At 39.3% G+C, this 72,089-nt stretch overlaps 1 protein-coding gene and 1 long non-coding RNA gene across 2 annotated transcripts; both read right to left on the bottom strand.

The window, feature by feature from the left end:
* Positions 1-14,610: 14,610 nt before the first annotated feature.
* Positions 14,611-16,937, bottom strand: LOC122435257 (52 kDa repressor of the inhibitor of the protein kinase-like). Its single transcript, XM_043459298.1, is given in 2 exon segments — positions 14,611-14,888; positions 14,891-16,937. Coding segments are annotated over 2 exon segments (2,325 nt in total).
* A 24,207-nt stretch (positions 16,938-41,144) lies between these two features.
* On the bottom strand, positions 41,145-53,865 carry LOC122435848. The gene is made up of 8 exons (XR_006267713.1): positions 51,301-53,865; positions 49,793-49,881; positions 48,203-48,339; positions 48,000-48,067; positions 46,708-46,917; positions 46,128-46,415; positions 43,543-43,673; positions 41,145-42,462 (listed from the first exon to the last, which is right to left on the bottom strand). It is a non-coding gene; the product is annotated as an uncharacterized LOC122435848 (long non-coding RNA).
* Positions 53,866-72,089: the final 18,224 nt, after the last annotated feature.

The following is a 72,089-nucleotide window of genomic DNA, read 5'->3' as shown; positions in this document are numbered from 1 at the left end:
TTTTGTGGATTTTTAAGTTTCCTCTGTATAAGAATATGTCATCTGTTGAACCCCAATGTTCATTGCATCACTATTTACAATAGCCAGGACATGGAAGCAACCTAAATGTCCATCAACAGAGGAATGGATAAGGAAGATGTGGCACATATATACTGCAGAATATTATTCAGTCATCAAAAAGAACAAAATATTGTCATTTGCAGCAACATGGATGGACTTAAAGATTGTCATACTGAGTGAAGTAAGTCAGATAGACAAATATCATATGATATCACTTATATGTGGAATCTAAGAAAATAGTACAAATGAACTTATTTACAAGACAAATAGTCACAGATGTGAAAAACAAATTTATGGTTATCAGGAGGTCGGGGGAGAGGGATAAATTGAGAGATTTGGATTGACATATACACACTATTATATATAAATAGGTAACTAATCAGGACATACTATATAGCACAGAGAACTCTTCTCAATACCCTGTAATGACCTACATGGAAAAAGAATCTGAAAGAGAGTGGATATATGCATATGCATAACTGATTCACTTTGCTGTACATTAGAAACTAACACAACTCTTTGCAACCCCATGGACTATACAATCCATGGAATTCTTCAGGCCAGAATACTGGAATGGGTAGCCGATCCCTTCTCCAGGAGATTTTTCCAATCCAGGAATTGAACGGGGGTCTCCTGCATTGCAGGTGGATTATTTACCAAATGAGTTATCAGGGAAGCCCAACACAACACTAAATCAACTATGAAAGTGAAAAGAAAGGAATTCTCCAGGCCAGAAATCAACAATACTCCAATAAAAATTTTAAAAATAAAAAATTCATCTGTGAATAATGATAGTTTTACATTCTCCTTTTCAAATTTGGATGCTTTTTTTTTTTTGGTTGATTTCTCTGGCTTTATCTTATAGAACAATATTGAATAGAAATGGTGAAAATTAACATTCTCATCTAATTCCTGACCTTAAGGAATTAGGCTGTTAGTCTTTCACCACTGAGTGTGTTAGCTGTATGTTTTTCATAGATGTACTTTATCAGGTTGTGTAAGTTCTTAACTGTTAGGGGCTAAATTATGTAGCCCCTAAATTTATAACTCAAATCCCTAAATCCCAGTACATCAAAATGTGGCTATATTTGGTGACAAAGCCTTTTAGAGAGGTAGCTAAGTTAAACTGAGGCCATTAGGGTGGGTCCTAATCCAATTTAACTAGTGTCCTTATAAGAAGAGGAAATTTGTACACACAAAGACACACCAGGGATGTGTATGAATGTGACCATGTGAAGACACAGTGAGAAGTTCAACCATCTACAAGCTAAGAAAAGACAGATAAAAACAAACAAAAAAATACCTGCCAACATTTTAAATTTGGACTTCTAGCATCCAGAACTGTGCGAATATTTTTTTTTCTTTTTCTTTTTTTCATTTATTTTTATTAGTTGGAGGCTAATTACTTTACATTTAAATTTGGACTTCTAGCATCCAGAACTGTGAGAATATTTTAAACCAGTCTGTGACATCTTGTTGTGACAGCCCTGGCAAACTGACATATTTTCTATTCATTTTTTAAGTGACTGTTACAATGAAAGTGTATTAAATAGAGTGAAATGCTGTTTCTGAATCAATAGAGATGACCATGTTGGGTTTTTTCCTTCATTCTGTTAATGTGGTATGTTACTCATTGATTTTTGTGTATTGAGTTGTTGCAGGAAGGGGGAACTTTTCCAGGGCCCAAAACTGGGCTCTTGTCTAACACTCAGAAATGAATTGTCCAAGGAGACACATGTGCTGACAAAGCAAGAGATTTTATTGGGAAAGGGCACCCAGGTGGAGAGCAGTAGGGTAAAGGAACCCAGAAGAACAGCTCTGCCACATGGCTTGATGTCTCAGGTTTTATGATGATGGGATAAGTTTACGGGTTGTCTTTAGCCAATCATTCTGACTCAGAGTCCTTCCTGGTGGTGCAAGCCTTGTTCAGCCAAGATGGAAGTCAGAGAGAAGGATTCTGGGAGGTGGTCAGACATGTAGTGTCTCCTTTTGACCTTTCCTGAACTCTTCCAGTTGGTGGTGACTTATTAGTTCCATGTTCCTTACCAGGACCTCCTGTCATAAAACAACTCATACAAATGGTTACTATGGTGCCTGACCAGGGTGGGCGGTTTCAGTCAATGTGCTTCCCCAAACAGAGTCACCCTTGCACTCAGTCCTAAAATAAATCCTACTTGGTCATGGTGAATAATTCTTTTAACATAATGTTATATGCCATTTACTGGAATTTCATTCCAGATTTTTGCTTCCATATTCATAAAGGGTACTGGTCTATAGTTTTCTTTTATTGTGATGCCATTGTTTAGCTTTTGTATCAGATAAATACTGGTTTCATGAATAAGTTAGAGAACGTTTCAATCACATCTGTTATTTGAAATTAAGAATTGAGGTTAATTCTTTATTAAACAATTGATAAGCCAATATTGATTTAAGTGTTTTTAGCTTCTTACATTTAGTGTTTCATAGTTTTTCTCATAAGATTTTTTGTGTATTTTATTAGATTTATACCTAAGTATTTTACATTATTGTTGCTAATGAAAATGACATTGTATACTTATTTTAAATTTTCAGTTGTTCAAGATGGCAGAGGAGTAGGATGGGGAGACCACTTTCTCCCCTACAAATTCATCAAAAGAACAGTTGAACACTGAGCAAACTCCACAAAACAACTTCTGATCACTAGCAGAGGACATCAGGCGCCCAGAAAAGCAGCCCATTGTCTTCAAAAGGAGGTAGAACAAAATGTAAAAGATAAAAAGAGAGACAAAAGAGTTAGGGACGGAGACCTGTCCGGGAAGGGAGTCGTAATAGGGGAAGTTTTCAAACACCAGGAAACCCTCTCACTGGCGGGTCTGGGGGAAGTTTTTGAATCTCGGAGGGTAACCTAACCGGGAGGAAAAATAAATAAAACCCACAGATTACATGCCTAATGCCTAAAAGCAACTCCCAGCAGAAAAGTACCCCAGATGCTCACATCCGCCACCAGCAAGTGGGGGCTGAACAGAGAGGAGCGGGCGGCATTGCTTAGGGTAAGGACCGGGCCTGAATGCCCTGAGGGCAATCGGAGGGAGCTAACGTGAGATAGCAATTTAAACTGTGGGATAGCAAGAGAGAGAGAAAATTAACCTGTGAACCAAACACACTGCCGGCCCGTTCGCAGAACAAAGAAAAGACTGAGCAATTCCAGAGAAGAGCTAGTCGGCTGCAGACCACCCCATCCCCCGCCTGAGGCAGGAGGCAGGGGGGAGGGGAAAGGGGCAAACTCGGCCCCAGAGACGGCATCCCCTACCAAACTGCAAACAGGCTTCCAGTTTCTAACCAAAGACTTCCTGAGATTCTGGATGGTTGATATCCTCCGGAAGGGTCGCAGCTAGAGACCAGCTCCCCAGCAGAGACACAAGGAACACACGACCGGTGCGCGTGCGGAAACTGAGGCTGGGACTGCAGAGGGGATAAGGCGCACTGCACCCGGGGAGAGTGCGCTCGTCAAGCTCCTGGCTACATGACCTGCTCGGGCTGGGAAGGCACAAAACGCAGGCCCAACCTAGTCTGCGCTTTTGTGGAGTACCAGAAAATTGGAACCGCACACAACTCAGGGCCCACTCCCTATAGAGCAGCCTGGAACCTGAGCAGTGTAGACAGACCGCGAGTGGGGGCAAACCCAGTGTAGCTGGAACACTGCGAGTGCTCTGCACACAGGCCAGTGATATTTGTCTGCAGTGCCCCTCCCTCCCCACAGCACGACTGAACAAGCGAACCTAAACAAGAGACCACCTCCGCCTGCTTGTGTCAGGGCAGAAACTAGACACTGAAGAGACCTGCAAACAGAAGCCAAATAAACAAAGGGAACCACTTCAGAAGTGACAGGTGCAACAGATTAAAATCCCTGTAGTTAACACCGACTACACAGGAAGGGGCCCATAGATATGGAGAAGTGTAAGCTGGAACAAGGAGCTATCTGAAACTGAACCGAACCCACACTGCCCACAACAGCTACAGAGAAATTCTTAGATATATTTTTACTATTTTTTTAATTAAAAAATATTTTATTTTATTTTATTTTAAAATTCCCTATTACTCCTCTATTACTCCTTAATTTTCATTTTCTTTTATTTTTTTTTAAAGTCCTCTATTATTCCTCTGTTACTCCTTAATTTTAATATTCATTTTTATATATTTTTACTATTTTTAATTAAAAATTTTTTTCTTTTATTTTCTTTTAAAGTCCTCTATTACTCCTCTATTACCCCTTAATTTTAATGTTCACTTTCATATAATTTTACTATTTTTTAATTAAAAATTTTTTTCTTTTATTTTCTTTTAAACTCCTCTAGTACTCCTCTATTATTCCCTAATCTTCATTTTCATTTCACTATAAACTTGCAAAAAAAAAGACCCTATGTTTAAAGTGAACTTCATATATATTTCTTAAATTTTTTGTGTTCTTGTTTTTAATATTGTATTTTTAAGAGTCTAACCTCTACTCTAGATTTTTAATCTTTGTTTTTCAGTATTTGATATCAATTTTGGACATTTAAGAATCCAATATTCAGTACCCACTTTTACTCAGGAGTGTGTTGATTACTCTTTCCCCCTTTTGACTCTCCCTTTTCTCCCTCAGATCACCTCTATTTCCTCCCTCACCCTTCTCTTCTCAATCTAATTCTGTGAATCTCTGTGGGTGTTCTGGGCTATGGAGAACACTTAGGGGACAGAGTACTGCCAAGATCTGTCTCTCTTCTCTTGAGTCCCCCTTTTTCTCCTCCTGCCCATCTCTATCTCCTTCCCCCCTCGCCTCTTCTCCATGTAACTCTGTGAACCTCTCTGGGTGTCCCTCACTGTGGAGAATCTTTTCACCATTAAACAAGAAGTTTTATTATCAGTGCTGTATAGTTGGAGAAGTCTTGAGGCTACTGGAAGTATAAGACTGAAATCCAGAGGCAGGAGACTTAAGCCCAAAACCTGAGAATGCCGAGAACTCCTGACTACAGGGAACATTAAGTAATAAGAGATCATCCAAAAGCCTCCATACCTACACTGAAACCAACAACCACCCAAGAGCCAGTAAGTTCCAGAGCAAGCCATACCATGCAAATTCTCCAGCAACGCAGGAACATAGCCCGGATCATCAACAAACAGGCTGCCCAAAGTCACACCAAACACATATACTCATCTCAAAACTCACTACTGGACACTCCATTGCACTCCAGAGAGAAGAAATCCAACTCCACGCACCAGAACACCGACGTAAGCTTCCCTAACCAGGAAACCTTGACAAGCCAATCGTTCAACCCCACCCACTGGGAGAAACCTCCACAATAAAAAGGAACCACAGACCACCAGAAAACAGAAAGGCCACTCCAGACACAGCAATCTAAACAAGATGAAAAGGCAGAGAAATACCCAGCAGGTAAAGGAATATGAAAAACGCCCACCAAACCAAACAAAAGAGGAGGAGATAGGGAGTCTACCTGAAAAAGAATTTAGAATAATGATAATAAAAATGATCCAAAATCTTGAAAACAAAATGGAATTACAGATAAATAGCTTGGAGACATGGATTGAGAAGATGAAAGAAATGTTTAACAAGGACCTAGAAGAAATAAAAAAGAGCCAATTAAAAATGAATAATGCAATAAATGAGATCAAAAACACTCTGGAAGGAACCAACAATAGAATAACGGAGGCAGAAGATAGGATAAGTGAGGTAAAGATAAAATGGTGGAAATAAATGAAGCAGAGAGGAAAAAAGAAACAGAATCAAGAGAAATGAGGACAACCTCGGGGACCTCTGGGACAATGTGAAATGCCCCAACATTCCAATCATAGGAGTCCCAGAAGAAGAAGACAAAAAGAAAGGTCATGAGAAAATACTCGAGGAGATAATAGCTGAAAACTTCCCTAAAATGGGGAAGGAAATAGTTACATAAGTCCAAAAAACCCAGAGACTCCCAAACAGGATAAACCTAAGGCAATACACCCCAAAACACATATTAATCAAATTAACAAAGACCAAACACAAAGAACAAATATTAAAAGCAGCAAAGGAGAAACAACAAATAACACACAAAGGGATTCCCATAAGGATAACAGCTGATCTTTCAACAGAAACTCTTCAGGCCAGAAGGGACTGGTAGGACATATTTAAAGTAATGAAAGAGAATAACCTACAACCTAGATTACTGTACCCAGCAAGGATCTCATTCAGATATGAAGGAGGATTCAAAAGCTTTACAGACAAGCAAAAGCTGAGAGAATTCAGCACCACAAAACCAGCTCTTCAACAAGTGCTAAAGGATCTTCTCTATACAGGAAACACAGAAAGGTTGTATAAACGTGAACCGAAAACAACAAAGTAAATGGCAACAGGACCATACCTATCAATAATTACCTTAAATGTAAATGGGTTGAATGCCCCAACCAAAAGACAAAGACTGGCTGAATGGATACAAAAACAAGACCCCCTATATATGCTGTCTACAAGAGACCCATCTCAAAACAAGGGACACATACAGACTGAAAGTGAAGGGCTAGAAAAAAATATTTCACGCCAACAGAGACCAAAAGAAGGCAGGAGTCGCAATACTCATATCAGATAAAATAGACTTTCAAATAAAGGCTGTGAAAAGAGACAAAGAAGGACACTACATAATGATCAAAGGATCAATCCAAGAAGAAGATATAACAATTATAAATATATATGCATGCAATATAGGAGCACCACAATATGTAAGGCAAATGCTAATGAGTTTGAAAGGGGAAATTAACAATAACACAATAATACTGGGAGACTTTAATACCCCACTCACACCTATGGATAGATCAACTAAACAGAAAATTAACAAGGAAACACAAACTTTAAATGACACAATGGACCAGTTAGACCTAATTGATACCTATAGGACATTTCACCCCAAAACAATCAATTTCACCTTTTTCTCAAGTGCACACGGAACCTTCTCCAGAATAGGTCATATCCTGGGCCATAAATCTAGCCATGGTAAATTCAAAAAAATTGAAATCATTCCAGTCATCTTTTCTAACCACAGTGCAGTAAGACTAGATCTCAAATGCAGGAAAAAAACTATTAAAAATTTCAACATATGGGGGCTAAATAACACGCTTCTGAATAACCACAAATCATAGAAGAAATCAAAAAAGAAATCAAAATATGCATAGAAATGAATGAAAATGAAAACATAGCAACCCAAAACCTATGGGACACTGTAAAAGCAGTGCTAAGGGGAAGGTTCATAGTATTACAGGCTTACCTCAAGAAACAAGAAAAAAGTCAAATAAATAACCTAGCTCTACACCTAAAGCAACTAGAAAAGGAAGAAATGAAGAACCCCAGGGTTAGCAGAAGGAAAGAAATCTTAAAAATTAGTGCAGAAACAAATGCAAAAGAAACAAAAGAGACCATAGCAAAAACCAAGAAAGCTAAAAGCTGGTATTTTGAAAAGATAAATAAAATTGACGAACTGTTAGCAAGACTCATTAAGAAACAAAAGGAGAAGAACCAAATCAACAAAATTAGAAATGAAAATGGAGAGATCACAACAGACAACAGTGAAATACAAAGGATTATAAGAGACTACTACAAGCAACTCTGTGCCAATAAAATGGACAACTTGGAAGAAATGGACAAATTCCTAGAAAAGTATAACTTTCCAAAACTGAACCAGGAAGAAATACAAGATCTTAACAGACCCATCACAAGCATGGAAATCAAAACTGTAATCAGAAATCTTTCAGCAAACAAAAGCCCAGGACCAGATGGCTTCACAGCTGAATTCTACCAAAAATTTAGAGAAGAGCTAACACCCATCTTACTCAAACTCTTCCAGAAAACTGAAGAGGAAGGTAAACTTCCAAACTCATCCTATGAGGCCACCATCACCCTAATTCCAAAACCAGACAAAGAGGCCACAAAAAAAGAAAACTACAGGCCAATATCACTGATGAACATAGATGCAAAAATCCTCAACATAATTCCAGCAAACAGAATCCAGCAACATATTAAAAAGATAATACATCATGACCAAGTGGTCTTTATCCCAGGAATGCAAGGATTCTTTAATATCCACAAATCAATCAATGTACTAAACCACATTAACAAACTGAAAGATAAAAGCCATATGATTATCTGAATAGATGCAGAAAAGGCCTTTGACAAAATTCAACATGCATTCATGATAAAAAATCTCCAGAAAGCAGGAATAGAAGGAACATACCTCAACATAATAAAAGCCATATATGACAAACCCACAGCAAACATTATCCTCAATGGTGAAAAATTGAAAGCATTTCCCCTAAAACCAGGAACAAGACAAGAGTGCCCACACTCACCACTGCTATTCAACATAGTTTTGGAAGTCTTGGCCGCAGCAATCAGAGCAGAAAAAGAAATAACAGGAATCCAGATAGGAAAAGAAGAAGTAAAACTCTCACTGTTTGCAGATGACATGATCCTCTACATAGAAAACCCTAAAGACTCTACCAGAAAATTACTAGAGCTAATCAACGAATATAGTAATGTTGCAGGATATAAAATTAACACACAGAAATCCCTTGCATTCCTATATACTAACAATGAGAAAACAGAAAGAGAAATTAAGGAAACAATACCATTCACCATTGCAACAAAAAGAATAAAATACTTAGGAGTGTATCTACCTAAAGAAACAAAAGACCTATACATAGATAACTATAAAACACTGATGAAAGAAATCAAAGAGGACACAAATAGATGGAGAAATATACCATGTTCATGGATTGGAAGAATCAATATAGTGAAAATGAGTATACTACCCAAAGCAATCTATAGATTCAATGCAATCCCTATCAAGCTACCAATGGTATTCTTCACAGAACTAGAACAAATAATTTCACAATTTGTATGGAAATACAAAAAACCTTGAATAGCCAAAGCAATCTTGAGAAAGAAGAGTGGAACTGGAGGAATCAACCTGCCTGAATTCAGGCTCTACTACAAAGCCACAGTCATCAAGACAGTATGGTACTGACACAAAGACAGAAATATAGATCAATGGAACAAAATAAAAAGCCCAGAGATAAACCCACATACCTCTTTGACAAAGGAGGCAAGAATATACAATGGAAAAAATACAACCTCTTTAACAAGTGGTGCTGGGAAAACTGGTCAACCACTTATAAAAAAAAATGAAACTAGAACACTTTCTAACACCATACACAAAAATAAACTCAAAATGGATTAAAGATCTAAACATAAGACCAGAAATTATAAAACTCCTAGAGGAGAACATAGGCAAAACACTCTCACAGCAAGATCCTCTATGACCCACCTCCCAGAATATTGGAAATAAAAGGAAAAATAAACAAATGGGACCTAATTAAACTTAAAAGCTTTTGCACAACAAAGGAAACTATAAGCAAGGTGAAAAGACAGCCCTCAGATTGGGAGAAAATAATAGCAAATGAAGCAACAAAGGAGTAATCTCAAAAATGTACAAGCAACTCCTGCAGCTCAATTCCAGAAAAATAAATGACCCAATCAAAAAATGGGCCAAAGATCTAAACAGACATTTCTCCAAAGAAGACATACAGATGGCTAACAAACACATGAAAAGATGCTCAACATCACTCATTATCAGAGAAATGCAAATCAAAACCTCAATGAGGTACCATTACATGCCAGTCAGGATGGCTTCTATCCGAAAGTCTACAAGCAATAAATGCTGGAGAGGGTGTGGAGAAAAGGGAACCCTCTTACACTGTTGGTGGGAATGCAAAGTAGTATAGCCGCTATGGAGAACAGTGTGGAGATTCCTTAAAAAACTGGAAATAGAACTGCCATATGACCCAGCAATCCCACTTCTGGGCATACACACTGAGGAAACCAGATCTGAAAGAGACACGTGCACCCCAATGTTCATCACAGCACTGTTTATAATAGCCAGGACATGGAAGCAACCTAGATGCCCATCAGCAGACGAATGGATAAGGAAGCTGTGGTACATATACACGATGGAATATTACTCAGCCATTAAAAAGAATTCATTTGAATCAGTTCTAATGAGATGGATGAAACTGGAGCCCGTTATACAGAGTGAAGTAAGCCAGAAAGATAAACACCAATACAGAATATTAATGCATATATATATGGAATTTAGAAAGATGGTAGTGATAACCCTATATGCAAGAGAGAAAAAGAGACATAGATGTATAGAACACACTTTTGGACTCTATGGGAGAAGGCGAGGGTGGGATGATCTGAGAGAACAGCACTGAAACATGTATACTATCAAGTATGAAACAGATCGCCAGTCCAGGTTTGGATGCATGAGACAAGTGCTCAGGGCTGGTGCACTGGGATGACCCAGAGGGATGGGATGGGGAGGGAGGTGGGAGGGGGATTCAGGATGGGGAACACATGTAAATCCATGGCTGATTCATGTCAATGTATCACAAAAACCACTACAATATTGTAAAGTAATTAGCCTTCAACTATTAAAAATAAATGGAAGAAAAATAAATAAATAAATAAATTTGAGTTGTTCATAGCTGGTCTATCACAAAGGAACTGACATTTATATATTTGACTTGCATTTGAAACATTCTTGTGATTGCTTATTAGTTTGGGGAGATATTTGATGATTTTCTGACATTTTTCTACAGAAAGTGTCCTATAATTTTGGGGAAATTGTTTTCTTTCTTTCCTCCCAACTGTATACTTTTCTTTCTTTTTCTTGTCTTACTATCTAGGGATTCCAGTATGATATTGGCTAGGAGTGGTGATGATAGAAATCCTTATAGTTCTAAAATTGATTATTTATTTTACTCTGCTTATATTGAATTTAATTTGCCCTTATTTTTCTAGTTTACTGAAGTAGAAGATTAGATTATTGATTTTAGCTACTTCTTTTCTAATGAAGCAATAGCTAAAATTTTCTTTTCTAACTCAGTGCTATAATTTTCCCTCTAAACACTGCTTTTTCTGTATCTCACAAATTTTGATGAGTTGTATTTTCATTTTTGTGTAGTTTAAAATATATATTATTATGGTAAAAACACTTCACATGAGGTCTAACCTGTTAAATGTTTAAGTATGCATTATTATTAACAAGTGCAGTCTAGAGATAATAGGCCTCTAGAAATTATTTATATTGCATAAATGGAGTTTTATGCCCTCTGAACAGCAATTCCTTGGTTTTACTTTGCCCCTGCATCTATCGTTTTACTCTCTCTGAGTCTGAATATTTTATAGACCTCCTTTAAGTGGAATGATGCAGTATTTGTCCTTTTGTGACTGGTGCATTTCACTTAGAATGTCCCCCAGGCTCATCCATGTTGTTGAATTTGATAGGATTTTCTTCCATTTTAAGAAAGAATGACATACTGTGTATGTATATACTCCCCTTGTCCATTCACTTGTCAATAAACATTTTGGTTGTTTTCATATCTTGGCTATTGCAAATAATGCTGCAATAAGCATGAATACATCTCTCTAGATCCTGATTTAAATTCTCTTGGATATATACTTAGAAGTGAGATTGTTGATTCATATGGTAATTCTACTGTTAATTTTTTGAGAAAACCCCACACTATTTTCTACAGAAGTTGTACCATTTTGCATTCCCAACACAATTTCTCCACAACATGACAAACACTTACCTTTTGCCTTTTAAAAAAAATAATAGCCATCCTAAGGAATATAAAGTGGTATCTCACTGTGATTTTGATTTTTCTTTAAAAAAATTCATAGTCATTCTAACAGATGTCAGATGATATTTCATTGTTGTTTTGACCTTCCCTGAAAGTTAGTGATGCCAAGCTCTTTTTCATATACCTGTTGGCCATTTGTATGTCTTCACCAGACAAGATTCAAGTCTTTGCCCATGTTTTAATCAGATTATTTGTATTTATGCTATTGAGTTGTAGGAGTCCTTTATATGTTTTGGCTATTAATCCATTATCAGATAAATGGTTTACAACTATTTATTCCTGTTCTATTGATGTTTTCCTTATACCTTTCTACTATTGTGAATAATGTTGTTATGAACATGGTTTTACAAACATCTTTTCAAGTCCCTGGTTTCAATTCTGAGTATATAGAAGTGGAATTGCTGGATCATATCATAAAATAACTTTTTGGGGGGAACTGACATATTATTTTCCACAGCAGCTGCATAATTTTACATTCCCTTCATTAATGCACAAAAGTTTCTATTCTTCCACATCCCTGTCAACACTTCTCATTTGCTTTTTGTTTAAAAGTCATCATAATGGATGTGCTGTACTCAATATGCCAGTAAATTGGGAAAACTCAACAGTGGTGACAGGACTAGAAAAACCAGTTTTCATTCCAGTCCCAAAGAATGTTCAAATTACCACACAGTTGCATGCATTTCACAAGCTAGCAAAGTAATGCTCAGATTTCTCCAAGCTAGCCTTCAATAGGACATGAACTGTGAACTTGCAGATGTTCAAGCTGGATTTAGAAAAGGCAGAGGAACCAGAGATCAAACTGCCAACATTCATTGAATCATAGAAAAAAGAAGAGAATTCCAGAAAAGCATCTACTTCTGTTTCATTGACTACACCAAAAGTGTTTGAGTGTGTGGATCACAACAAACTGTGGGGAATTAGTAAAGAGATAGAAATAACAGACCACCTTACCTGCCTCCTGAGAAACCTGTATGCAGGTCAAGAAGCAATAGTTAGAACTGGACATGGAACAATGGACTGCTTCAAAATTGGGAAAGGAGTATGTCAAGGCTGTATATTGTCACCTTGCTTATTTAACTTACATGCAGAATACAGTATGCAAAATGCCAGGCTGGATGAAGCAAAAACTGGAATCAAGATTGCCAGGAGAAATATCAATAACCTCAGATATGCAGATGGCACCACCCTTGTGGCAGAAAGGAAAGAGGAACTAAAGAGCCTCTTGTTGAAAGTGAAAGAGAAGAGAGAAAAAGCTGGCTTAAAACTCAACATTCAAAAAACAAAGATCATGGCATCCAGTCCCATCCAGTCCCATCACTTCATGGCATATAGATGGGGAAACAATGGAAACAGTGACTGAATATTCATTGGAAGGACTGATGCTGAAGCTGACGCTCCAATACTCTGGCCACCTGATGCGAAGAGCTGACTCTTTAGAAAAGACCCAGATGCTGGGAAAGATTGAACGCAGGAGAAGAAGGGCACAATAGAGGATGAGATGGGAGATGGTGAAGAACAGGGAAACCTGGCGTGCTGCAGTCCATGGAGTTCAAAGAGTCGGACACAACTGAGCGACTGGAAAACAATAGATATGAAGCAATATTTCATTGTGATCTTGATTTGCATTCCCTCATAATTAGTGAGGAGCATCTTTTCAGTGGCTTAATGGACATTTGTGTATCTTCCTAGGAGAATTGTTTAATCTCTTTCCTAATTTTTTAATTGGGTTGTTTCTGTATTTGTTGTTGAGTTGTAGGAGTTCTTTATATAGTCTCACTATTAACCATTTCTAAGCTACGTGATCAGCATACATTTTCTCCCCCTTCACTAATCATCTCTTTAATCTATTGTTAGCATCATTTGATGCTCAAACGCTTTTTAAAAAAATTTTTATGCAAAATTCACATTTTATTTAGGTTGAAATAAACTATACAAAATTGATTTTCTTCACCAAAAATAACAGCAATATTTTCTGTATTATTCTTAGATAAACTACAAAACATTTATTTTTGTAGGCTTTCTAGGTTTTGCTTATAAATCAAGATGAGGCAGTAGATACAGTCACGGAAAAAGACAGAAGAAAACAGACAAATCAGTTGTCAGTATACATGGCCTCTGATCCTTTCTTGACCATGAAACTGAAGTGTTCAACATATACCTGCCAAAAAGCTTACGAAGATGTAGGCTCAATAAAGGAATGTAAACAGCAATAACCAGATGTGGAACAACAATGGCAGGCTCTTCCATTCAAATTTTAACTTGTTGCTTTAACTTCATTTGATAAAGAGAAAATCTACACTGAAATCCTTGTTTGACAAGCTTACACGTTTCTCTTATAGTCTGATAATTTTCTTAACTGTCCTTTACAGATTTTTAATAGCATACTTATAACTCCTACTATTCAAAAAGTTAGTCATGAGCTTCACTGTAACTTTTACAAAATGCATTCCTTCCTCCCATACCTCCTCTAATTTTATTTTTTCAAAGATCTGATAACTTAATACCTGACAATTTGATCCACAGTGATAAACATAATGTCTAAAATCACTTAGCTAAAACAATTCCAAAGTGCCATTAGCAGAGATCACATAAAACTGTAATATGGTACTTTCAGTGCTATCTTCTGGAAGAACAGTTAGGTCTCCAAAGCATGGGCATTCGAACAGGCCATTTAAACAGGCAGATTATCAATGACTAATGTACTCAATGGGAGGCCTACAGGTCAAGATATTTAGTGATTAAGTGACCTACCCTTACAACTTTTCTGTAAGATATTTTTAAATTTCTTACAAGTTTTTTTTCAAATATCAAATATAAGAGAAAGTTTAGATTAAAAGTCTCTTAGGTATTTTCAATGGTTTTTGAATTATCTGTAGGAAGCTCTGACTTACTTGTATAGAGTTTGATATATTTATCCACCATTAAATCCAAATCGTGTTTTATATCAAAATTTATGTTAAGCAAAGCCAAGTTACTTGACCTTTGATCTGTCAAAGTGTTCCTCAAGTATGCTTTGAGACGCTTTTGCCCATTTTCATAGAGTTCATTCTCAACTTTCATCACAGGAAGAATACATAGGATCTTCAGCAATGCATAAACATTAGGAAAAAACTTGATGTTGGTAGATGAAGGGCTTCATAAATAGTGGATGGAAGTTCTATATCTTTCCCTCTGTGTTTCCATTTGATTCTCCAACAATGCAGCTCAGCAGAGAGTGTGTCAGGATTAGGTAAGTCACTTCGGTACATGTCAGTATGGTGCTCCTCTGATGTATTGGATTTGAGCTGTCCCATGACAGAGGATACCAGGGATAAGCACTTAAGAGCTTTGAGGTCCTGTCCTGAGAATATATCTTTCAGTTCCTGAATAATGTGTTCCACAGTTGGAACACTTAGAGTTTCTTTATAGTAACTCTCAGAGGTTAGCTGAGATTCCAGGTTACTGTGCTGAGCTCTGTGAAATTTCCCTGGGAGTTTCATCTGAATATCAAGTGAAATTTCCCTGGGAGTTTCCATCTGATGATGGAAAAGTTTGGTTGCCAAATTTGTGCCTTCCTCAAACCAAAATTCATGATAAACTTCTATATTTTCCATCACTTCATTTAGAGAATGTAACACTGCAGTCAAGCTACTGGCTGCAAAAAAGACATTAGAGATTTGCCCCTGAAGATTTTTCCCAAAGGCTCTTGTAAAAGATAAAACATTTTTAAGAACAACAATGGTAATGATGAAATAAAAATCTGTTATCACACTACAGAGGACAAATGCTCGGCCAGCTATGTAGTTATTCCATCTAACATTTGTATCACTATTTATACCATCTACACATAAAACAAGTGCTTGTAGGAGGTCCACTAAGATTTCAAAAGCATCATGCCTGCCAATCCACCGAGAATGGCAAATTTCCTTCAGTTCTTTGCCCCTTTCTTCATTGTTCTGAAAGAGGACAGAAATTACATTTTCAAGCTCTAAAAGCAGTTGTGGTGATCGATGAAAAAAAGAACAAACTTCCTCAATTGTTCCTAATGCGACAGATACTCCCATAACAGGCACTGATTTTGCCAACCACATATTTAAGGCACAGGAAGAGCAGAGTGTGTAGATAGCTTGGGGATATTTCTCTAAAAGTCTAGAAGCAACAACTTTCATTTTGGATGAAAATCCACTAGACACAATGTAAGCCTGGCCACGACAGTACTCCATGTTTAATCCCCATTTCTCAGTTATTGTAGTGTGAAATTTCACAGCCAAAATTTTTGCATCAGCTTCATAAGGCATGAAGCCTACAAATACCTCTCTCAGGTTGTGAGCTTCATCGGCAAACCTCACCAACACAGGCAGGTGCTCTTCCCCCGAGATGTCCACCACACCATCAGTGATGATGGAAAAGAAGTGAGAGTCCCTCACCTCCCTGAGGGTCTCTTCCCAAATGCAGCTCTTGCAGATCTCCAGCATCTGCTTCTGCTGTGTCTTGGAACAGAACAGTGTGTTCACTGCTGTTGTCTCAAAGCACTTTCTCAGAACCTCTTCACCAGAATTGATCCAGCACTCAAGCAGTGCTTGAAAGTTATCAGGAGTAAAAAGACCTTCTGGGATTTCATCAGCTTCATGTCCATCCAGAGCTATTTTTTGTTTTCCCATAAGAATCAAAATTTCAAATAAAGATTTTAAATATTCTTTGTTTTCCTTCTCTTCAAGAGTTAAAGGTAAAATGTCTTCATCCTGCTCTTCACCCCCTTCTTCTGCACTGGGATTCTGAGCATTGCTGTTGTTTACTTTTTTATGTTTTGGTTCCTGTTCAGAAGTTTCATCATTTTTTTTCTGTTTCAGTGTCCTGATTTCATCTTCACTCAATTCTTTTATTCATTTTCTGTGTCTACTATGTGGATTATTCAAATGACTGGTAAGATCGAATATTGTTGGTATGGCATTATCTCGGAGAACTGTCCTGTAAGGACTAGTTCTGCAGATCTTAGAGGTCTCAAAGTGTTTAGCACACAGGCGATAATGTTTGTTCAGCTGATCAGGTGTTTTATCTTCTAAGTCTGCCCTCCTACAGTTCTCCACCCACTTCTGGCATCTGGCCGGATCCCGCGGAAACCTGAAGAAGGCCAGGTCCGACTGCATGCTCTTCCGCGTGCAGTTGGGGGCCGCGCAGAAGTTCGGCATCGTTGTCTGCCGGCCGGCCGACCCAGCCTTCCCCTGCCCGCCTCCTCAGGGCAGCCCGCCCGCCCGTCAGGGCCGGGGAGGGGAACCAGGCCGGCCGGCCAGCTCGTCAGGCTAAAAAATTTTAATGTAGTATAATTTGTCCATTTTTCTTTTCTTGCCTATGCTTTTGGTGTCATGTTCAAGAAATCATTTTCAAATCCAATATCATACAGATTTTCCCTGTATTTTCTTCTGAAAATGTTATAATTTTACTTCTTACATTTAGGTCTTTGATCAAACTTAATTTTCATATATTGTCTAGGGATCCAATTTTATTATTTTCCATGTGGACAACCAGTTTTCCTGAGCTTCACAGGTAGCACAGTGGGTAAAGAATCTGCCTGCAATGCTGGAGATTCAGGAGATGCCAGTTTGATCCCTGGGTCAGGAAGATCCCCTAGAGGAGGGCATGGCAACCCACTCTAGTATTCTTGCCTGGATAACCCTATGGACAGAGGAGCCTGGTGGGCTTCAGTCCATGGAGTCTCAGAGTCGGACAAGACTGAAATGACTGAGCACGCACACATACATCCAGTTTTCCCAACATTATTTGCTGGAAAAATGCCCTTCCTCCATTTTGGAGGAGGTCCTTGCACCATTTTGGAAAATCATTTGGTCATATATGCAGTGCTTTAGGAGAAGGAAATGGCACCTCACTCCAGTGTTCTTGCCTGGAGAATCCCAGGGACAGAGGAGCCTGGTGGGCTGCCATCTGTGGGGTCGCACAGAGTCGGACACGACTGACGCACCTTAGCAGCAGCAGCAGTGCTTTATTTCTGACCTCCCAATTCTATTTTATTGGTTTGTATATCTGTCTTTATGTCATTAGCATACTCTTTTGATTAGTGCAGTAAGTTTTGAAATTGGGAAGTGTATCAGTCATTTCAGTTCAGTCGCTCAGTCGTATCTGACTCTTCGCGACCCTATGGACTGCAGCATGCCCGGATTCCCTGTCCATCACCAACTCCCCGAGTTCACCCATACCCATGTCCATTGAGTCAGTGATGCCATCCAACCATCTCATCCTCTGTCATCCCCTTCTCCTCCTGCCTTCAATCTTCCCCAGCATCAGGGTCTTTTCCAATGAGCTAGCTCTTCACATCAGGTGGCCAAAGTATTGGAATTTCAGCTTCAACATCAGTCCTTCCAATGAATATTCAGGACAGATTTCCTTTAGGATTGACTGGTTTGGTCTCCTTGCAATCCAAGGGACTCTGAAGAGTCTTCTGGGAAGTGTATACATGGTTTCTTTTAAATGTCTTCCTTTTCCTAAGAGGCTTATCCCTGTTTCTACTGTGCCTTAGCTGTTCTACTATATTCTTAAATCAATAATCTCTTGCAGATCCAGATTCAAGATGGTGGAGAAATCAGATGGAAAGATCACCATCCCCCCGCTATCACACACAGAACATTTTCTGAATACCAGCAGAGGACCCCAGGCTTCCAGAAAGGCAAACAGATCTTCTCAGAATGAGGTAGGGTAAAAGATGAAGACAAAGAGGAAGACAAAGAATTTGGGGGCAGGGACCTGTGCCCTGGAAAGTGAGTCATGAAAGAAGAAAAGTTTCCACACACTGGAAAACCCCCTAACAGGTGGAGTCAGGGGGGAGTTTCAGAACCTCAGAAGGCAGTGAAACAGTGAATATTCAGAAGGCAAAACGAAGAGAATTCACCACAGAGATCGTGCTGAATGGCACTTCCCAGCCGAAAAGTGACTAACACTCTCACAACTGCCACAAAGAATAGGGGCTGGGTTCGGAGACTCAGGCTTCGGAATTCAGACCTCAAGGAGAGGATCAGGGTTGATAGCCATGAAGATAATCTGAAGGGGCTAACGAAACACAGCCTAGGCAGACCATGAAAAGCCTGGGATTGCTAAAGAAGCAAAAGATCATCCCTGCAGGAAGGCTCTAACACCATTCTCTAGCTCCACGCACTCACAGAACAAAGGACCTCAGACTAGCAAATGCTGAAGCAGGGTGAATAAGCTGGGGTCTGCTGTTCCAGAGGCAAAGAAGCATGCACGAGCTTTGGAGGCAGAAGGCAGAGGGCCTCTACAGTCTCAGGCCCAGAGATCACAGCTACCACCAAGCTGTGAGTGGCTGCGGGTCACTACCACATCTTCCTGAGAGCCTGAGTGTCTTGATTTTGAAGAGGGTACCAAAACCCAGGACCAGTTACCCTGTGGAAGTGCACCTCCCACCTCAGACTGTGGCAACTTCCTGCAGATTCCAGCTGCGGCAGGCACTCCCCACACACCCCAGCTGTTACTTCTGTACCCCTCCCTCAACCCAGCAAAACTGAGAAAGTGAGCCCTAATAAGCAGCTACATTCACCTCTTCATGTCCAGGCAGAGAACAGACACTGGAGAGAGACATAAATAGTTGTTGTTCAGTTGCTAAGTTGTGTCCAACTCTTTCTGACGCCATGGACTGAAGCATTCCAGGCTTCCACATCCTTCAGCATATCACAGAGTTTGCTCAAACTCATGTCCATTGAGTTGATGATGTCATCAGACAGTCTCATCCTCTGTCACTCCCTTCTCCTCTCACCCTCAATCTATCACAGCATCAGAATCTTTTCCAATGAGTTGGCCCTCCATACAGAGTGGCCAAAGTACTGGAGCTTCAGCTTCAACATCAGTCCTTCCAATGGATATTCAGGGATGATTTCCTTTAGGATTGACTGGTTTGATCTTGTTGTCCAAGGGACTCTCAAGAGTCTTCTCCAGCACAGTTAAAAAGCATCAGTTCTTTAGTGCTCAACCTTCTTTATGGTCCAACTCTCACATCCATACATAACTACTGAAAAAACCATAGCTTTGACTATATGGACCTTTGTTGGCAGAGTGATGTCTATGATTTTTAATACTCTGTCCAGGTTTATCATTGCTTTTCTTCCAAGGAGCAAACATCTTTTAATTTCGTGGCTGCAGTCACCGTCCATGGTGATTTTGGAGCCCAAGAAAATAAAATCTGCCACTGTTTCCACTTTTTGCTTATCTATTTGCCATGAAGTGATGGGACTGGATGCTATGATCTTCATTTTTTGAATGTTGAGTTTTAAGCCAGTTTTTTCACTCTCCTCTTTAGATCAAGAGACTCTTTAGTTCCTCTTCGCTTTCTGCCATAGGGTTGTATCATCTGCATATCTAAGGTTGCTGATATTTCTCCTGGCAATCTTGATTCCAGCTTCTGAGTCTTCCAGCCTGGCATTTCACATGATATATTCTGCATATAAGTTAAATAAGCAGGGTGACAGTATACAGCCTTGACATACTCCTTTCTCAATTTTGAACCAGTCTGTTGTTCCATGCCCAGTTCTAAGTGTTGCTTCTTTACCTGCATACAGGTTTCTCAGGAGACAGGTAAGGTGGTCTGGTATTCCCATCTTTTTACGAATTTCCCACAGTTTGTTGTGATCCACACAGTCAAATGCTTTAGTGTAGTCAATGAAGGAGTAGATATTTTTCTTGAATTCCCTTGCTTTTTCTATGATCCAACAGATGTCGGCAATTTGATCTCTGGTTCCCCTGCTTTTTCTAAATCCAGCTTGTACATCTGGAAGTTCTCAGTTCACATACTGCTGAAGCCTAGCTTGAAGGGCTTTGAGAATTACCTTACTAGCATGTGAAATGAGCACAATTATATGGTAGTTTGAACATTCTTTGGCATTGCCTTTCTTTGGGATTGGAATGAAAACTGACCTTTTCCAGTCCTTTGGCCACTGCTGAGTTTTCCAAATTTACGGACATATTGAGTGCACCACTTTAACAGCATCGTGATCTGTTTAACAACATCATCTTTTAAGATTTGAAATACCTCAGCTGGAATTCCATCACTTCCACTAGCTTTGTTTGCAGTAATTCTTCCTAAAACCCACTTGATTTCACACTCCAGGATGTCTGGTTCTAGGTGAGTGACCACACAGTCATGGTTATCTGGGTCATTAAGACCTTTTTTGTATAGTTCATCTGTAGATTCTTGCCATCTTGTCTTAATCTCTTCTGCTTCTGTTAGGTCCTTGCTGTTTCTATCCCTTATTTTGCTCATCTTTGCATAAAACTTTCCATTGGTATCTCCAATTATCTTGGAGATATCTCTAGTCTTTCCCATTCAATTGCTTTCCTCTATTTCTTTGCATCGTTCACTTAAGAAGGCTTTCTTATCTCTCCTTAATATTCTCTGGAACTCTGCATTCAGTTCAGTATATCTTTCCCTTTCTCCTTTGTCTTTTGCTTCTCTTCTTTTCCAAGTATTTGCTGGCCCAAAACCAAAGGAGAACACCAGGTGTTGGGATAGAAAACAAAAAAGGGGGAAACTGTCATGGAAGTTGCAAGTACAGTGGTCTAAATTCCCAGCTAGCCTGAGACTTAACTTCAGAGGCAACTGTAGACTTTGAGAGCAAGTAGAACCTGGAATGGGGTTTCTCTAGCAGCTCAGCTGGTTAAGAATCCGCCTGCAATGCAGGAGACCCTGGTTTGATTCCTGGATTGGGAAGATCCCCATGGAGAAGGGATAGGCTACCCACTCAGTATTCTTGCTTGGAGAATCCCCATGGACAGAGGAACCTGGCATGCTACAGTCCATGGGATCACAAAGAGTCAGACATGACTGAGTGACTAAGCATGCATGAACAAGCTGGAACAAGGAAAGATCTGAGCCTGAGCTTACCTTCACACTGCCCACAACAGGTCCAGAGACCTTCCTACATATGTTGGAGGACTTTCTGAGTAGGAAAATTGAATAGAGCAGGAAAGCAGAAGGATCACTTGAACATTCCTCACACTACCACTCTCTATATATCTCCCTGCTTTTATTGTCCCTTTTTTACCTATATAGTCCTAATGTAGCTCTTTATTCCTCCTTTAATTTTTATTTTTTATAACCTACTTTTTCCTTTTTAAAAGAAGTCTTGTTTTTAAATAAATTCTGTGTTTTTTGTTTTGTTTTCGATGTTTTGTTTTTGATTTTGCATTTTTAAGAATCTTAATTTTTAGTATCCATTTTCACCAAGAAGTTTGATTGTTGGCTTGATTGCTCTCCTCTCTTTTGACTCTTATTTTTATCTTTTTTAAAATTTTTCTTTCTTTCCTCTTTTCTCTGTATAAGTGTGTGCATCTCATTGGGTGTTCTTGGCTGTTGAGGGTTGCTTCACCATTAGTCTAAGGTTGTTATCTTTTGTGCTGTGTGGTCTGTGAAGTCTTGGGGCCACAGTAAGGGGTAGAGCTTGAATCATACAGGAGAGAGACTCAACTCCAAGAGTTTGGACCACCTGAGAACTCCTGTTCCCATGGAACATTAATTGGCAAGAGCTCTCCCAAAGGCCTCCATCTCTCAACACTAAAAACAAACCCCACACAAAAGCCAGCAAACTTCAGTGCCAGATGCCCCCACACCAATCCTTCAACAAAACAGGGGCACAACCCTGCCCATTAGCAGACAGACATGACCAAAGCCATACCAAACTCATAGACAACCCAAACACACTACTGGACATGGCACTGTCCTTCAGAGAGACATAATCCAGCTCCATCCACCAGAACACAGGCACAAGTCCACCCAACCAGGAAACCTTCACAAAGCACTGGTCCAACCACACCCATAGGGAACAGCCTCCACAATTAAGAGAATCTATGACCTTTCAACCTGCAGAAACGAAACCTCAAACACAGTAAATTAAACAAAATGAAAAGACAGAGAAACATGCAGCAGATGAGGAAATATGATAAAAACCTGCAAGACCAAACAAATTAGGAGGAAATAGGCCATCTGTCTGAAAAAGAATCCAGAGTAATGAAAGTAAAGATGATACAAAATCTTGAAAATAAAATGGAGGCACAGATAAATAGACTGAAGTAATGGATCCAGAAGATGCAAGAAATGTTTAACAAGGACATAGAAGAATTAAAGAATAAACAATCAACAGTTAACAATGAACAACAGAATAACTGAGATTAAAAATACACTGGAGGGAGCAAACAACAGAGTAATTGAAGCAGAAGAATGCATAAGTGAGTTGGAAGACAGAATGATGAAAATAACTGCAGCAGAACACACACACACAAAAACTAAACAGTAATGATGACAGTCTCAGAGACCTCTGGGCAACATTAAGTGTACCAATATTTGAATCATAGGGTCACAGAAGAAGACGATAAAAGAAAAGGGCATGTGAAAATGTTTGAGGAGATTATATTTGAAAATAATCCTAAAATGGGAAAGGAAATAGCCAGGCAAGTCCAGGAAGCTCAGAGAGTCCCAACAGGATAAACCTAAGGATAAACATGCCAAGATACATATTAATGAAACTAACAAAATTTAAACACAAACAGCAAATATTAAAAGCAGCAAGGGAAAAGAAACAAATAACATACAAGGGATCCCCATAAGGCTAACTATTGATCTTTCAACAGAAACTCTGCAGGAAACATGGAAATGGCAGGAAATATTTAAAGTGATGAAAGGGAAAAACCTACAATCAAGATTACTCTATCCAGTGAGGATCTCATTCAGATTCAAAGGAGAAATCAAAAGCTCTACAGACAAGCAAAAGCTAAGAGAATTTAGTACCAATAAATCCACTCTACAACAAATGCTAAGGGAACTTTACTAGACAGGAAATATAAAAAGAAAAAGACTACAAAAACAAACCCAAAGCAATACAATGATGACAGGATCAAGCTGCTGCTGCTAAGTCGCTTCAGTCGTGTCTAACTTTGTGCGACCCCATAGATGGCAGCCCACCAGGCTCCACCGTCCCTGGGATTCTCCAGGCAAGAACACTAGAGTGGGTTGCCATTTCCTTCTCCAATGCATGAAAATGAAAAGTGAAAGTGAAGTCGCTCAGTCATGTCTGACTCCTAGCAACCCCATGGATTGCAGCCTACCAGGCTCCTCCATCCATGGGATTTTCCAGGCAAGAGTACTGGTGCCATTGCCTTCTCCGTATAGGATCATACATATCAATAATTTCCTAAAATGCAAATCAGCTAAATGCTCCAACCAAAAGGCACAGATTAGCTGAATGGATACAAAAACAAGACCCCTATATGCTGTTTACAAGAGACTTACTTCAGATCAAGGGACACATAGAGACTGGAAGTGAAGGGCTGGAAAAAGATATTCCATGCAAACAAAAATCAAAAGAAAGCAGAAGTAGCAATACTCATATCAGATAAAATAGACTTTAAAATAAAGACCATTAAAAGAGACAAGAAGGACACTACATAATGATCACGCGGTGGATCCAAGAAGATATAACAATTATATATGCACGCAACATAGGAGCACTTCAATACATGATATTTAATATTTACAAGGCAAATGCTAATAAGTATTAAAGGAGAAATCAATAATAACACAATAATAATGGGGGATTTTAATACCCCACACACACCAATGGACAAATCATTCAGAGAGAAAATTAACAAGGAAACAAAACCTTTAAAGGATACATTAGACCATTTGGACCTAATTGATATCTACAGGGTATTTCATCCAAAATCAATATATTTCATTTTTATCTCAAGTGTACATGGAATATTCTCCAAGATAGATCACATTTTGGGCCACAAATCAAGCCTTGGTAAGTTTTAAAAACTGAAATAATTTCAAGCATCTTTTCTGACCACAATGGTACAGTAAGATTAGATGTCAACAACAGGTAAAAAAAACTATAAAAAACACAAACACGTGGAGGCTAAACTATACTTTTCTTAATAACCAAGAGATCACTGAAGAAATCAAAAAGGAAGTCAAAATATGCCTAGAAACAAATGGCAATAAAAACAAGACAACCCAAAACAGATATTGTTGTTGTTTTTCAGTCTCTTAGTCATATCCAACTCTTTGCCACCCCATGCCAGCACACCAGGTTTCCCTGTTCTTCACCATCTCTCAGAGATTGCTCAAACTCATGTCCATTGAGTCGGTGATGCTATCCAACCACCTCGTCCTCTGTCATCACTTCTCCTGCCTTCAATCTTTCCCAGCATCAGGGTCTTTTCTAATGAGTCAGGTCTTCACATCAGGTGGACAAAGTATTGGAGCTTCAGCTTTAGCATCACTATGACAGTAGGCGCTGGAGCGGCAGCTGCATAGCACTGGAGCAACTTTGAGGAGATACCCCATGTCCAAGGGCAAAGGAGAAACCCAAGCAAGATGGTAAATCACGTTTGGAATCAAACCCCAGACCTGCCAGAGACACTCAGGGGGCTCAAACAAACCTTGTGTGCACCAGGACCCAGAGATCCCACAGAGACCAAAACAGAACTGTGTTTGAGTGTCTCCTATGGAGGTACGGGTCAGCAGTGAACTGCTGCAGGGGTAGGGGCTCTGTGTGCACCAGACTTGGGTATGGCATAAGCCTCTTGAAAGAGGTCGCCATTAACCCCACAACTGAGCAGCCGGAACTTAACACAGGGCTGGGGAAACAGCCTCTTGGAGGGCACAAATAGAACCTTTCACACACCAGGACCCAGGATAAAAGAGCAGTGACCCCACAAGAGACTGACCCAGACTTGCCCGTGAGTGTCTAGGAGTACCCGGCAGAGGCGTGGGTCTGCAGTGGCCTGCTATAGGGTCAGGGGCACTGAATGCAGCAGTGCGTGCATCATACCTTTTGAAGGAGGTCACCATTATCTTCATTAGCTCCACCATAGTCTGGCATCAGGTAAATAATAGGGAGGGAAGACAGTCCCACTCATGAACAGAAAATTGGATTAAAGATTTACTGAGCATGGCCCTGCCCATCAGAACAAGACCCAGTTTCCCCCTCAGTCAGTCTCTCCCATCAGGAAGCTTCCATAAGCCTCTCACCCTTCTCTATCAGAGGGCACAAAGACTGAAAACCACAATCACAGAAAACTAACCAATTTGATCGCATGGACCACAGCCTTGTCTAACTCAATGAAACTATGAGCCATGTCGTGTAGAGCCACCCAAAATGGGTGGGTCATGGTGGAGAGTTCTGATAAAACGTGGCCGACTGGAGAAGGGAATGGCAAACCACTTCAGTAATTTTGTCTTGAGAACCCCATGAACATTATGAAAAGACAAAAAGATAGAACACTGAAAGATGAACTCCCCAGCTCAGTAGGTGCCCAATATGCTACTGGAGATCAGAGGAGAAATAACTCCAGATAGAATGAAGAGACAGAGCCAAAGCAAAAACAACACTCAGTTGTGGATGGGATTGGTGATGGAAGTAATGTCTAATGCTGTAAAGAGCAATATTGCATAGGAACCTGGAATGTTAGGTCCATGAATGAAGGCAAGTTGGAAGTGGTCAAACAGGAGATGGCAAGAGTGAACATTGACATTTTAGGAATCAGCGAACTAAAATGGACTGGAATGGGTGAATTTAACTCAGATGATCATTATATCTACTACTGTGGGCAAGAATCCCTTAGAAGAAAAGGAGTAGTCATCATAGTCAGCAAAAGACAAGAGTCCAAAATGAAGTACTTGGATGCAATCTTAAAAATGACAGAATGATCTCTGTTCATTTCAAAGGCAAACCATTCACTATCACGGTAATCCAAGTCTATGCCCCGATCAGTAATGCTGAGGAAGCTGAATTTGAATGGTTCTATGAAGACCTACAAGACCTTCTAGAACTAACACCCAAAAAAGATGTCCTTTTCATTATAGGGGACTGAATGCAAAAGTAGGAAGTCAAGAAACACCTGGAGTAACAGGCAAATTTGGCCTTGGAGTACAGAATGAAGCAGGTCAAAGGCTAATAGAGTTTTGCCAAGAGAACGCGCTGGTCATAGCAAACACCCTCTTCCAACAACACAAGAGAAGACTCTACATATGGACATCACCAGATGGTCGACACTGAAATCAGATTGATTATATTCTTTACAGCCAAAGATGGAGAAGCTTGCTACAGTCGGCAAAAACAAGACCGGGAGCTGACTGCGGCTCAGATCATGAATTCCTTATTGCCAAATTCAGACTTAAATTGAAGAAACTAGAGGAAACCACTAGACCATTCAGGTTTGACCTAAATCAGATCCCTTAAGAGTATACAGTGGAAGTGACAAATAGATTCAAGGGATTAGATCTGACAGAGTGCCTGAAGAACTATGGATGGAGGTTCATGACATTGTACAGGAGGTATGGATCAAGACCATCCCCAAGAAAAAGAAATGCAGAAAGGCTAAATGGTTGTCTGAGGAGGCCTTACAAATAGCTGTGAAAAGAAGAGAAGCAAAAGGCAAAGAAGAAAAGGAGAGATATATCCATTTGAATACAGAGTTCCAAAGAAGAGCGAGGAGAGATAAGAAACCCTTCCTCAGTGATCAATGCAAAGAAATAGAGGAAAGCAACAGAATGGGAAAGACTAGAGACTCTTCAAGAAAATTAGACATACCAAAGGAACATTTCATGCAAACATGAGCACAGTAAAGGACAGAAATGGTATGGACCTAACAGAAGCAGAAGATATTAGGAAGAGGTGGCAAGAATACACAGAACTATACAAAAAAGATCTTCACGACCCAGATAATCATGATGGTGTGATCACTCACCTAGAGCCAGACATCCTAGAATGTGCAGTCAAGTGGGCCTTAGGAAGTATCACTATAAACAAAGCTAGTGGAGGTGATGGAATTCCAGTTGAGTTATTTCAAATGCTAAAATTGACTGGTTTGATCTCCTTGATGCCAAAGGATTCTCAAGAGTCTTCTCCAACACCACAGTTCAAAAGCTTCAATTCTTTGGCACTCAGCTTTCTTTATCATCCAACTCTCACATCCATACATGACTACTGGAAAAACCATAGCTTTGACTAGATGGACTTTTGTTGGCAAAGTAATTGCCCTGCTTTATAATATGCTGTATAGGTTGGTCATAACTTTTCTTCCAAGGAGCAAGTGTCTTTTAATTTCATGGCTGTAGTCACCATCTGCAGTGATTTTGGAGCCCAAAAAAAAATAAAGTCTGTCACTGTTTCCATTGTTTCCCCATCTATTTCTCATGAAGTGATGGGACCAGATGCCATGATAGTTTTCTGAACATTAAGTTTTAAGCCAACTTTTTCACTCTCCACTTTCATTGTCATCAAGAGGCTCTTTAGTTCTTCGCTTTCTGCCATAAGGGTGATGTCATCTGCATATCTGAAGTTATTGATATTCCTCCTGGCAATCTTGATTCCAGCTAGTGCCTCATCCATCCTGGCATTTCTCATGATGTACTCTGCATATAAATTAAATGAGCCGGGTGACAATATACAGCCTTAACATACTCCTTTCCCAATTTTGAAGCAGTCCATTGTTCCATGTCCAGTTCTAACTGTTGCTTCTTGACCTGACGCAGATTTCTCAGGAGGCAGGTAAGGTGGTCTGGTACTCCCATCTTTTTAAGAATTCTCCAGTTTGTTGTGGTCCACACAGTCAAAGGCTTTAGTGTAGTCAGTGAAGCAGAAGTACATGCTCGTCTGGAATTCTCTTGTTTTATTCCCCGATCTAACAGATGTTGGCAATTTCATCTCTGGTTCCTCTGTCTTGTATTTCAATTTAGTATTGTTAAGTACAATTCAGGTTTTTTTTAGTTCTTTTTTGCAGTCATTGTTTAAACAAGGTAAAACAAAATGATATTGTTCAGAAAGTTTTGGACAAATGAATATACTGATGCAACATGGACCCTTATCAAGATAGAGAGCATAACTGTCACTCTTGTAAGTTTGCTCATGACCCTTAAAATTTCCACAACTACCCTGATAGAGTAACCAGTGGTCTGATTTTTTTTCTGGCTATGGATTAATTTCTGTGTGCATATATGTCCATATTCCCCAAGTTGTAAACTTTTAAATGGATACCATTGAGTGTATGTAACTATATGTCAGTAAAATTCACAGAATTTATGCTGAACCAAAGAAGATTTACACAAGAGTGAATAATACATGATTCCATTGAATTTTGAAAAATGTGACATCATTCAACAGTATTGACTTTTCCAATTCCTAATGACTGTATTCTTCTCCATTTATTTTTTTTTCTTTAATCAATACTTTTTTAGATTTCAACATACAGATCTTCCACATATTTTCTTAGACATATCAAAATAGCTACATTTTAGCATACTATTCCATTTCAGTTTGTTTATTACAAACTGATTTTTTATGTGAATCTTGTATCCTATTATCTTGACACATTTTCTTATTAGAGCTAATAGATCTGTGTAATCTCTATGGGAATTTCCACATTAAGATTCATGTCATAAAAACATAGAAATCATTTTCATTTTTTCCCTTTACTATGTATTATTTTTGTTCTTCTCACCTTACTGCCCTCGTTAGGATGGCTAGTAAAATGTTCATGAAGACTGATCTGAAACGATATCATTGCTGTCAATTTTCTGGTAGAGTGATAAAATGAGTAAAAATACTTTTAAAAATTTGCCTACACTCTATCCATTTGTGGAGATCTTGTTTTCTCTCTATATTAATAGATTCAGGGCTCTGTTTGGTATCTTAGCCCTTTTTCATGAAAAAAAAATTCATTTAATATTTCTTGTGTGTAATTTTGTAGTAGCGGATTTTCTCAAACTATTTTTTAGATTTCTTTATCACTTTTGAAAGATAGTTTCATTGTGTGGAAAAATTTGGTCTGACATTTTTTTTTTCTTTTGGTGCTTTAAAAATTCTTCTCCACTGTTTCCTGGCTTGAAAGATGTCTGATATGTCTGCTATAATTCTTTTTTTCTTCTGTATACAATGTCACTTTTTTCCTGAATGCCTTCAAATATACTTAACCTTTGACTTTCAACAATTTGAATATAATATATCTAGATTTTTTCTTTTTTAATCCTGCTTGGGGTACTAAGGGGATTATTTTGTTTGGATTTTGTTTTATCTTTTGGTTCGGTGGGTTAGCTTATTTCATTCTTTAGAGAAATGAATTTAACCATATGTTAAACTGTTTTACTTTGTTCCACAATTCTTAGGTGCACGTTTCTGGGGATTTTGTTGTTACTGTTGCACTTTCTTTTTCTGTTTCAGTTTTTGTAATTTTCTGCTTACCTATATTAAAGTTCACCGGTTTTTTTTTTTTTTCTTTTTGTCTTTGTCTAATATATTTATGAGCTCATAAAAAGTCATTCTTCAGGGCTCCCCTGGTGGCTCAGTGGTGAAGAATCCACCTGCCAATGCAGGAGACACAGGTTAGATCCCTGTTCCGGGAGGATCCCACATGCTGCAGAGCAACTAAGCTCCTGAGCCATAACTATTGAGCCTGTGGTCTAGAGCCCAGGAGTCACAACTACTGAGACTACCTGCCAAAACTACTGAAGCACATGTGCCCTAGAGCCTGTGTTCTGCAATAAGAGAAGTCACCACAAATGAGAAGCCTGTACACTGCAACTAGAGAGTAGCCCCCACTCACCACAACTAGAGAAAAGCCCACACAGCAATGAAGACCCAACACAAAGATAAATAAATAAAATTATATTTTAAAAAGGCATTTTTCATCTCTGTTCCCGTCTTTGTTTCTAGCATTATTAGAAACTTTTTGATGATTTTCAACTGTCTCCTAAAATTCTCCTTTTGTTCACACCAACTTCCTTTTCCATCAGACCCTTTAACATATTGATTTTAGTACTTTTTAGATTCTGGGCAATCTCTGACTCAAGTTCTATTGAGAGACTTCTCTCTTGAGTTGTTTGTGTGTGTGTGTGTGTGTGTGTGTGTGTGTGTGTTTGTTTGTTTGCTTTTTTTCCCTACATGCTGCAATTTAAATTGATTGCTGTATACAATATATAGAACAACAGAGATAGAAGTAAAGGTTATCTAGAAACTGGCATGACCCTTCTGTTAGGACTTTAGTACATGTTGACTCAATTTAATTGGGAGTTGAGTTGGTTTTGTTATTGTTTTAACCACCTTCAGTTCACCATCAGCCGCGAATTTTTCTAGCATCACATTGTTCCTAGGGTAGTGGTTTACCAGATTTTTCTCAGTGCTCCTTCTCCTTTAAAGCTTGAATGCTTTAAGAGAAGGCTTTAAGGCCTTCCCTAAGTGTTCCTTTCCATATGTGAGATCTCTTGCCCTTCCACCAGTGTAGACTGCAATTTCTTGCTGCTCAGTGTTTCCTATCTGGTTGAGGGTAGGGAGTGAGAGAGTTTCCATTTTTCTCATTCAACCATAGCTTTAACATTAACAGACACTATTTCCCTTTTTTAAAAGATAGTACCTTCATGGTAATCTCCAGTGGTAGGGAAAATCTCTAGTGCTTTGGTCCTAGGAGCATTTCTTGGCCCTCTTCAGGAGTAGAAAATTTTTCTTTCTGCAGTTGCTTTGGGTCACCTAAAAGCAATAGTTTACTCTCCTTTCTTAGAGTCACAAAGACTTTTCTTTCTTATTGGGAGTGGTTTTGGTGGGGCTTCATACCATTCACATAAACATGTCTGCTACTCTCTTCCAATCTTTTACCCAAGGTTGGTTATTTTCACTCTCTTGTCCATTCCCTAATTATTCTCATAAGCTCTCAAAGAAGTCTACAGGAAAGAACCTGCAATGTTGTGAATTTACCCTCTGTCTGTGGCTCCCAGGGGGTCTATAGTTTCATACTAACCCACATTTGACCTTTAGAAATTTGTTGAAACTTTTAGTCAAATTCCTATAACCTGCTTATAAGGATATCTCATTTTCTTTCCATTGGCAGAGGTCAGCCAGAGCTCATGTTCTCTCCTGAATGCACACAACTTTCCTAAAAAATCAGGCTAATTGTTTGCCCTGTAATCTCAGCTCTCTAATGGATTCAAGTTATGATTTTATAGTTTATCTGGCTTTTTCTTTTTTTTTTTTTTTTGGCTTTTTCTTATTGTTATTGTGAGAGTAATATCTTTTCCAGCCTGCTATGTCTTATGTGGAATCTAGGAATTCCCGATGTCTGTGTTTTATTTGCTTAGGTTTTCTATAGTTGTTACAATGGGCCTGATGGTTTTTAACTATCTTCTACATTATGATTGAAAATCAAATGTCATAATAATCTTCCTAAAATGTAGATACTCCTTTGCTACCTAACTTTCAGTGGTTTCACATTGTACAGCAAGTTTTTTTAATTAATACATTTCAAACTAATTTACTCATCTCCTCTGTCTCTCTCTTTCATATAAGGTCTTGCATGATCTTGTTCTTTCTTACCTTTCCAACTGTATCTCATGCCATTATCCTCCTTCCTTTCTATAGTCTAGCACAAGGGTTGGCAAGAATTCTTTGTAAAAAGCCAGATACCAATTATTTTAAACTTGTGTCATATGGTTTCAGTTACAAGTATTCAACTATGCTATTCTAACATCAAGAAACTATAGACAACACTAATTACTTCGGCTGTATCCAAAAATAACTTTATATGTGGACACCGATATTTGAACTTCATATATATCGAAATATTCATTTTTTTCCTTCTATCTAAAGGTGTACAAACCACTCTTAGGATTCAGGCCACTGTGTGTGTATATATATGTGTGTATACACACACACACACACACACACATATATATACATATATATATATATATATATATATACATATATATATATAAAACAGAGCAGAGTTGACCCATGACCTGTAGTTGGCTGATTGTAGTTTAATTACCTTACCTGGCAAGTACAATCCATTCCCTTTGGACTGACTTCTTTATCCTGAGGTTTGTCTTTAAGTATGACCTTTTCATATATTCCTTCTCTTAACCACCTTTTCTAAAGTAAATATGCCCCTCTCACTTATCACTGCACCCTATTTCTTATTAATGTTCTTATCACAATGTATAACTATGTTTAAATTTCCTTGGTTCTTGTCTGGTCTCCTCTAATAGATTTTAAGTTACCTTTGGTCAGGGACAATGTCTATTAGAGTTTTATTCACGAGTGCCTAACACTAACATTTAGTAAGGATTAAATAAACATTTCTTAAATGTACTACTCACCCTCATTTTCCCTTTTGGCTTTGTTTATTTGAAGGTGGTGATCCATCTGACTGTTTTAATTATGGGCTTACTGAAGATATTTGGAAGGCTTAATTATGTTAAGCAGTACCAAGTCTATGGCTTGATGAACATAAAACCATTTGCTTCCCCTTTGCATATCATGGACAACAACTTGATGGTAGATCTATAACCTGTAAAAGTTACCATAGCTGAGTTCTGAAATTACTGATTTTGTTGGGAAACAAAGTGGAAAACTTAGCAGTAGGCCTCAACAGCACAACTAAAATCTTATGTATCTTAAAGACAGTAGGGTGAGGAACAAAACAGAAATTTTTTTGAGGTCATAATTGAAAGTTTATTATTAGTAGCAATTATATGAAATGCTGTGTAAAGGATTGTGGTGCTGCATCCTGTTGTTTTGAGTTATGGAGAAAAGAATAGACTACTGTAAGAATGAAAATCAACAATTCAATGTTTAAATAAATAGTATTTCCTGTCATTGGGACATGACATCCTCAATTTAAAAAGTTCAGAGCAGAAGGGCAACTTCCTTTTTTCTCAAGTCATTGTACTTCCATCTCATAAGGAATGATTCGTCATCTGAAAGGTTGAAGGTGGATAGCCATTGTCTAGTTTGTAGGTGGTGAGAAGGTAGAGGGGAACATACCCTAAACCAGGCCCATAAATGGCACCCATCATTTGCATTCACTTTTCATTGATTATAATCATCTGGCAACACATAACTACAAAGGAAGCTGAGAAATGTAGTCTAGCTTAGAAAACACATGTTAAACAAGGGGAGAATATATTTTGATGGGCAACCAGCAGTCTCCTGGGACTAGGCATAGAAGGAATATTAGGATTCTTTTAATACCATCTGCTATGGATTAGGAGAGATGTTATTAGTTGTTCTTGCCTTAGGTATGGAATGTCATGTTTACTCTCCTAGAGGGTCCTGAAGTTTAAGTATAATTCAACAGGTATTTGTTGAGCATCTCATATGGGCAAGGCACTGTTGTTTCTGAGCAGATAAAAAAAGAAAAACTGTCCCTGCTTTATCATATATTAAAGAATCAGAAACTCAACTCTAGATAATGGAACATCAGACATCAGCTACCAATAAAGGGAGATACAGGCTTGAGAAATAAGGCCTTCGTGTACCTTAGAAATCACATCACAGACTAATTTAATAAAAGTGAGAATGTGATGTTTCAGAGACATTAGGAAATCGAGAGCACTTGACAGAATAGGTGCAAACACTAAGATGACAAAGGACTGGAATATAGGCAAGGATCATAGAAGCAACTAAAGGTTGCTTGGTATTGGTATCTGATCAATCAGCCCATCACGTAATGTGCAGACCTCCCCACCAGATTAACATCTGTTTTGGAACTCTAGGATATGAGAGCCCCTGCCTGATAACAGATTCCTTTCATGCCGTACTATCTTAAATCTTGCAGCCTCTTCTGTGACTTCCCTTACAGGTTTATTTCCTCTACACTGGCCATTACTCCAGCAAGTCTTATTCCAAAGATGGACATGTTTTTTTAAAAAAAAAAAAAAATAACCTTTGATGGGGAAAAAATTTGGTGATTGACTTCTGTAAGAGGGAGCTGAGCACCGTCTCTAGCCAAATTAAGAATGGCATAAAATGCCAACAAAGGAGTAGAAACTCTTGCCTATAAACACTGCATGGGGTCATATGCCTCTGAAGTCACCAATCTAACATTTTGGTATTTAATTTTAAGAACATCAAAGATCCCTTCAGCTACTCAAGGATTGGACCTGTTACTTTAATTACAGTGATTACCTTCCTGGATACATCCTACTTCCCACAGCCTTAAAATTTCTATGCCTTATTCCTATCCCGCCTTTGTTCTTCAATATTTTTTTTTTTTTTTTGCTTCGCACATCTTTAAAATTGGCTCTGTGCTTCTCAGAATTTCTAACCAAAGCAACTGAAGCTAGGGGGAAAAAATGAGACCTCAAATCACTTACCCAAGCTGGGTGGTTAAGATAATCTTTTTTAAAAACTGAGGTAACTAGTGTGGTTAGGAAAAGACAGTGAGGTAGAACTTGTTTTAGCATCAAAAACAAAGCTTTCAAACAGTACATTTTTATTTGACATTAAACAACAAACTCCCCAATTTGTCTCAGTTGTGACATATAGACAGCTTTAGGTTGCTTTTTTGGTGGTCATCTGAACTGAACAAGACTTTTCAATCTTCAAAACAAGCAAGGTTCAGATATTATGTGTTTCACATCAGTTCACAAGTCCAAGTGTGTCTTCCATTCATCAGAGCATTTTGGCATAGATCCCTTTAAGGTAAAAGGGTAGATGCAAAGCTGTTTCTTTTTCTTAAGAAAAAAAAATTTTTGTTCACAATTTCATTTATGCCACAAAAATCAGATGACAGAATGTTCTATTATTTTTGTTCATCAGTAGTGGTGGCCTTGGGATGCCAAAAACTGTTAAATGAAGATTGTTACTTTCTCCTTTCCAATAATGCATCTCTCATCCCTACCTGGAGAAAGGGGAGTTACTGAATCCAGCTAATAGTACATATTAAACACCAAACATTATTAATATCAGATATACCTTATGCTTAAATAAAAATGTATAAAGCAAAAACTACAAACATTACCCCAAATCCCCTTCAAATTTGCTCCCTCCAGCAACTATCCCCTGCCATTCTTCTATTTCCTTCTATGTTTACAGATGGTATTGTTGTCTTGCTACGTAAACTTCAAAGTTTAGATGCTTTGAAAGTATGTATGAATTATAGTGAACGATAAAGTCCTCTTTCTTTGTGGTGGACTGACTTTAGCTTTAAGACTACCTTATGATGGAGAGGTCACATAGATTTAATAAATTCCATAATTATATAACCCCAGGCTTAACTGATAGCCATTAAGCCAAAAAAATTTTTTTTTTAATTTTCTTCTTTTTTTTTTCCATTTATTTTTATTAGTTGGAGGCTAATTACTTTACAATATTGTAGTGGGTGTTGTCATACATTGACATGAATCAGCCATGGATTTACATGTATTCCCCATCCCGATCCTCCCTCCCACCTCCCTCTCTACCCAATCCCTCTGGGTCTTCCCAATACACCAGGCCTGAGCACTTGAAACACTTTTAGAAATGAGTAGGGACAAAGGCTTTGTCCTCATTTTAACAGTGACCAGTTATTAAAATTGAATTACACTAAAAACAGCAATCCCCAAGTTAGATGTGCAGGTAGCAATGCTTTTAAGACCAACCCATTTTTATAATCAGGCTTGGCCTTTTCTTTCACTCTTCCTCCTATCCCACCCTCTGTGAGTGATTTAAAAATAGAAAAGGCCAAAGCCCATTTGGGCCTAGATGTAGATTTTTTTTCCCTCCAACATTTGCCAAATACTTTCAATTTCTATTATTCTTAAGATTTAAGCATGGTGAAATTGTTAGGCTATTTTCGAGTCTTATCTTAAGCAGGTTTTGATAGTGAAAAGATTTCTAAGTTTTAAGTTGAGAAGCTGTTGTTGCAAAACACAAATCATGTCTCCATCTCCAAACTTGCTAAGTAATATTAGAGGATTGTTTTTTTAAGACTTGGGCAGTGTATGTTTGTCATAGACAAAACTGTAAGTGTGTTTCAAAACCAATTGTGATTTGAGTATGAGTGGTTCTTCAAGGTTGGTACCAATGAGACTGAGGTTTGGGAATCAGTTGCTTCTCATCCCTCTTTTGGCCTACTATGGTCACAACCATTTTTCATGAGGGATGGGTTAGGAAAACTGAAGTGTTTTATTATAAGGAAGGACCCTGCAACTTAAGGAGCAAGCTCAGTAAAAACCCCTGCTTATTGTAGTGGCCAGAGTGGTTGAAGATGGAGTCAGAATTAAACCACACAATATTATTGAGGAAGTAAGCCATAGCCCTAATCAGAAAACAGGCCAAACGGCAAATTTTAAGTTCTCTGGGAAGGCATTCATTTTCTCATGTCTCCAGGGGCTAGCTAGAGAACCTAGCTAGAACCCAGCTAAGGAGCTTATACACAATAGGCATTCAAACATACTTGTAGAATGAATGAATAAATTTTAAAAATTAATTAACAATAACCTTTTCTCTTACATACCAGTTTCCAAGTCAAGTGTCTTTCAGTCAAGATCTTTTTTATTTTCTGTCTAGGAATTAGCACAATGCCTTGAAATAGACACTCATTCAATGAAGTTTCACTCCATTTCCTGTTTTTTTTTTAACTGCATCTCCAAGACAATTACCTTTTTACCACATCTATTTCATTTAGCATCACCTTCTTCAATGTTTGTATGAATAACTGAAAAGCTTTCTTATTCCTTCTCTACAAAACATGCCAAAGAGAAGGTGATCTGTTTAATCATTCCATCTCAGTATCTTAACATCACAGCTACTTTAGTTTTTTCAACTAATGAAAGAACTGCAATCTCCTATTAAATTTGTTCTTGTGTGTCCTCCATGAACTAGTGAAATTATATTCTGGTCTAGGTCTTTTAAATCTCTTTATTCTCCTCAGCACTTAAGAACAGTACTTCACTCAAGTGAATAATTTACAAAATATGGAAAATTTAGGAAGGATCTTTTTTATTGTCTTCCTGGCTCTATGCCATAATAATCTTAATTCTCATCTTGCCCATTTAACTATAATAAAAACAGAATATTAATGAATTAAAGGACAAACCCTGAGGCGTTTTTAACAATCTTCTGGCTTCAATCTAGGTCAATGAGCACATGACATTGATATTTTCTAGAGCCAAGAAAAATATCTTCATTTTACATTGAAAGAACCATATTTTTTTTTCTATTTTTTTAAATTTTCAAGGCAAATCAATAGGTTTTCTGGACCAGACTTAACCAAGAAAACCGGAACAAGAATTCAAGGAACAGGAATAGGATCTAGAGAACAGGAACTCAAATATTTACTCAAAACTCAAAGATGTTTTTGGATCTTCAGCTATGATCTTTGGTCTATCTAAAGCCCTTTAGACTAGGCCCCTTTCACTTCTCTTATGCTCAGGACCTAGAATGATGTATTTTATATAAAAGATGCTGTTCATCAAATTAATCTAAAAGCCAACCTGAACCATTTTTTACTCTTTCAATGTCTCTATGCCAGGCCAGAGTGGATCGAATTCACCTCCATCTTCAGCATTCAGCATTTAAAAAATCAATGGAGAATGACAACATCTTGCTCTTTAAACAAAGAAACAAAAAAATTCCATTCCTTCAGTCAAACCAGGGAGCAAGTGGCTTCTGGTCTGGATTTTATCTTTCCACCTAGCTCAGCATTCAGCATACTGCCTTGCACAATTCCATTCTGCCCATGTTTTTTAATCATCAAATAAGCTAAGCAATGGTTAAGTAACTTTTAGTCTGGATTACCACACATGTTATTTACTCCATCTGATAAGGAGAGTCATTTTTATATCCTAGAGCATACACAGTTCTGAGCTTTATAGATGGAAAGTAATCAGTAACCATTCATTAAGCCAACAGTTAATTCTTTAGATCTGTATAGAACAGTAAGCTTTGTAAAATTTACACAGATCTCTGTTGCAGGTTCAACAATAATGACAATGAATTTTTGCATCCCTAGTTGCTATCTCTTGGAATAAGAAACAGTAATCAATGTTCATTCAGCAGATATGGCTTATATATGTATGCCAGTTTAAGACCTACAAATTGATTTTATACATTACCTTCTGCTGCCCAGAACACAATAAAGATGCATTATCTTCATATCTTTTATGCTTATCAAGGAGACTGGCACATAATTATCATCCAGTCTTGCATTCATCAGACATTTAGTCCTTTATGTATCATATTTGAAGTGTTCAATAATTAACAATCCTTGCTCAAATTTTTTCTGACTTTTTTCATGGTATAATAACTATGATACAATTTTGTAAGCCTAGTATTAGGCATACCAACTGAGGAAATCAATAGTTACACTTATATGGTGCTTTAGAGTTCACAAAATACTAACATATGTATTGCCTATTCTCAGCTGCAGGCACAATAAAATGATAAATTTGTGTGTCTCTTTAATGCCTATAACAGTGAGTTCACATAGTAGGCAACTGATATTAATGACCCATTCACTTACCGAGTATTTAAACTCTCAGTTTGTACAACTATTTATACTACCTTTCTCATAGTGGGTCAAGCACACAATGAGAATCTGTGGCTCAGATGGTAAAGAATCTGCCTGCAATGCAGGAGACCTCAGTTCACTTTCTGGGTCAGGAAGATTGCCTGGAGAAGGGAATGACAACCCACTTCAGTATTCTTGTGTGGAAAAATCCACGGAGAGAGGAGTCTGGTGGGTTACAGTCCATTGGGTCACAAGAGTCAGACACGATTGAACGACTAACACACACAAATGTCTGTCTCACGTAAGTTTTGTTCACAGAGAAAACACCTAATGTTTTATATTTATGTAGTATTTTATAGTTAGAAAGCTCAATCTCATTCATTACATTTTCCTGTTACCCTGGAAAATATACTGGTAATAATTTGGTTCAACATCACCAGTAAAGTCTTTATTGACTAAAATACATAATATCTAATTCCTTATATCTAAGTAGTATAGGACATAAACATCCTTCTTATTACTTGGGAGCATTGTCTTGGATTTCACAGTACCTGAAACAATAGCTGGCATATATAAGGAAATTAATACTTATTCATTCATTCATGAACATATAGCCCATTGATATTTATACAGTGCTTTAGTACAAAGCACTTTAAAATGTACTGCCTAAAAATTTTAATTATTCTATAATAAGAACATTTTTTTCCTTTGACATCTGTAGAGCCCAGGATGTTATCTGGCACATTATAAGTAATCACAATAGCTTAAATCCCTTGTGTTTACAGTATACTTTATAGTTTAAGGGTTTGGAAGCCTGGCATGCTGCAGTTCATGGGGTCACAAAGAGTCAGACACGACTTAGCGACTGAACAATGTTTTCTTTTCTGTGACTTGGAATACTACATCTTTACTCAAAATCACCATAGCCACAGAAACACAATGGCCACAAATATATGAATTACTCATTTATCATAGGCTTAATTCCTAATATCTGTACAGTATTACATACTTTTGAGAAAGCACTTTATTCATGCTTTTGTTCTTTGTATATACAGTGCCTAGAAATGTATATACCATGTAATCAATGTTCATTCATCAACTCTGAAAATTGTGACAAGCTTTTAAAGTGCATAATAGTTTATAACTCACATTCACATATTTTTCTTCATATCACCTGGATATGACCATAAGTAATCATTGCATCCTTAGTGCATACAGGGACAGGCACAAAGAAATTAATATCGTTCAGCACACAGTCCCTGGCAATTACATCAGGGGTGATAAACTGTGGCCCACAGATCATATTTACTTTTTAAAAAAAAAGCAAAGAGAGACCATATGGCCTGCAAAGTATAAAATAATTGCCATCTGACCCTTTACAAAAAGGGTGTGATAACCCTTGATTTACGTAATGCTTCGCAACTGACAACGCATTTTCAAATGTTAGCTGTGCATGGGTGCCAATACATTATTAATGAGAATGCCTTTCTTTTTTTCTGTGTTTTATAGTGCTTTCATATATATTATCACTAAAATTATCTTTATTTATGGTAAGAGGAAAAAAATCAAGGAAAGGATTAAGCCTGCTAAATATTCCCAAATTTTCTCACCTTTAAGCCTAGAGGTGGGTATTAAACCCAGGGACAGAACTGATGCAGCTTACCACATTACTAGGCCACTACTATGAACAGGGAGTTCACGCTCCTTCCTTGGGGCCTCACTATGTGTTAGGTCCAATCCTCCTTCAAAACCATCAGTAAGAACCCCAAACCTCAGGTGTCCTGCTCACTCAAGCTCAAATAAGTAAGATGTTGCTGGCTGGCAATTCTCAGCAAACTGGCACATCTGTGTATTTCTTATCTAATTCTTCTCATTGGCCTGGAGCATCTCTTCACATTTTCTCTAGATAGCTTGGCACTTTGTTTCCCCTCAGTAACTGAACCTGATACTTTCCTTCTCTCATCAGCCTAGAGCTGCTGAGGAAAGAGGGGACTGAAATATAATGTCAGCTATGTGTCCCTCTCAAGTGGAGAGGAGGTGAAGAGACATGGAAGTTTAAAACTTCAAAAATTAATAAGTGGCTCAAAACTGTAATAAAAACAGGCCAAAGCATAATATTACTGATCTAAAGATATGTTTTTTTTTAAAAGGTAACAGCAACATCAAAAAGGATATTTCAAAAGAAGTAGATTTAAATGGAGACATGAGAAGAAGGAAGGGAGAACTAAAAATGTCCAAGAGTAAGGAAAAGAGCAATAGAGAAGAGCTGGGGTTTAAGATTCTCATCTTGGAATTTCCTTTGGTCCTGGGGCTTCTTTCCTTCCTGGTATCTCTGTCATGAACCTCCAGTTTCCCATGTAATTTATTCTTGAAATATCTGTCTCTCTTGGGCCTTCTGTCTTATATAGATAGGTTTGAGTCCTGGGTCTTTATGTGTGCTTGGGTACTTCCATCTTTTGGGTCACAGGTCTTCAAGTCAAGGTTTTTTAATCCCATCCTGAGTCTTTGGCCTTCTGTCTCACTGAGACTTGAGTCTTCAGTCCAACTCCAGTCTAGACATTTGGACCTTCTGTTGGTTTTGGATCATCTCACAGGGCGGTCTGGCATAAGGAACAGCTCTGCAATGTTTATTTTGATAGCTGACACTCTGCACCTACTGGAAGGGGTTAGGAGACCCCTTTACAAACACACACAAGAGTACACACACACATGCACAAAAAAACATGCAGGAGAGAGAATTGCATGAAATCAAAGAGGGAGAGACATAGACTCAAGAAATACTCAAAAGTGAATAGAAAGGCAAAAGGAGAGAAGAATCAGGAGAACAGAGATGAATGCTGAAATTGAAAACCACAAAGAACAAAGAGACACTGGGGCACACAAAGCATGGGGAAAAAAAGAGAAAATGGCCCAAGAAAGACACAAAGAACATGTAGAAAAGAGAAATATGCAAGATAAAGAGTAGAAACAGCAGAAGGGTAGCCAGTATCAGAAAAGGTGAAATGTCAAACCAACAAGGGGAACAGGTGACAGAATTCACAAAGAGAAAAAGAAGAGAGGCAGGCATAGCAAGAAATGAGCAAAAGGCACACACAAGCCAAGAGGCTCAAAGAAAACAGTGAAAGAAGAGCTAGATCTAGCAGAGCAAGGAGAATCAGTAACAAAATGAAGAAAACTAGAGAGAGACATCTAAGACAAGACACAGACCACTCCTGAGTACGAAAAAGTAAATGAGACAAAGATACACAGAGAAGAAACCAGCAAGAGAATCATGGAAATGGGTAAGACATACTTTAGACAAGAAAGACCAAAGACATTCAGAGAAGAAATAGACAAGCAAACAAATACACACTTATGAGCTTAAAAGATAAGCAAGGGCAGACATTCGTAGAAGAGGGTAGGAAACAGAAGAGACAAAATACAGTGACGAGCATACTTATGAGTTTAAAAGATAAGCAAGGGCAGACATTCGTAGAAGAGGGTAAGAAACAGAAGAGACAAAATACAGTGACGAGCATGATAAGCACAAGAAGCATCACAAAGAGAAGAAAACAAAAAAGTTCATTAATAATTGCAATAATCTGTTATTAGTGTCAATACTATTTATATTACTACTAGCAATAATAATTATAATAGCAACAATTACCACCAGCACAGATACTCTTCTACTTACAAACTTTTAATTTGGGAATTTTTTACATAGAACCAAACCACATCAACTCTGTGCTACTAGATGGTATCAGTGGTCACTTGTATTGTGTCAAATGAACTTCTTAGGTTACCTTTTACCTACCATGTACTAGGCACTGTGCTAAGCACTTTACATAAATGATTTCATTTAAGCTTCACAAAGAGACAAGTCTAATCAGACTTTAAATTGCCAAAAGGTTGTTCACGTAGTGAGTGGCAGAGGTAAACACAGAATATGTGCCTCAACATTCTGTTACAACTTTCCCAAGATTTCCAAGACAGCCAAATAAGGTGCCACACATAAGTGAATATTATACATAGTAAAGGGCCTTTAGAGAGCACCTAGTTAGTCCTCTCATTTTATATCTTCACCTTTCCCCATTCCTTTATAAAATTGACTTGATTTTTATACTTTTGATGATTATAGTGGCTGCTTCAGGGACTAGGTTTTCTTTAATATTAAATCCTAACTGCAGATTTGCTCACAAGAGTGAGAGAGGCCAGCCTTTCAGCAAAAAACAAAAACGTTTTTGGCTTAAGTTTCTATATGTTTAGGCCTCTAAGGGTGGCAAAAGATCTATGTAGAAGAGATAAACAGACAAGGTGAAACTAAATTACCCTATGACACAACTGGTACACAGACTATATTATCTTTTGAGTTGCTTTAGTGAAACCAACTGTTAATGTAGGTTACTGATCATCCTCCCATCTCACATTCAGCACCTCTTCCACCATAGATCATTATACGTCATCCGACACAAACCTCCATCAAACAGCCATTAGCTCTAAAGTAATCCTTATAGGATTACACCAACAACAACTTACTTCACATTGCTATTCTAAAATGCTAGCATGCCAGGCATGTTGATCTTCCTTGGTGTGTTCACATTTCTTGCTCTTTGCACTGCTTCAGGGAAAGATAATGATTTGGCAAATATGAAGGAAACAACCAGGAGCTACAAAAGAAAACAAGAAAGAAACCATGTAAATGCCATGAAGTATTAACTGAGTACTGTGCTAGAGTTATGGGAATATCCAAATTAATGAGCTACAGAAACTGTCTCTACAAGAGCTGAGAAAAATATAAAGTTGACACTTTTAGATTCTTAGAGATAAAACTAATATAACTGCTTCATTCAACAGAATAGGAAACTATGGCATAAACAGGAAAATGTCTTGCCTAATAACACTCGGGGAAAACCACTAGACCATTCAGGTATGACCTAAATCAAATCCCTTATGATTATACAGTGGAAGTGAGAAATAGATTTAAGGGACTAGATCTAATGGACAGAGTGCCTGATGAACTATGGATGGAGGTTTGTGACATTGTACAGGAGACAGGGATCAAGACCATCCCCAAGAAATACAAAAAAGCAAAATGGCTGAGGAGGCCTTATAAATAGCTGTGAAAAGAAAAGCAAAGGAGAAAAGGAAAGCTATACCCACGTGAATGCAGAGTTCCAAAGAATAGCAAGGAGAGATAAGAAAACCTTCCTCAGAGATCAATGCAAAGAAATAGAGGAAAACAAGAGAATAGGAAAGATTAGAGATGTCTTCAAGAAAATTAGAGATACCAAGGGAACATTTCATGCAAAGATGGTCTCAATAAAGGACAGAAATGGTATGGACCTAACAGAAGCAGAAGATATTAAGAGGTGGCAAGAATACACAGAAGAACTATACAAAAAAGATCTTCATGACCCAGATAATCATGATGGTGTGATCACTAACCTAGAGCCAGACATCCTGGAATGTGAAGTCAAGTGGGCCTTAGGAAGTATCACTACGTACAAAGCTAGTGGAGGTGATGGAATTCCAGTTGAGCTATTTCTAATCCTGAAAGATGATGCTGTGACAGTGCTGCACTCAATATGTCAGCAAATTTGGAAAACTCAACAGTAGCCACAGGACTAGAAAAGGTCAGTTTTCATTCTAAGTCCAAAGAAAGGCAATGCCAAAGAATGCTCAAACTACCACACAATTACAATCATCTCACATGCTAGTAAAGTAATGCTCAAAATTCTCCAAGCCAGGCTTCAGCAATACGTGAACCGTGAACTTCCAGATGTTCAAGCTGGCTTTAAAAAAGGCAGAGGAACCAGAGATCAAATTGGAAACATTCACTGGATCATTGAAAAAGCAAGAGAGTTCCAGAAAAACATCTATTTCTGCTTTATTGACTATGCCAAAGTCTTTGACTGTGTGGATCACAATAAACTGTGGAAAATTCTGAAAGAGATGGGAATACCAGAGCACCTGACCTACCTCTTGAAAAACCTGTATGCAGGTCAAGAAGCAACAGTTAGAACTGGACATGGAACAACAGACTGGTTCCAAATAGGAAAAGGAGTATATCAAGGCTGTATATTGTCACCCTGCTGATTTAACTTATATGCAGAGTACATCATGAGAAATGCTGGGCTGGATGAAGCACAAGCTGGAATCAAGATTGCCGGGAGAAATCAATAACCTCAGATATGCAGATGACACCACCCTCATGGCAGAAAGCAAAGAACTAAAGAGCCTCTTGAGGAAAGTGAAAGAGGAGAGTGAAAAAGTTGGCTTAAAGCTCAACATTCAGAAAACTAAGATCATGGCATACAGTCCCATCACTTCATGGCAAATAGATGGGGATACAGTGAAAACAGTGGCTGACTTTATTTTGGGGGGCTCCAAAATCACTGCAGATGATGACTGCAGCCATGAAATTAAAAGACGCTTACTCCTTGGAAGGAAAGTTATGACCAACCTAGACAGCATATTAAAAAGTAGAGACATTACTTTGTCAACAAAGGTGCATCTAGTCAAGGCTATGGTTTTTCCAGTGGTCATCTATGGATGTGAGTGTTGGACTATAGAGAAAGCTGAGCGCCAAAGTTTGATGCTTTTGAACTGTGGTGTTGGAGAAGACTCTTGAGAGTCCCTTGGACTGCAAGGAGATCCAACCAGTCCACCCTAAAGGAAATCAGTCCTGGGTGTTCATTGTAAGGACTGATGTTGAAGCTGAAACTCCAATACTTTGGCCACCTGATGCGAAGAGCTGACTCATTTGAAAAGACCCTGATGTTGGGAAAGATTGAAGGCAGGAGGAGAAGGGGATGACAGAGGACGAGATGGTTGGATGGCATCACCAACTCAATGGACATGAGTTTTAGTAAACTCCAGGAGTTGGTGATGGACAGGGAGGCCTGGTGTGCTGCAGTTTATGGGGTCGCAAAGCGTTGAACACGACTGAGCGACTGAACTGAACTGAATAACACTTGGTGAGGCTCTGGAAACAACATCATCAATCACAACCTTATTCCTTTAATTGGATAGTAATCTGTACAAAGCCTATACAATCAGGACTTTACGTTACCTCTACCTCCCAACCTGCATCCCCCTAACCATCCTCTCTCATCACTGACCTAGAGTACACAGTGTGCTAGTCCTTTAGATCCAGTCTGATGATAGACAACTTTGTGCCACTTCTAATCACATTCCCATTCATAGCTGTGAAGCTTCTGTCAATTATCAGGCAGAGCATAAAAAGATAAATCTCTGTTTTATCTTCTCAAACAGCTTGTTTTTTGTTTTGTCGCACAGCTTTCCCAAGGCATCTTGAAGTATGTAAATGATTGGCAAAGTTCTCCGACAGGGCCTCAAGGGAGACTTTGACCAGTGTCACAGATGTGTCAGTCATCATCCATGTTCCCCTAAAAGAAAGAAAAACTTAGCTGTAAGCCTCTACCACATACTACAGTCCCATCCTAAACACCCTAACTAATGCAGCCTGCTATTTTCTTCACATCTTCATTCTACCCCATGTCACACTCAGTTACTTCCCAGGTTAATTAAGAGGCAGGGTTTTTTTTGTTTTTTTTTTTTACCAAAGCAGACATAGATGACAATGACTAAAACAGTCTAAATGAAAAGCTAAGTGCAATGTATACTGAAAAACAAGAAATTAAAGACTATTTATTATGCTTTTAGGGACAGTTTACCCACCTCTGGATGTGTGGTGGTTGTCTTGAGACTTCACCTTCTTAACTGGGCCCAGGAAAGAATCTTGGTAGAACCTCATGGCCTAGAGTTGTTGCTCAGTGGTAGTGAGTCTTTCCCCTGGAGGATCCTCATGCCCCATCTCCACCTAGGAATCGTCAAAGGGAATGGGTCACTAACACTGTAAAGCAACAGGCCTATTCTTTTGAGGTAGATCTGGAAAAGAGATAAAAGAAAAATAATTACTGAAATGCAGTATACTGCGAAAGTCTGTCCCAAAGAGTAACTAGGGGTTAAATTAAACTATATCTACCCTTTTCTTCAGAGTAAGGACTGGAGATTTAGAACTTTATATTCTATTAATAGCTACCAGCCTAGCAACATGCAAATTCCTCTATTCTTTCAAGCTCCATTCCCTGTACTTCCCCTCATTTCCAAGAGCAATTTAGAGCTGAATAATTACCAAAATTCCCATATTTTGTTTTAGTCACCAGTCTCTACTGATGAATAATCCTCTAGAGCAGTGGTCCCTAACTTTTCTGGCACCAGGACCAGTTTCATGGAAGACAATTTTTCCGTGGTCCAGGGTTGCGGAAATGATTTTGGGATGATTCAAGTACATTACATTTTGTTGTGCACTTTATTTATATTATTATTACATCAGCTCTACCTCAGATCACCAGGCATTAGATCCTGGAGGCTGGGGACCCTACTTGAGAGCATGGATTTTTAATGTCCTTGTGTTCTCAAAAAATAAAGTAGACATCAAGAAATTAAGGGATTGAAAATAACAAAAGGAGGAGCTAGCTTTCTCTATCAAGAGAGCTATCAAGCCACTTGAGAAGAATTCCAATGTGGTCTGACCATGTGAATTCTGTAAGACGTTGCCTCAGGCTTCTTTCATAAAGTACTATTGTAAGAATTGAGCAATCCATCTCAACAAAAGCACGTCTCTCTCACCTAGTTTTGTAGCATTCCCTTCTTTTATTAATAATTTGTAAATTAAGCAGTAAGATGTTGCAGCATTGCCAAGGTAAACAGAATTGTTTTCTCCTCAATCTACATGGTACAGTTCTTGAATAGCTTATATAAATGAGGTACCACCAAAGTACCAGGATATTAAAAAAATCAAGAATTGCTACAGGCACATAAAACCCCAGTTATTACAACAACTAAGCAAATCTATGCAAAAGGAAAAACAAGGATCCAATAATGTAGCTTACACAGGCCCTTGGGTCTCTATTATTCTACTCTTACACTCAAAAAGAAAAAAATCAAAAAGAAAAAAATGTAAACACCGTCTGTTACACACGAACTGTTGTGGGTTCCCGCCAGGCTTGAAGAAAATGATCTGAATTTCTTCCTCCTAAAAAAAAAAAAAAAAAAAATGTATAGAAATTGATGAAAATTGGCTCATGTTCTATTTTTAAAAGGAGACCTATAGGAAGTTAAAGCCTTTAAACCCAAAGACAGAATTCACACAATAAGCTCCTTACACTACCTCTTTCTCCAGGGAAACTGCAAGCCATCCTATTAGATTGGTTGGAGCTTATCCAGATTCTCAAAAGGAAAGACCTGCTGAATATGGAGCTTCTTCAAGTTGCTTGCAGTTCTCAGGTTTGATATGCTTGGAATGTCCTTGAGAAGAAAGACAGGGCAGGGCTCAATATAATATTCATGGTGAGATTTGACAGAAAACAACTTAATTCTGTAAAGCAATTATCCTTCAATTAAGAAAACCTCAACAACAACAACAAAAAAAAACCCACTAAGAAGCATTAACCTGAAGTATTAGATATAGGTATCTCTTGTCTTTCATCTCTAGCTTGTTGTCTCCCTAAGTTCCTGTAATGGCCAGCACTCGCAGTATCACAGAAGAACTAAGCAAGTATAGAAAAAAGTGCTAAATGAAAGTATGAGTCAAAGCAATAGCCACCTTAAGGGCTGTCTAAGTTTGTGGCCTAAAGGTGCTAAAAATACTTCAAGATGCAAAGCAGCAGAGGAACTGCTACTGCTGCCTGGAAGTATAATTGCCTTGATCATTTTTAATAATTAGTTACCTGCCCTTACTATAGGATAGAAGGTCACTGAAGAAGGTCTAAGTCAGGTTTGCAATCTTGAAAGTATTTTTTATGTTATGATATAGTGTGGAAAGAACCAGGTATGGCTTCCAGATCCCTGATCAAGAATTACCACATTATAAGGATCTATTATAACATCAAACAAATCCTAGACGCTCACTCCCTGGAAGGAAAGTTATGACCAACCTAGACAGCATATTAAAAAGCATAGACATTACTTTGCCAACAAAGGTCTATCTAGTCAAGGCTATGGTTTTTCCAGTAGTCAGGTATGGATGTGAGAGTTAGACTATAAAGAAAGCTGAGTGTTGAAGAATTGATGCTTTTGAGCTGTGGTGTTGGAGAAGACTCTTGAGAGTCCCTTGGACTGCAAGGAAATCCAACCAGTCCATCCTAAAGGAGATCAGTCCTGGGTGTTTATTGGAAGGACTGATGTTGAAGCTGAAACTCTAATACTTTGGCCACCTGATGTGAAGAGCTGACTCATTTGAAAAGACCCTGAAAGATTGAGGACAGGAGGAGAAGGGGAAGACAAAGGATGAGATGGTTGGCTGGCATCACCAACTCAATGGACATGAGTTTGGGTAGGCTCCAGGAGTTGGTGTTGGACAGGGAGGCTTGGCATGCTGCGGTTCATGGGGTCGCAAAAAGTCGGACACGACTGAGCGACTGAACTGAACTGATCACTTTGCTTAGTAACAGTGTTTTCCTCCACTCTTCTTCCTCTATGAACCACAGAATTTCCCCAAAATTTTATGGTACTCATCAAATTGCCCAACACCATAATAATTTGTTCACTTCTGTATCCACCATGAGATAGCAGATTCCTGGATAGGAACTATGTCTTTGATTTTACTATTTATTCCAGTGCCTGGTCTAATAAATATTTGTTGAATTAGCAAAAGGATTATCTTGAGTTTGAAGATGCCCACATTCCCAGAGCATCCCTTTCTACAACTGCTAGAGATTTTATTTCAGGCAATGAACTGAAATACAACTCCAAGATTCACCTTTGGATGCTGTCCAGTGCAGGCTTCAATCCACCTAAACTTGATCCATACTTCCTCTTGAGTGGGGGGAACCAGCTCAGAATTCATCCCTTTAAAACAAATTCCAATAAATAGTTATAGCTGTATATTAGTATTGAATGATAACTTGATTAACTACAATAAAAGATTTCATAAGCACAGACCAGTGTTTCTCAAATTGGGGTGATAAGAACCCTGGGGGTTTGTGGATATATTCACACGATCTCCAAGTTCTATATAAATTATTTAAAATGTTATATAAAATATTGTATCTTTGACAAAGCTATTTTGAAAATGGAAACCATGTTTACTTTTCAAATAACTTAAGTCAGTGTTACTCAAAACATTTACTCTTTAGGATCTCAAGAAAACTTGTTTCTTTAAAAGGTGCTGCATCCTGACAAATTACTTCAGTTTGAGAAACAAGAAGGCTCAGGACTATTCATATATTACCTCCAGTCAGTCAAATATCTTTAGGCACTGGCTGGGGGAAACAAGCTGTGAGGAAATATGGATATGAATTAAAATGGGCAGTAAGAGAAGCCCAGCTCATTAATATAATTCTTCTTGCTCTTACTGGGATACATGGACATACACACAAAAAAAGTTTTCAAATTTGATGTTAATATTTTTTCAGTTCGATATTTGTTCTTTTTACACCAGAGAGGCTAATCTTTTTAGCTCATAAAAGTATTTGTTGAAAAATGTGAAAGGGAAGAGGGGAAGGTCATGGTCTTCTTATAGAACATATTTCTCTATTGCCCTCTTGCCAAAGAGGATCCACAAATCTCTCAAACTAAAAAGACATGGCTACTCTCATCTGTTCTTGGGCAGAGAGAGAATAAGAAGCGTACAAAGTTCTAACATATCAGATTTATACTCCCAATCCCTAGAGCTTGAAAAACTCAAGCTTAAAACAATCAACAATTTGCCAGCCTGGATATAGCGAAACACAATGGCCAGGCGTTATTTCTAATCACTTTTCGTGAGTTCAAAAAAGGTAAAAACCAAATGACATTAAAATAAACCAATTATACTACCCAGGTGGCTGTAATAGTAATCATGTCCTGGACCAAAGACAAGAGTTAACCCACCTCCTTAAGTTCACCCTATCAACTTCAAACCCTAGTGTGCTCATTTTTTAAAACTCTATAACATATAATTCACACAAGGCAGCACTTGATTATTATGCTCTACAGTTATTTCAAGTGTGCTTATATTAGCTTTTTAAACAATATAACCATATTGGGGATGAGATTATATAGGACTATAGCATTTCAATCCCTCACTTCAATATAGTCTAGCATAGGACCAGATACACAATATTAATTTTGTAATTGTGTTAACTCATTGGTGATATATAAATTACAGATGAGGTAGAAACATGGAAGGAGACTTATAGGACCCTCCAATTTTTGTGTGGGTAGCATCTAAGAGAAAGAAAATGGAACAGGGAAAAGATTACTTAATAGCTACAAAGTAGTACTTACAGTATTCTAAAGAGCCAGAGACTCTTCTTACAGCTGTCCAAGGAGCTAGTAGTGCAAACTGCACCCTGAGCTGGGCCGATCTTTTGACATCCTTCTCAGACAACAGTATCCTTTTTCAGTGATTACAAAGAACTGCTGTGGTGATAGTTACTTGCTTCAGCAGTTCCATATCAAATAATTCTCTGCCAAACACCTTATACACTAGAGGCTGGGATATTATTCATTTGTATTCATTTTCACTATTGAAATTTATATCCAAAAGACTGATTAGACCTTGGCTTATTTTTCTTTTCATATAAAATGGGGAAACTGGTTCCATCATTTCTAAGTCCTCACTTCAGTGTGGTGCTTTAGGTAACTTTAAAATAGCAGAATTAAACAGGGTACATAAAATGTAATAGATTAATCAAACAAAGTGATCTATGGTTTTCAAAAGCACCTCAGCATGTTCTCTCATTTTATCCTTTTACAGCAATCTTCTTGAAATAAGTACGGACTAATTGGAGCTCCAGATGAAGAAATTTAACGATTAGGAAGTTTAGGTAGTTTTTCCTAGAAGTGAATACTGGTAAAGCCCAAATAAGGAATGGTTTGAAAATGGTGGTAGAGCCCAAAGACACTGGTCTTAAGAGTTCCACTCTAAAACTCCTTTGGTAATATACTAAAATATCAAAGTCACAGTAGTCTATCCACAGACTCACCACCCTTAGTAAAATGAGAGACACTGGTCATCAGGTACATGATATAAATGGGTTTACCGACTTCAAAATTTCAATGACCAGGTTATCAATTCCACCCTGCAATCCAGATGTCTTTCTTAAAAAAATTTAAAAAAAAAAAAAAAACTTTTTGGTTGTATCCTGGCAATTGGCACTATAAAATGGCAATATACAAGAGGAAAGGAGAGACATAGCCAGGCAATCTGCTTTGAAAGGAAGAATGCACAGATAGTGCTAACCTTCCTTCCTGGGAAGTCAATTTTCAAATGATATTTATATATAATGAAAACCCAAAATAAAGGGTAGCAATCCAGTTCCCTTGGGTCTGACTTGCCTTGAGCATTTTGCCTAGTAAAGCAGTAACAGAGGGGATCAGGAACGGTTCTGTCCCCAGAGTATGACAATAATCGGAACTGGGATCATTAACAAATGCAGGAAAAGGAGTGAAAGCCCAGTCACCTAGTTCAGGTCTGCTTTTGGTAGTCCATACTGCACAAATATAACATCAAAATGGTGTGGAGATCTTGGGCTGATGGGCTAAAAAATGGGACAATCAATACTGTGTTAATAACACAGAAGGGGCTGTGGGTGGTCAGCACTATTCAGAAGTAACGCAAAGAAGGAAATGGAAGAGTCCGTGACTGATGGGTGGGACCAAGGAAAGCGCAACAGGGAATTATAGAAATTCAAAGTGGGCAGAACAATGACATCTGGGATTGTTAACATTGTAAATCCAAGAGAAAAGTTTTGCTCAGTCAACATTTCCCAGCAACAGTGAAAAATGGGCAGGGCAGGGGTGGGAGGGGTGAGGGAGCATAATCTCATCTGGATAGATGGACACCTGAAATTGTGAACATTAAAAATCCATAAGAAGGGTCCAAGGGCAGGCAAGGGGTTTGAAGAGGGAAGATAAGGGCAAGGCCATGATTACTTGGAATTTGATACATTGGAGCCAATGCAAAAGGAGTGGGAATGTGGGTCACCCTTTGATGGACAAGTTCACAGCACAGTGCAGTGTTTATAGTTTATTATACCATGAGAAATTGGAGCTGAGAGTGCTTGCCTAACAAGACCAGGGAGGAAAAACCCATTGCCAACTGCCATTGTGCTCATCAGCAGTCCCAGTAAAAGTTTTGTGTCATCAGCAGCCCATGCAGTAATGCAAAGGGAGTATGAGGGAATGATGTGCTACTCTAATAGAAGGGTGTATAGATAAATATTCACACCCAGAGTCAAAAAAAGAAGCCTTAAGTCAGTACTCCTGATCCATAGTGAGGGTACAGGGATCCGATCTAAAGATCATACGTTTGATATATTATTGGTGCATATTAATTGTCCAAGAGCTGAGGTCATGATAGCTGACTGAGGGAGTATTACTGAAGTATACTGATAAAGCCAAGAATTTCTATTATGTACATTAACAGTAAGGGATCTTGGCAGGGAAACAGTATCCCCTGCACTATTACAAAGGAGATACAATAGTCCTAGAAGTAATAGGGTTATGGGAAAGTGCAACTCTGCACATTAATTGTCCAAATGGAAAGGTCTTAGCAATGGGCAAACTTACTGGAAGGCATAGGAAGTGAGGGGGAGCGTCCTTGTCTAGTGCACAAGAATGCACATTCACAAGCTAAGGAAAGGGAAGGCAACAGGATAAGATGAACTAAGTTGCAATTATGTAAATTAATGTTAAAGGGACATGGTGTGGTCAATTAAAATCATATACCTTGTACAAATATAAGAATCTTAAAGGGAGTATGAAGCCCCTGTAATGTAATTGTCATTACACATATTTGAGAGAGGGGCTTTAAGTGGACAGTACCCCATGCAGTAAAGCAAAGAGGATGAAAAGAGTCAGGGAGACAAGTTAATTCAGAAGACCATAGACAATTGTAATTACACATAGTCACAGTCCCAGAACAAGGGCTTTAAGGTGGTAAGTTAACCTGTGCTTCAATAAGTGAAAGGGTCCTGATCTAAAAAGCACAGCTGTGGACAACTGAGAATGTGTACAAGACAACTAAGATTGTGCACATTAACTGCAATAGTGTGTAAGATCTTAAATAGTAGGCACCTCCTGCTGAAATATAAATAGAATGGGGAGGGTCCTTACCTGAGGTACAGGTACAGGAGCAAACCTAAGTACATACATTAACAGTCCAAGACAGTGAATCTCAGCTAGTCAGAAGAAGTAATGTAAACGGGGCAAGGATATGGGATCCTAGTCTAACATAAGGGAGCATGGACTACTGAAATTATGCACATTTAAACTGTACAGAAGAAGCAGCCAGTTGATTAGGACTCCTGATGCAAAGGAGGTGGAATGGGATAGGTTTCTAGTGTAATTCTGCACATTAACTGTCCAAAAGAAAAACTAGTCAGTAGTCCCTGCTTTAATACTAAAAACTCAATATATTAGCTTATCATGAGGGCACATGCACATTGAGTCCCAAGAGAAAGAGTTTGGGTCACTACTATCCCCTGATATACTGCAAAAAGGGAGGGATATTAATTTAAAGAGAAGGACCTTAAACACTGGAATTTTGCATGTAAATACTCCCAGAAAAAAAGTAATGGAGGTGATTAATATATATTTTTATAAAACAGAATACAAGGGACTGAAGTGAAAGAATATATTGGTGGTGAATTGTCACGGTTCACTTTATTCTAGTACAAAGGTCTTGAGTAAAGGACATCCACCACTGAATACAAGGGAAATGAGTGGAGTCTTTATACACTGCAGAAGAAGAGGAACAAGTGCAACTGCATATTAAAATGCGCAAAAAGAAGGGCCTTAGTATTCGGGACCCTAAGGTGTAATGTGAGAGGATGAGATGCACCACAGTAGTCAGTACCCTCTGTGGTAAGCAAAGGGAGTAGAAAGGGAATGGAAACTAGGCTAACAGAAGGGACCATAGCTACAGTTAAGCACCCTTCCGTGTAACGCAAAGGAAAAAGTAGGAGGGAACAGGATCCTAGACATCAGAAGGGAACACAGCAGCAATTATCACCTTGACAGTCCCAAATGCCTTCACAGATGTAAAGGAAGTCCTGGGATCCTAACTAACAAAAGGGACCACATCTGCATTTAGGCACATTCACAGGTTCCAAGTACCTTCTGTGGTAATAAAAACAAAGCTGGAGGGCATGGACTCCAGACTAAGAGAAGGGACCACTGTTGCAATTAAGCAGTTCTACAGTCCCAAATACACTCCCAGGTAATGTTAAAAGAGTTAGAGGGCATGGGATCCTAGGTTAACAAAATGGACCACAGTTGCATTTAAGCACCTTTCTGTCCCAAATACCAACAAGTAACACAAGTGAGAAGAGAAGGGTGAGATCCTAGAAGGACTGCTGCTGCATTTAAGCACATTAACAGTCCCTTGTACCCTCTTTTATAATGCAAATTGAGTAGAAGGGCATGGGAATCTAGACCAACAAATGAGATTGGATAAGCAAGTACAGTCCCATGAACAGTCCCAAATACCCCCTGCAGTGATAAAAAGGCAGTTAGATGGGAATGGACTTTGAACTTAACATAAGGGACTCTACCTGCATTTAAACACATTGAAAGTCCCTTGTAGCCTCTGGGATGATGCAAACGGAGTCAGGCGGGAATGGGATCCTAGGTTAACATAAGGGCCTGTAGCTGCATTTAAGCAAGTTAACAATCTCTTGTACCCTCTTTTATAATGCAAATTGAGTAGGAGGGCATGGGAATCTAGATCAACAGATGAGACTGTATAGGCAAGTAAACGCATTAACAGTCGTTAAGTACCCTCTGCAGTGATGAAATGGAGAAGGCGATGGCACCCCACTCCAGTATTCTTGCCTGGAAAATCCCATGGAGGAGGGATTAGAGGTGGAGGAGCCTGGTAGGCTGCAGTCCATGGGGTCGCTAAGAGTCGGACATGACTGAGCGACTTCACTTTCACTTTTCACTTTCATGCATTGGAGAAAGAAACGGCAACCCACTCCAGTGTTCTTGCCTGTAGAATCCCAGGGACGGGGGAGCCTGGTGGGCTGCCGTCTATGGGGTCGCACAGAGTCAGACATGACTGAGGTGACTTAGCAGCAGCAAGAGTTATGAAAAGGAAGTTAGGTGGGAATAGGATCCTAGGTTAACATAAGGGACTACAGCTGCATTTAAGCACATTTAAGGTCCCTTGTCGGAGAAGGCAATGGCACCCCACTCCAGTACTCTTGCCTGGAAAATCCCATGGGTGGAGGAGCCTGGTAGGCTGCGGTCCATGGGGTCGCTAAGAGTCGGACACGACTGAGCGACTTCACTTTCACTTTTCACTTTCACACATTGGAGAAGGAAATGGCAACCCACTCCAGTGTTCTTGCTTGGAGAATCCCAGGGACGCGGGAGCCTGGTGGGCTGCCATCTATGGGATCACACAGAGTCGGACATGACTGAGGTGACTTAGCAGCAGCAGCAAAGTCCCTTGTACAGTCGTGGTAATGTAAATCTAGTAGGAGAGAATGGGATCCTAGACTAAGAGAGACTGTAAGTGCAATAAAGCTCACTATCAGTCTCAATTACCATCTGTAGTCCTGAAAAAGGGAGTTATGCAGGAATGGATTTTGATGTTAACTTAAGGCACTATACCTGCATTTAAACACATTAACAGTCCCTTGTAGCCTCTTTGGCAAGTGAGTTAGGTGGGGATGGGATCCTAGGTAACATAAAGGACTGCAAGCAGCATTTAAGCACATTAGCAGTCCCTTGTATTCCCTTCAGTAATATAGAGGGAATTAAAGGGTGAGAGGGAATCTTAGACTAAAGCACGGGACTGTAACTGCATTTATGTACAATAATAGTCCCTTGTACACTTTGGAGTAACACAAATGGAGTAGAAAGGATGGGGATCTAGGCTAAAAGAAGGGAGAGTAGTGCGATTAAGCCCATTAAAAAGTCCTATGTATGCTCTGAAGTAATACAAAGGGAGTTAGGTAGAAATAGGATCCTGATTATCATAAGGGACTGCAGTTCCATTTAAGTGCATTAACCATCCCTTCTATCCTCTCTGATAATGCAAATCAAGAAGGAAGAGAATGGATCCTAGATGAGATAAGGGGATGTAGCTGCAGTGAATCACATTAACAGTTCCAAGTGTCCTCTGCAATCATGCAAAGGGACTTAGTTGGGGGTGGGATCCTAGGTTAACATAAGGGACTGTAATTGCATTTAAAAACATTAGCAGGCACTTGTACAGTCACTGGTAATGCAAAGGGAGTTAGGTGGAAATAGGATCCTGGGTTTTAAAAGGAAGGGGGAGGGAAAAGAACTGTATGGGCACATTAACAGTCCATTGTATCCTCTGTGGTAATGTACATATTTAGGAAATGGGAATCTAAACAAAGGGAAGGAACAATGGTAGTTCATTAACAAGTTCTATGTAGGCTCTGCAGTAATTAAAAGGAAGATATTAATAGTTGGGAATGGGATCCTAGGTTACCATAAGGGACATAGTGGTATTTAAGGCCATTAACAGCCCCAAGCATCCTCTGCAATCCTGCAAAGAGACTTAGTTGAGGATAAGATCCTAGGTTAATATAAGGGACTGTAACAGCATTTTCAGAGAAGGCAATGGCACCCCACTCCAGTATTCTTGCCTGGAAAATCCCATGGAGGAGGAATTAGAGGTGGAGGAGCCTGGTAGGCTGCAGTCCATGGGGTCGCTAAGAGTCGGACACGACTGAGCGACTTCACTTTCACTTTTATGCATTGGAGAAGGAAATGGCAACCCAGTCCTGTACTCTTGCCTGTAGAATCCCAGGGACGGGGGAGCCTGGTGGGCTGCTGTCTATGGGGTCGCACAGAGTCGGACAAGATTGAAGCGACTTAGCAGCAGCAGCAGCATTTTAGCACATTAACAGTCCATTATATCCTCTTTGGTAATGCAAATCGAGGCTGGCCTGGGAATCTAGACTAACAGAAGGGAAGGCAGTGCAAATAAGCCCATTAACAAGTCCATGTAGGCTCTACATTAATGAAAATGAGTTAGGTGGGAATAGGATCTTAGATTAATATAAGAAACTGCTGTTGCATTTAATCCCATTTAACAGTCCCTTGTACAATTTGTGGTACTGCAAATCATGTGAGAGGGCATAGGAATGTACGATAACAGAAGGGAATGCAGCTGCAATATACCTCATTAACAGTCCCAAACACCCTCTGTAGGCAGGAAAGGGAGTTAGGCGGAAATGGGATCTTAGGTTATGTGAGGGACAGTAGGTCCTTTTAAGCACTTTAACAGTCCATTGTACTCACTGTGGTAAGGCAAATCAAGTATGAGGGTATGGGAATCAGGACTAACAGAAGGGACTAAGCTCTTATTGAGCCCATGAACTGTCCCAAGTACCCTCTACAATCATGTCCAGGGGGTGAGGTGGGAACAGGATTTTAGATAAATGTAAGACTCTGTAGCTCCATTTAAGCACATTAACAGTTTCTTGTAGCATCTTCAATAATGCAAATCAAGTAAAAGTAAAAATTTCAGAATAACAGAGGGGACTGTGGCCCATTAACAATTCCTTGTATAGTCAGTAGTAATACAAATCATGTAGGAGTGGATGGGAATCTAGACTAACAGAAGGAACTGTAAGTGTAATAAAGGCCATTAACAGTCCCAAGTACTTTCTGCAGTCATTAAAAGGGAGTTGGGTGGGAATAGGGTTTGAGGTAAACATAAGGGACTGTAGTTGCTTTTAAGCACAGTACCAGTCCCTTCTACTTTCTGTGGTAGTGCAAGGGAGTCACTGACTGTTGGGGAGTGGGATCATAGGTAAACATAACAGACTGGATGGATTTAAGCACAGTAATAGTCTCTTGTACACTGGGGGCAATGCAAACTGAGTAGGAGAGATGGGATTCTAGACTTAACAAAAAGGACAGCAGTGCATTTAAGACCATTAACAAGTCCCTGTAGGCTCTGCAATAATGAAAATGGAATCAGGTGGGAATGGGATCTTAGATTAATATAAAGGATTGTAATTCTGTTTAAGTACATTAACAGTCCCAGTTACCTTATGTGGTAATACAAATCCAGTAAGAACGAAAATGATTCTAGATTAACAAAAGGGACTGTGGCTGCAGTAAAGCACATTAACAGTTCCAAGTACCCCCTGCAGTCATTAAAAGGGAGTTAGGTGAGAATAGGGTCCTATGTAACATAAGGGACTGTAGCTGCAGTAAAGCACATTAACAGTCCCTTATACCCTCTTTTATAATGCAAATAAGTCAGAGGGCGCGGGAAAGTAGACCAACAGATGAGACTGTATAGACAGGTAAGTGCATTACCAGTCCCAAATACCCTCTGTAGTCATGAAAAAGTAGTTAGCTGGGGACAGAATCCTAGGTTAACATAAGACTGTAGCTGCTTTTAAGCACATTAACAGTCTATGAACACTCTGTGTTAATGCAAATCATGTAGGAGTGGATGGAAATCTAGACTAGCAGAAGGAACTGTTAGGGACTTTTAAGCACAGTAACAGTCCCAAGTAATCTTCAGTCATGAAAAGGGAGTTAGGTGGGGGATGGGATCCTAGGTCATTGCTTTTAGGCACATTAACAGTCCCTTGTATCTCCCTTGGTAATACAAATTGAGTAGGAGGGCATGGGAATCTCAACCAACAGAAGGGACAGTAGCTCTAATTGAGCCCATTAACTATTTCAAGTAACCTCTGCAGTAATGCAACAAGATTTAAATGGGAATGGGATCATAGGTAAACATAAGAGACTGTAGATGCATTTAAGCATGTTAACAGTCTTTACACTCCAGGATAATACAAATTGAGTAGGAGGGATAGGCTCCTAGACTAAGAAGTGACAGTGCAAATAAGCCCTTTGACAAGTCCCATATAGGCTCTGCATTAATGAAAAGAAGTCAGGTGGGAATGGAATCCTAGGTTAACATAAGGGACTGAAGCTGCATTTAAGCACCATAACAGTCCCTTGTACCCTCTTTCACAATGCAAATTGAGTAGCAGGGCATGGGAATCTAGATCAACAGATGAGACTATATAGGCAGGTAAATGCATTAACAGCCCCAAGTACCCTCTGCAGTCATGAAAAGGGAGTTAGATAGGAATGGAATTCTAGATTAATAGAAAGTACTGTAGCTGGATTTAAGCACATTAACAGTCCCAGTTACCTTATGTGGTAATACAAATCCAGTAAGAACGAAAATGATTCTAGATTAACAAAAGGGACTGTGGCTGCAGTAAAGCACATTAACAGTTCCAAGTGCCCTCTGCAGTCATTAAAAGGGAGTTAGGTGGGAATAGGGTCCTAGGTAAACATAAGAGATTGTAGTTGCTTTTAAGCACAGTACCAGTCCTTTTACCTTCTGTGGTAGTGCAAAGGAGTCAGGTGAGAATGGGGGTATAGGTAAACATAGACTGTGGATGCATTTAAGCACAGTGACAGCCTCTTCAAACACTCTGGGATAATGCCAATCCACTAGGATAGATGGGCTACTAGAATAATAGAAGGAATGGCAGTGCAATTAAGCACACTGACAAGTTCCATATAAGCTCTGCAGTAATGAAAAGGGAGTTAGGTGGGAGTGAGATCCTAGGTTAACATAAGGGACTATAGCTACATTTAAGCACATAAACAGTCCCTTGTATCCTTTTATAATGCAAATTTACTAGAAGGGCATGGAAATCTAGACTAACAGAGAAGACTGTATAGGCAGGAAGTGCATTAACAGTTCCAAGAACCTTCTGCAGTGGTAAAAAGGGAATTAGGTAGAAATGGGATCCAAGGTTAATATAAGGGACTGGGTTTGCACTTAAGTACACTGAAAGTCCCTGGGAGCCTCTGAGATGCTGCAAAGGGAATAATGTGGGAATGGGATCCCACCTTACTAAAAGGGACTGTAGCTACATTTAAGCACTGTAACAGTCCTTTATACCCTCTTTTATGATGCAAATTAAGTAGCAGGGCATGGGAATCTAGACCAACGGATGAGACTGTATAAGCAGATAAGGGCAATAACAGTCCCAAGTACCCTCTGAAGTCATGAAAACTAGTTAGATGGAGACAGAATCCTAGGTTAACATAAAGGACTGTAGCTACATTTAAGCACATTAGCAATCCCAGTTCCTCTATGTAGTAATACAAATCCATCAAGAAGGAAACTGATTCTAGATTATCAGAAGGAACTGTAGCTGCCGTTAAGCCCATTAATAGTCTCAAGTAACCTCTGCAGTCATTAAAAGGGAGTTGGGTGGGATAGGGTCCTAGGTAAACACAAGGGACTGTAGTTGCTTTTAAGCACAGTACCAGTCCCTTTTACTTTCTGTGGTAATGCAAGGGAGTCACTGACTGTTGGGAATGGGGTCATAGGCAAACAACAGACTGTGGATGCATTTATGCACAGTAACAGTCTCTTGCACACTCTGGGGTAATGCAAACTGAGTAGGAGAGATGGGATTCTAAACTAACAGAATGGACAGCAGTGCAATTAAACCTATTAACAAGTCCCTGTAGGCTCTGCAGTAATAAAAAGGGAGTCAGGTGGGAATGGGGTCCTAGGTTAACATAAGGACTGTAGATGCATTTAAGCACATTAGCAATCCTGGTTACTCTATATGGTACTACAAATCCAGTAAGAAAGAAATTGACTCTAGGTTAATAGAAGGGACAGTAGCTCCAGTTAAGCCCATCAATAGTCCCAAGTACATTCTGCAGTCATTAAAAGCAAATTGGGTGGGATAGGGTCCTAGGTAAACATAAGGGACTGCAATTATTTTTAAGCACAGTACCAGTCCCTTCCACTTTCTGTGGTAGTGCAAGGGAGTCACTAACTTTTGGGAACGGGGTCACAGGTAAGCATAACAGACTGTGGATGCATTTAAGCACAGTAACAGTCTGGGGAAACTGAGTAGGAGAGATGGGATTCTAGACTTAACAAAAAGGACAGCAGTGCATATAAGCCCATTAACAAGTCCCTGTAGGCTCTGCAGTAATAAAAAGGGAGTTAGGTGGGAATGGGATCCTAGATTAATAGAAAGGACTGCAGCTGGATTTAAGCACATTAACAGTCCCAGTTACTTTATGTGGTAATACAAATCCAGCAAGAACGAAAATGATTCTAGATTAATAAAAGGGACTGTGGCTGCAGTAAAGCACATTAACAGTCCTTATACCCTCTTTTGGGCTTCCCTGGTGGCTCAGAGGTTAAAGCGTCTGTCTGCAATGCAGAAGACCCAGGTTCCATCCCTGGGTCGGGAAGATCCCCTGGAGAAGGAAACGGCAACCCACTCCAGTATTGCCTGGAGAATCCCATGGACAGAGGAGCCTGGTGGACTACAGTCCACGGGGTCGCAAAGAGTCGGACACGACTGAGCGACTTAACTTTCACTTTCACTTTCATACCCTCTTTTATAATGGAAATTAGTAGGAGAGAATGGAAAAGTAGGCCAACAGATGAGACTGTATAGGCAGGTAAGTGCATTACCAGTCCCAAATACCCTCTGTAGTCATGAAAAAGTAGTTAGCTGGGGACAGAATCCTAAGTTAACATAGACTGTAGCTGCTTTTAAGCACATTAACAGTCTATGAACACTCTGTGTTAATGCAAATCATGTAGGAGTAGATGGAAATCTAAACTAATAGAAGGAACTAGCTACTTTTAGCACAGGAACAGTCCCAAGTAATCTGCAGTCATGAAAAGGGAGTTAGGTGGGAGATGGGATCCTAGGACATTGCATTTAGGCACATTAACAGTCCCTTGTATCCCCCTTGGTAATGCAAATGAAGTAGGAGGGCATGGGAATTTCAACAGAAGAGACTGTAACTATAATTGAGTCCATTAACTATTCCAAGTAACCTCTGCAGTCATGCAACAAACATAGGTAAATATAAAAGACTGCAAATGCATTTAAGAACGTTAACAGTCTTGGTTACTCTATGTGGTACTACAAATCCAATAAGAAGGAAATTGACTCTAGGTTTATAGAAGGGACTGAAGCTCCAGTTGAGCCCATCAATAGTCCCAAGGACCCTCTCATTTAAAGGGAGTTAGGTGGGAATAGGGTTGGTCCTAGGTAAACATAACAGACTGTGGATGCATTTAAGCACAGCAAGTCTCTTGTACACTCTGGGGTACTGCAAATTGACTGGGAGAAATTGGGTTCTAGACTTAACAAAAAGGACAGCAGTGCATATAAGCCCATTAACAAGTCCCTGTAGGCTCTGCAGTAATAAAAAGGGAGTTAGGTGGGAATGGGATCCTAGATTAATAGAAAGTACTGTAGCTGGATTTAAGCACATTAACAGTCCCAGTTACTTTATGTGGTAATACAAATCCAGCAAGAACGAAAATGATTCTAGATTAATAAAAGGGACTGTGGCTGCAGTAAAGCACATTAACAGTCCCTTATACCCTCTTTTATAATGCAAATTAGTAGGAGAGCATGGGAAAGTAGGCCAACAGATGAGACTGTATAGGCAGGTAAGTGCATTACTAGTCCCAAATACCCTCTGCAGTCATGAAATAGTTAGCTGGGGACAGAATCCTGTGTTAATATAAGAGATTGTAGCTGCTTTTAAGCACATTAACAGTCCATTGTGTTAATGCAATTGTGTAGGAGTGGATAGAAATCTAGACTAACAGAAGGAACTGTAGTTACTCTTAAGCACAGTAACAGTCCCAAGTAATCTGCAGTCAGGAAAAGGGAGTCAGGTGGGGGATGGGATCCTAGGTTAAAAAACGGAGGAGGGGGACTATACTTGCATCTAAGCACATTAACAGTCCCTTTGTCCTCTTTGGTAATGTAAAGGGAATTAAGAGGGGATGGGGTCCAAGGCTAGTGGTAAAGAACCCGCTTGCCAATGCAGATTTAAGAGATGCAGGTTTGATCCCTGGGTGGGAAAGATCCCCTAAAGGAGAGCATGGCAACCCACTTCAGTATGCTTGCCTGGAGAATCCTATGGACAGAGGAGCCTGGCAGGCTACAGTCCACAGGGTCACAAGAGTTGGACACAACTGCATGCATGGACTATCCACCAAAGATAAGGGACAGTAGTATAGTTAAATCCACTAACAAGTCCTATGTAGGCTCTGCAGTAATGAAAGGGAGATAGTTGGTGATGGAAGCCCAGATTGACATAAAGGACTGCAGCAGCCTTTAAGCACATTAACAGTCCCTGAACCCTCTGTGGTAATGCAAATTCAGTAAGAAAGGAACTGATTCCGGTTTAACAGAAGGTATGGTAGCTGTAATAAAGCCCATTACAAGTCCATTGTCCTCCTTTTGATAATGCAAATAAAGTAGAAGGGCATGGGGGTCTTTACTGAGGGGACTGTAACTCTAACAGAGCCTTTTGACAGTCCCAAGTATCCACTGCAGTCATACAAAGAGATTTAGTTGGGAATGGGATCATAGGTAAACATAGAGACTGCAGATGCATTTAAAAGCATGTCAACAGTCTCTGGTACACTCTAGAGTAATGCAAACTGGGTAGAGTGATGGAATTCTAGACTAACAAAAGGGACAGTAGTGCAATTAAATCCATGAATAAGTCCCACATATGCTGTGCATTAAGAAAAAGGGAGTTAGGTGCTAATGGGATCCTAGGTTAACCTAAAGGACCGTATCCTCCACTTAAGCACATTAACAGTCCCTTGTACCCTTTGTGGTAATACAAATCAAGCAGGAAGGGAACACGTTCTAGACTAACAAAAGGAATTGTAGCTGCAATATAGTTCATTAACAGTCCCAAGTACCCTATGCAGTCATACAGAGTTAGGTGGGGATGGGTTTCTAGGTTAACATAAGGGACTGTAGCTGTATAAACCCATTATCATTCCTTTGTACTGCCTGTGGTAATGCAAATCATTCAGTAGGGGAATGGATGTTTAAACTAGCCAAAAGGTCTCTACGTGCAATTAAGCCCATTAACTGCCCCAAGTATCCTCTGCTGTAATGCAAAGACAGTTGGGGACGGGCTTCTAGTTAAAAGGAAGGAGTCCCTAGGGATTCCAGTTTTGCAAGTGAACAATTTTAGGAAATGGCCTTAGGTAATTAGCACCTTTCAGAAGTAAAGATGATACAGAGTTCCTGATACAAAAGGCTGAGGTGTAATCAATTAGGTTTGCGCACATAAACTGTTCTAGTTCAGACTTCTTAAGTAGTAAGGGTGCCCTGGTGGAAGACAACGTGGGCCGGTGTGACTAATTTACAGGACAAAAGCAATTATGGACATTATAAATTCAAGAGAAGGGCCCTTGAGAGTTCAACCCAGGTAGCTTGCAAATAGGATAACAATGGCCCATTAAAACGGACAGGACTCTGGACAACTGCAACTATGCAAATTAACTGTCCAAGAGCTGAGTTCTTGAATGATCTGCACGACCCAGCAATATTCCACCAAGTGTGGGATTTTTTTTTTTTTTTAATTGCATGGGACCATGGATATATGCAATTACGCACGTCAATTTTTTAATAAGAGAAGGGACTTTGGGTAATCAGAACTCAGAAGAAATGGCATCGAGATAAGAGATATCCTAGACTAATGGGTAGGATCATGGGAAATGAGAATTTTACATATCAATGTAAGGTGGCAGGTAGTGCCTAGAGGCAATGAAAAGAGCATGGGTGGGTCTTACCTGTTAGGCAGGACCGTGATCAACAACAACTGAATCTATTAATATTCCAAAGTAAGTGACTTTTAGGATGAGCACTTCTGTTACAGTGCAAAGAAGTTCCAAAGGACTTGTGTAATGAACAATTGGGATTCTACACATTAATAATTCAAGGAACATGGTCTCAGGTAGTCAGCAATGCCTAAGAGCAATGTAAATAAGATGGAGGATCATTGGTTAATGGGGGAAACAGTGTAAAATTACAATTTGGTGCTTTAACTGTCCAAGAACAGGACTCCCCAGAAGCAGGGCAAAACTGGTAGGATGCCTTTGTTTAATGGACAAGGCTATGACAACTGGGACTGAGCACATTAACCAAAAAAATTGGGTTTTCTGTGCCCTTTGCTGAATGAAAGAGGGTTTTGGACTGGAATCTAATCCAATAGGCAGTGTTATGGGCAATTACAACTTCACTCAGTACAGAGTTTAGGTAGTCAGCTCAGTAAATATGCACTGTCCAGAAAACTAGGATTCTGAGTACTGCAGCAATGACAGAGGAATGGTTTCTCCCTTAAAGACAGGGGATGGAGAAGATTATGAGTAACTAGACTTATGGGCAATAATTGTCTGATGTGAAGCTCTCAGTTAATTAACGTTTCTTAACATTAATGCAAAGGATGAAGGGATTCTTTCTTCTAACATGGGCCAAGGGACAAATGGGATTCTGTACATTAACTGAAAATGATGACTTGGATAGCCAGCACTCAAGATCAGGAATGCTATAGGTATACAGGGTATCCCAGTCTAACGGATGAGCAATGGACAACTTAATTTTTTTCACTGAACCAACAAAAATTGCACTGGCTTTAAGCAGAAACAGGACTGAGGCTGGGCTAGGGCTGGGGCTGGGGCTGGGGCTGGGGCTGGGGCTGGGCCAGGGCCAGAGACTGGAGCTGGGGCTGGGGCAGGGGCTGGGCTGGGCTGGGGCAGGGGCTGGGCTGGGCTGGGGCAGGGGCTGGGGCTGGGCTGGGGCAGGGACTGGGGCTGGGGCTGGGGCTGGGGCTGGGGCCAGAAAGGGGATTGCTGGGAACAGGGTTGAGGAGGAGCTAGGGGCTGTGGAGGCAGGGGACCACAAAAAATTGAAATTATGAAAAATAATTCTCCAATATAATACATTCAAATAGAAGAAGCAAATTCATAGCAACTGGTTTCCTGCAGGTAGGTGGATCATTAGTCAATTAGTGCAGCATTAAGTGTGGGGACAAAGCAAGGCCTGGACCTGAGTGGACTTTCAAATATTCCTTTTCACATTCGGTCATAACATTAAATTTTTAATTAACTACTTCTATGCTATAAGACTCTTCAAAAATCCAAAGGGAAGTAGTTTATGAAGTCAATTTCAAAGTAAAAAAATAGTATTAAAAAAAAATTTCTTAATGCTATATTATTTGACTTTGAATATCTAAATACAAAAAAAGTTTGAGGGGTTTGTAAAAAAGAAATTGAAAACTTTAAGGAATTTTAAAGGAACCCAAATAAGAAAACCCATTAAATGTAATTAAAATGAATTCTACAAATAAAGCCCCTAAACACATTTCCAGACTAGTCACTTAAGGCTGAACTCGAACACTAGCAAACCACATAATCAAACTATGTACCACTGACATCCAATAAATAAATAGAAATCAAAATCCGACCCCAGTATTAGCCACGGGGTAGGTGTTCCTCTTGAGGAAGGCAGGGATTCCTCTTCTGCCAACAGTTGGCCAACGATCATCTGCGATCCATTCTGGTCCTTGCCACGACTCACTGCCAAGTTCACACTTAGTAGGCATGGAGCACTGCCTCTGGCCACAGCGAGGAAGAGCAGGGGGCAGGGGAGGGGGAAGTGGGGGAAGGGCTTCGGCCACGGCACCAATGCAGAGGAATGGCGTGAGGTTCTGCCTGCACAACCTAATATCAGCACTGCAAGTGGCAGTGAAGGAGGGAAGGGAGCCAGTGAGAGGGGAGGGAGGAGGTGGAAAGGCCAAATGTCCTTGGAAAGACTTTGGTACCACCCACTGAGATTAGCACAAATGTGGCCAGTCCTGACTGGCTGAATAGAGACGGTAGCGAGGTGCTATGCTAACTCATCTAATTCCATCCTCCACTAACTGGCTGTGACCAATTCTACCACCCTTTCTGATTGGGTGGGTCACGTGGCAATCTAACACTGCCAATCCCTCCTTTCACTTTTTCCGCGGCAAAGGACGCCATCTTTAACAATGCGGCAGGGCCTCCTGCTGCAAAGCCCGGCAAGAATGTAACGGTCAAACACCCCTGCCACGATATCCACGTGATAAACTGCCATGACAGCCACATGACAAGGTCAGCCATATTGTCCCTGCAGCAAAATCTATCAGGAAACGCACACGGCAGAGACAAAAGCCCGCCATGTTTCAGACTGCGGCAAGTACTTAAGCGGCCATCTTTTACTATGTAACAGAATATTTCCACTGCCATGCTGCACACTAGAACAAAGACATCCATGATGTGGCTTCCCGCCACTGGAACACTGCAGCAAAATGGATCCGCCATTTTGAACACTCTAACAAAGCAGAGAGCCATGCTAAGCAATGCTGCAAGGTCAAAATCGCCATTTTGAACACTGCGCCTAATTCTTCTCCCGCTCATTTTCCATTAGACCCTTGTAATATGACATAGGATGATCCTATGTTTTTCCACCTCATGATACCACAATTCATGTCAAGCTCCTAACATGACCAAAGTCAACTCATTCAAAATATTTAACTCATGCAATGCATACCATTTCCTTTGCCTGTCCCATTATTCATCTTAACTTCCTAGTTGATACTTAGCACAGTTACCCTCAGCCAAGCTGGGCGGCAACTGGGCGGCAAATCTGAAGTGGCCGCCATCTTTCCTCCCCACCCTAACCAACCCTCTAGCCTAACTGCAAAGTCATCTCCAACCAAAGCTGTAGGTACACTCACACAACACAAACGATTAGCAGCAAAATTTTGTAGACATTGCAGATAGTACAACGAACCACAAAACCCAACACTTTTCCAAGCATGTAAAGCCCCGATGGGTGATGTAAAACAAAAATCTAAGCAGGTATCCGTGGCCCCGATGGGCAAGGAAAAAAAAATTAAAGCAGGTATCCGAGGCCCCGATGGGCAAGGGAAAAAAAAAAAATTAAAGCAGGTATCCGAGGCCCCGATGGGCAAAAAAAAAAAAAGAAAAAGAAAGGAAAACCACATTTAAAAAAGAGGCAGGTATCCATTGCTCCGATGGGCCAGAGGGTTAGGGAGAGAGGGGGTACACAGCAGGTATCCGAGGCCCCGATGGGCTAAGGAGAAAAAAAAAATTAAAAGCAGGTATCCGTGGCCCCGATGGGCAAATTAAAAAAAAAAAAATTAAAAGGCAGGTATCCATGACCCCGTTGGGTAAAAAATGATAACAATAATAATATATCTATCTACCTATCTATATACGCACTAAAACCAGGTATCCACAGCCCCGATGGGCAAAAAATATAGAAAAAGAGGATAAAAAGAAAAAGAAACCACAAAAAACCAGAGGAGTCAACCAAAAATCATTCCAAAGAAAACGTCCTTTAAAATGGAAAATTGCCTAAAAATATCCCCAAGTATCTGTAAAATACTGAGAAGGTGTCAAGAAAATGCTAGAAGAAAGTTCAGGTTTTTAAAAATATTTTATGAATTTTTGGTGTAATTTTTCCCAAGAAATACACCATAAGGTATGGTTGGGGTCTGGAAAATGTTCCAGAAAGAACCACACGGGCAAAGAGATCCAACATTAATAAGCTTCCACCTCAGGAAAAGAAGAAATATGGCGGTCGCAGCAAAGTGCAGCGCTTTAAGAAGTGAGAGGGAGGGGACTGAGGGCGGAGGGAGTAGAAGAGGCGTGGCCTAGAAGATTGAAAGCCAGACATATTTGTAGTTTAGCCTGTTCAAATATTTACCCAGTAACAAGAAAAAGAGAGCTCAAGAAAATAGCAACATACTAAAAAGAACATTGTACTGGAAGTAGGCTTCATTTCTAGTCCAGGAGCCATGACTTCAAACGGTTTTCAATGGGTTCGTGTCTGTAAAATAGGGACGTTAAGTAAATCAAATTAGATAACTTATGCTAAAATTCTCCCAAACAGTGTAACAAAAGAAAACGTTTTAGTTTAATTTGGTTTTGAAATAGGAGGAAGGAGGGGGGTAGAGCTTTGATATGTTAATAAACTATCCAAATACCTCATTTAGTCAGAATGTAGAACTTCTCCACCAGACATAGGAACCAAAGAAGCTAGGAAGGGGTAATACATTAAGGTTAGAACCCTCTTCAAGGGACTTTCCCTTCCGTTATCTAATGTGATAGTGAAGGTTTACTCGGAAAAGAGACCTATAAAGGAAGAGACCTATAAAGGAAGAGACCTATAAAGATTACATGATGTGCTCAAAGTCACACACTGTAATTCTGAGTCAGTGTATTTTCTACTCCAGCACTCTGCATTTCTGTGGCCCCTGAAAATATAAGAATGGAAGTGCTTCTAAGTGAGCAAGAGAGAGGAAAGAAAAATCATTTCACAGAATGCTGATTTAGCCCCTAACTAATCTATATTAGTTGTAACTTTTAAACTGTGAAACCTTAATCTTCAGTATTTTTTCTACTTCCTCTGTGAATCTGATGACCCCAACATTGAAGTAGTCATAAGAATACAGTAGTGAAGTTCACCCGCTGCTAGTAACTGTTAGGAAAATGCTCATATAAAAGCCAAAGCCGCCCCCAGAAACATAGCTATTTTGGTGAGAAGTAATTAATCTCATAAACTGTCCTACATTGTTTATCAGAGAAATAACAGAGAACCTGAGCGACTGAACTGAGGGAAACAACTAACTATTCCACACAACTCCTAGAAAATCAAAGGATACATTGCCCTCCCAGTGGCTGAACTGGAAAGTGTAACTTAACCCAAATACTAACAGGTAACTATGACCTCCAGTCTCCTAAGTTTTAAAGTATGCAAAATTTTCTTCCTTAAAGGACACACTCCATCTTCTAAGTGCTTTTGGTTCACACAAAATGGTACTCTGACTTGTCATTCTGAATAAGGAATATTATATTGTAAAAGTGGTGTAATTTTCCACTGAACCCTTCCTGAACACTCAGAAATTAACCTATGAAGCAAATGCCTTCAAACAAATCTGCTATACTCTCCAGATTTGGGGCAGGAAATGGGATTCATATATATGGTATATGTATTTCTGTAAGTCTTTAAGATTTCACCTTAATCTTTCACAAGTTTCTAATGAGACAAATAGAGAAAAAGAGTCTTTCATTGCATAGAGTAGTAAATTGAGGTTGAGGAATGTTGTTTTCTTTGGTTTTGATTTAAAAGCTAGTGGCGGTTTAGTCGCTAAGTCGTGTCCGACTCTTTGAGACCCCATGGACTGTAGCCTGCCAGGCTTCTCTGTCCGTGGGATTTTCCAGGCAAGAATACTAGAATGGGTTGCCATTTTCTTCTCCAGGGGATTTTTCCCCACCCAGGGATTGAACCTGGGTCTCCTGCTTTGCAAGCGGATTCTTTACCAGCTGAGCTACCAGGGAAACCATACCTGAAAAAGACAATAAATAGCTACAACCACTTTGATAATGTTCAGTCAGCACACAAAAAAAATGATTTGATTATATAAGTAGTTATTATATAACACCTGTGATTTCAACTTAGACTAATCAGCAGGAGGTAACTAGCAAGTCAACTGTAACCAGCAGCGACACTATGTAGAGCAGTCCTAAGCTCCTTCTGCATAGGACACTAACTAATAGTATCATCCCGAATCTGACCTCACTATAGAATTTAACCTGTTTCAACTTAGTGTGTCTTTTACACAGGCTACCAATAATTAGGGTAACTAGGCCTGTCCAATTGCATCTTCTACAATTGTGGAAGTGTTCTATACTTTTTAGACCTTGGATTAGGGAAAATTTTCTAAAACAAACTTCAAAAAGCATTGACTACAAAAAAAAATTGATAAATTTGAATTTTTGAAATCAAAACCTTTTGTTTCACAAAAACACCTTAAAAGGTGAAAAGAAAAGGTATAAACTGGTTGTCCTGTAGTTCTTCAGCTAGGCCCTGGTTCCAAGAGGGTCTCCAGATTATTCCCATTGGCTGTCACAGTAATCTTTCATGGGATCGGTGAGATTAGGCCCCCAGTTGGTGTTGACATGCTAATTTGGGGTACTCTCATTCACATCAGACACAAGACATTTTAAGGCTCTAGATTACCAAGGTCCAATGCCAAGATTTGTGCTAAAAGAAATGCAGAAGACACAAACAGCTTCTAAAGAGCCTTTGTTCTGGAAGTAGTAAGTGTTGCTACCTTTTTCTATTAAAGGAAGACATGAAATTAGACAAGTATGGTTCATTTGACATTAAAAAACATGAAGA

The sequence above is a fragment of the Cervus canadensis genome, chromosome X, assembly GCF_019320065.1.
Source record: "Cervus canadensis isolate Bull #8, Minnesota chromosome X, ASM1932006v1, whole genome shotgun sequence".
NCBI lineage: Eukaryota > Metazoa > Chordata > Mammalia > Artiodactyla > Cervidae > Cervus > Cervus canadensis.
This window is presented reverse-complemented; position numbering and strand designations above follow the sequence as displayed.